The following is a 61547-nucleotide window of genomic DNA, read 5'->3' as shown; positions in this document are numbered from 1 at the left end:
CTTCTCTCTGACGTCTAAATGAGGCGGCTTAATCACAGCAATCAAATCCTCTTTGTGTTCATGTTAGTTTCCACAAAGGAGACAAAACAACTCCACCTTTTGTGAACTCATGGAATGACTCACTGGTTCTCCCACAGTCGCTGCGTAGGCGTTGCATATTTATCAGTTTTAAAAGCCCGTCTGTCTGCCGACGTCTCCCAATCATGTGTTCGATGCAGCACAAAATCCTCCAAAGAGGAGAGGAACAAACGGGTCAGTCAGGAAGTTTGTCCGACACGTGCGGCGGCTCCAGCTCAGCGGGTCTGAGGCGCGACACTTCCCACAGGTTCTGCCCAGACGTGTCGTTGTGCTGCTCAGGCAAATCCCTTCATGCCTGCGGAGGCACAAAGCTTCCGGCTGAGACCCCAACATGCCTTCTGTCAGGCGGGTCCTCCTTGATGGTCGGGCCTGGCCCAACACCGCTCTCTGCTCCAGATTGGATGGAACAAGAGTCAGAATGATGGATGAGTGAGGGGCTGATCTTTCCATCAATCTGCCATCCGCAGTTCCCCTCTCATCCGCAGGAAATGCGGCCGATGTCGGGGCTGCTGGTGTTAGGCTGTCGTCGCCGTTGCGTCCAGTGCCTGCTCCTGTCGCCCGCTGTGCGTTAGGGGCCCAGAGAGGCCTCTGGTTTCTTTCTGTGTGGTGGAAGTTCACTTGAACCGAGGCAAGTGTGCGTGTGGGTGTGCTTCCGCCGCGCTGAAACTAAGAAGTCGAACTGTCACCATCTGCCGCCTGGAAGTACCCGCTGACACCCAGCACAAATGCTCGCTGCAGCAGCCTCAGTGGAGGCAGCTCCAGTGATCCAGAACACATGTACCCCGCGAGCGTCCGCCTCGCCTACTCAAGACGCATCCGATCCGATCCGATCCGATCCGAGCTTAACTGATAAGACAAATATTACGTCAGTTAGCTTTTGAAACATCCAAGGTGTCAAAATGTCATTTTGGAAGGAAAGTTCTCGTCATCCTAACACTTGCAGAAAGGTCTCCTAATGAGGTGCTGTAAATCCTACCTTGTGGGCGGGGCCAGAAACTGTAGCGCAGCTCAGAGCCTTAATCTCGCCGCAGGTCTTAAGAAGGCTGGGAGAACTTGGCGAGCACATTTGAGCAGGAATCCAGAGTCAGTGAGCAGCTGGGAGAAAAGCCAGGGAGGAAACATTGATTAGGAACATTATCACCTTTAATCCCACTGGTTACACACACACACGCACGCACGCATGCACACACACACGCACACACACACACACGCACGCACGCATGCACACACACACACACACACACACACAGAGTCATCCAAGGTTACTGCAGCTTTCACTTCAAAACAGCCCGGTGCACAAGCAGATGATAATAGACCTTGAGTATGATGCAATAAAATGATACTTTTAATATTTCTATCTCTTTTTTTAATAAAAGTGAGTCAAACTCTTTCACCTCAGGGTTGGAAAATGTGAAGAATTCTCTTCAAATAAGTAATGTGGAGTGAGAGAAGTCTCACAAAGGCCGAAGCACAGACAAATTACAGATGGGATCGATGAGCTGTTTTGAGAAAATCAATCCCAAAGCATCTTTTATTTGGAAGTGATTTTTTTTTCCTCCATTATTGTGTTGTATTCAGCTGAATAAACGGCAGCAGGTGGACGCATAAACCAGCAAAAATAAAGTCTTTAAACTCTCCGGGCTGCACTGAGCTCCTTGGATGAGAAAAGATCTAGTGTTTCACCAGGGGAACGGATGCGTGTGAATGTGTGGATATTGAAACGCTGACGTGCAGGTACATGAATGATCACCTCTCAAGCCGCTTCCACCTGCTCCCAGGCTGCCCGGGGGTGTCCTCCTGGATGGACAAACACCTCCACCTGGAAGCCAGACACCAGAACTCTGGTCCAGCCTAGCTGTTCATCTCCCCTCACTCACAAACCAGATCCTGAGTTGGGGCGGTAACTCCTCTGATCCAGACATCCCCACTTTTCACATTTGAGGACCATGGACTGATCTTCATCCCAGCATGAGGTCATCAACCAACCAGCAGAGACCCCTGAACCCCTCCTCCTCTCTATCACCCGGCTTGCTGGAAAATCAGACAAGGTGAGAAAGAGCATTCCTGGCAGAGTCCAACCCTCACCAGGGATGAGCCTGACTCACTGCTGGCAATGTGACCCAAGCTCACACTCCCACGCTACAGGGATCACATGACCCTTCGTTTAGGGGCCCTACAGCCAATATTCCCACTGTACCCTGGCAAGAATTAGTCCACAATCAGGACAAAATCCTCAATTAAAGGAGTTTAAATATATATCTCCATGCAATAACCATATTTCTGAAAGTATTAAAATACGTTTTAATGATGTCCAGCAGGAGGGAACCTGGGCCCCTCTCCAAGGGGGATCAGTCTACATATTTGACGGCTCGTTACTCAGGTAATCACACATTGGACACTTTGCTGTCTGTCAGCCAGACGCTGCACCTGAGCCAGAAGGTAGAATCACAAAGGTGATTCATGCTCACAGCCCATAATAACTACACAGAGCCAAACTCTCGGTCGTCTCTGCCATCTGTTGCAGAGCGCTGCTGCATGGTTGCTGGCATCAGTGCGAGCCGACATGTGGGGGCTTTAGTCTTCCATAGCTACATTAGTGTGTTTACAAGGGGCGTAGTAAACTCTGATGCATGTTTTCTTTGTGTTTACTTTACTTTTTGACTGCTGATAAGCAAACACCACAGGACAAGGACAACAGGCCTGATATCGCCCTCTAGTGGCCACATGTGAACACTGCGGCGACATACTGTACGAACGTGAGAAGTTTTTTATTGTATATTTAATTTAAGGGGGAAGGAGAGGTCTTTCAAAGAGTGTTTTTAATAACATCCACCCATCTGAAGAAGGCCACTATGTCCAAGACATTATTAGTAAGGCATTAGGAGCCAACTGATTGCCACAATCCAAGTGCTTAATAATGTAGACGAATTTGTCTCCTGGCCACTTGATGTTTTAATGAAATGGTTTTCTAACACGATTGAGTGATATAACTGGAAAATTGAAGTAATCGTATCAAACATTAGAGAGGTGACAACAACCGTCAGTGGTAACAGGATGACCTTCACACCAGAGATGGTATTAATAACATCGAGAGGGGCTGAATTTAATGGTGCACTTCAAGGACTCCCCTGTGTCCACAACAATGGCTCCGTTCCATTTAGGAGCCGTTGGTAATGTAATTAGCTCCACCTGAGCTTTTGTGCTGGGACAGAGTGACTCTGGGATGTCAGGTGACATCATTTTGCTGTTGGAGGTTGGACCGTAGGCTTTCAGAGACTCCCTGTGTCTTTAAATGACTGAAAATGCAGCTGTTACAGAGGAAGTAAAGCATCTTTACCAAAAAAAAAAAGTTTATTTCAGAGGGAATCATGTCTCGTTTTCCCCACCACCAATGTTTACTGGTATGTGCCGTTAGAATATATTTCGCCTGGATGCTCCACATATGGTGAAGTTCTTAATCATTCCATAAAAGAGGCTTAATGTAACAAAGTAATACATGATTGTTTAGCAAAGATTTTTTTGTGAACATCAAGCAGACAGGGTCAGAATTCCCACTTTTGCAGTGTACATTGATAGTATTGGCCTCAGCAAGAAAGGCTGTTTCTCACACACACACACACACACACACACACACACACACACACACACACACACACACACACACACACCACACACACACACACACACACACACACAGTTAATATAGGGAAGGCTGCACATTTAGTAAAGAGGGATTCAAGAGTAACATTTCTGATTGGTCCCACACAACCAGGACGTCCCTGTCAAACGTGCACTGTGTTCACAAGGACCAGAAAGTATTGAATTCCACTATGGTTCTAAAGGTTAAATGGATAAGTGGTTGCTGGATATCGCTCTATATACACACATACAAACACAAAGAAAATGAAAAAAAGATTAGGAGGCGAATGAGTTTGCCGTCTGAGTACAATCGTGCTTTAAATGCACCACTTTCATCCTCTCCACTGATTTCCTTCTTTCCTTTTGCCTCTAAATGTTGAAACACTGAGCATTTCTTTAGAATCCCCTCTAGTAAACATAAAACACATTCGAGTATATTACACATTTCAGACGACAGGGTAATTCTTTATCATAAGAGGACAAATTATATGAAGGTAAAAAAACAACCATTGCACATAATAGGTAGCTAAAATATTTGAGAGTAACACTGACATTAAAAATAGATCAACATTTTAACAAAAATGTACATTTGCTGTTTATCCTCTAAACAAGGATAAACAAAAGGCATAAAAGAAAGAAACTTAAAAAAAACCAGACAGATGGTGTTTTAAAAGAGGCCTTTGCTCTTCTTCAGGTTTTTCTGCTTCCAGTTGGGGAGGGCGTTGAACTCAACTCGACTCATCTCCAGAAGGTTCTGAAAGCATTCAAGAATAACAATAACTGGTAACTAGCTGATAACTGATAACTAGCTCTTCATCATCAACTTTAATTGTCAGGTGTCCTACCCCGAAGTCCTGGTCCGACAGGTAATCCTCCAGGCGCAGGGGATCCACCCCTTCTGGCAGCGGTTTCCTGGTCAGCTCCTCGATCGAGTACTGCTGCCTGCTGAGCTTAGACAGCGCCTCCTTCACTAGCACCACCTTGTTCTTGGTCTCTGCCTACGGACGTGACACGACACAAGTCCAAAACTGTACCGCTGCACCACTGACTCCACACTGCGCATATTTTAAAAATCCAACCTTTGAAGTAATCCTTGAGTCCTTCTCCCAGTATGGGAAGATGTTGGTGAAGGTGAGAGGTTCATAGCCTGCTAGAACCAGATAAGCCAAAGGGGGGCGCCGAGGGTTCTTCTCTGCAAATCGTCACAGAGCAGGTTTAAGTGGAAATAAAGCAGCGTCAGCTAAAGTTGGACATGTAAGCAGCTTTTCTTGCTGCCGTCCCGTTCAGACTAAAAACTAAATGATCCCAACTCCTAAACATCACACAGGCTTCTACCCTGTCGTCACCCCTCCTCATCATCACTCAACTCCCCCCTCAGTGGGTTCCCAGGCTCTCACCTTTGCAATACTGCAGCACCGTCTCCATGGCGCACTTCCGCTCGTTGTTCCAGCGTATCTTTGCGGAGCCGGTGCACTCCGTGTCCTCGGGCTGCCAGCCCTGCCACAGGTACACCTCCATCCGATTGTCCAGCATAAACAAAGCTGAGGAAACAAAAAGGGTTGTTACGGTTCCCACATCGTAGTTGTTGCATCATCACGGATGATAGTTCACAGACCACAACTGGTGCTGTCATCACCGCTCTACTATCCAAGAGGAGACAAAAGCAGACTCACAAATACGTATCGCCCACTAAAGTAAAGGTGTGCGTGCACCTGGCTGCTGTGCGGAGTAGAGGTTCTCCTGCAGGAACGGCATGGCCATGATTCCCTCTGTCACTCTGGCAGAATACAGCTTCTCCTGCCCTTCAAACACGCCGGAGCTGGCACTCAGATGGAACAGCCGGGGGGTGTAGTTGTACTTGCCAGGATCTGTGGATGACACCGTCGAGCCGTGAGCTCACCGCGCCGACGGGTGCTTTTGGCGTTAGCTGCCGCTGACGCGTGCGTGAGCGTGAGCACATACCCTGCAGCATACAGTCGTAGGCCTTGTCCTGTGAGCCCAGCACCTTTGTGAACTCCGCAGGCTCAGATCCTTCCTCCACCACCTCTATTGTCACACTGCTGCTCCTCCTCAGACCCAGCTCAGAGGGACACCGCTCCTGTATTCTGTCTGCAGCCCTTTTGGCCACCTGCCTGGCGTTGGCCTGGGCTTTACAGCCGTGCCACAAGTAGACGAGACTTTTCTGAGCGCTGAGAAGCACCAGACTGGTGCGCGAGCGCAGACTGGAACGCTGGCAATCGACCTCCACCAATGAGGCCTCCGCCTCCACCTCTCCACGGACACAGAACAGCCTCCAGCTATTTTCACCCGTTTTGTTTGCACCATCTTCTCTGCTGCCTTTGTGAACGATCAGCCCTCCCTGGAAGAGCTGCAGAAAGCATGGCGGCTCCTTGCCCTCACTCACCAACACCTGAACAGCCAAGCAGGTACACAATGAACACATCACAACCACTGACGCTCTTCCATAAAGACAAAGAAATAGACACCGGAGGAATGAGAGTTTTTGAAACTTGAAACTGATTTGGCACATGTGGAAGTGAAACGTTGCCAACCACTGTGAGGATCTGACACGCACCTGTGACCCTCTGTGGCTGCCCAGCTCCACTGTCATCAGGGCCGAGGTTCCTTTCTCGCTGATGCTGGAGTGACGACCTTGCCAGAAGAAACAAGCCGTCCTCTCTCTTCCTGGAGTGCTGCTGCTCAGCTCGCCGGGTTTCTGCCTCCTTCCCACTGACAAACCCCACCCGCAGCAAACGGAGTCAATAAAGCAGCAACACTGACTTCACTTTTGTCCTCAAATCAACATTGCTCACCGAGCGTGGTGACAGAGTAGGTCCAGCGGATGATGTAGGTGTCGCCCTCGTGCAGTTGGCCCATGCTCTCTTTGGGTAATTCCTCCTCGCCGTGCTCCTTGATGTGCCAGGCCTCTACGCCGACTGTTGTCAGTTGTGCTTGTCGTCCATCATCAGCCCTCACCATCCCGTAACCCCGCTGGATGTTCACCCCCTCCAGAACTGTCTTCACTGGCTCTGGCTCATTGTCCAGCAGGGCCTTGGCGTCACATGGCTGCAGCTCCAAGTCAAAAGACAGACGCTCTACGAAGTGGACGGGACTCTGATAGGAGACGAAACTTCTCAGTCACTTAATAATCAACACAGCACAATTAACTTAAGGAATGCACATAGTCTAAAATAGAAAAAAAACAACCCCAAACTAACACAACTGCGCTGTTTCAGCACAGATTGTCACAGATTTTGCTGACCAACCTTAACTTCCTCAGCCTGAGAGACTTCCTCTTTCTTCCTCTCAGCCCAGTCCAGGAACTTCTCTCTGAACAGGGATGTCTCATTGTGCTCAGACAGGCGGCCAAACAGAGTCCAACTTGGACGACCCTCCCCTTTCCTGGGAATCATCAGCACGTAAAAAGCCCGAAAGAACTTCCCCGTGAAGCTGTACTGGGGTGAGACCACTAGGGGTCGCACCAACACAAGTCGTAATTTAACTTGACTGCTTATTAATAGTCAAATGATTCATACAGTGAACTGTGATCTTAAAGGGAAAAGACACAAAACCAGATAAATATAGTTCACCACACGTGTGCTTTACAACTGCATTAACCAGGAAACCATAAATTAGGATGTGAACAAGTGGTTGACACTCACTGAGGAATGTCTGTGTTTGTGCAGGAGGCATCTAAAGGGTTGACTCTGCAGTTGCTGTAGTCGTAGCTGCTGCTGTACAGCTGCTTGCCAAGTTTCACTGCAACTTTTCTGTCACCCAAAGGTACGTCTTTCCCATGCCACACGTACACTTCGCTTCCAAAATCGAACACTAAAACCTGTTGAGGAACATTCGAATTAGGCGGAAGGAGGAGAGAAGACTAACGTTTAGGTTGGCATAAACAAAAACACAAGTACAGATGTTTTTTGAAAGTATATTCATACATCCAGTGTTTACCAGACAACACATGAGATGTTGTAATGGTTGTTACCTCTTTAGAGTCAAGCAAGGAGACACTGGGGATGGAGGCCCAGGCATCTTCGTGAGGCACCAGTTTGTCTCCCTGGAGTCGGTACACACCGTTGGAGTCCAACACACCGCTCTCATACATCTCGTCCTCCTCTGGCTCACCAGCTCCTGTAACACAAACAGCAGAATGAGCAGACGGGTCTCCCAGGGTCGGTAACAAGCACCGATCCGAAGATGTCTGGGACCTCTGTACTGAGCCTTTCCACCGAGTAGGCTCCAGAACTCTGTGGCCCATCGACTGTCGGTGTTGATGCCCTCTTCAAGCACCGTCACCTGGGGGGCTTTACAGCCGAGATCCCTTTTGGTCTGAACATACGACACCATTTCGGATGCCTGTTCAAAACACACACACACATGAAAATGCCAACCGTGTTTCAAGCTGTAGAACAAGCGGTCTACACAGCGAGCGAAGGTCGCTACCTTAGCTTTCTCGATGACATTTGCAAACTCTCCACTCCACATGAAACAGCATTTGGGTGTTATGAGAAGGAAGCAGTCGCCACTGTTCAGAGAGCGCGCTGTTGGCTCCACCAAACGCACCTGTACGTGTCTCCGACCTGCAGACGAAGCAGCTGGTAAATCTTTAATGATAGGCTCTTTTTTAGCTGAAATACTTTTAAACTGTGGTTGACCGCTGGGTCATGTACCACTCTGGCTATGGTGACAACTTTGTCACGTATACAAAACAAACACAAACACTTCTCTCACACTTCTGACCTTTAATGCGAATGAGCATGAGCTTGTTGAAAGGCAGTGAACTGTTGTTGGTCATAACCTCTGTGGACTTCACGCTGCGCAGGCTGACCTTGCGGAAGTTCTCTTTGCTGGCGAGGCCCGCCAAGGCCACGTCGGCCAAGTTGGATCTGGAATGCTTGGCCACTTTAAGGGAGAAAAATGTATCAGTGTAATCAATTCCTGCCATTTCCTGGTAGATTGCATCACTGCAACAATAATCTCAGTTTATTAATATTACTAGTGGCTGATTATGGATTAAAAATGCAGAAAAGCCTTAATATTTGCACTTCACAGCAAGAGTGAGTCAGTCAAACAGACAGAACATAGAGCATCGGCTCTCTCTTCCTTTTGTGTATCCTTTGACACACTCACTGTGGTTACACTAGTTGTGTGTGTATAAATAAGGGGCCAAATGAAGGGGATGTGTACACAGCAGATTAAACCTGTATGTTCAGTCCAGGGTAGAGAACACAAAAAGCTGCTGGTGCTGTCAGAAACGTTCTGTCCTCGAGTTCATCTCATCAGCATCCAGGCTCAACGTGTTTTTATGCAGCGTGGTAGTTTACACACATCAGCTAACTGTCGAGGGACTGATAACTATCATGGACACAGGGGTTGTTCCCGTCATGATTTTGACATAGATGCACATAGTACAAAAATGAGTTGTTTAATATTGACATTAGTAAAATAAATAAATAAATAAATAAAAGGCCAAATTATTACTGTAATCTCACTGCTTTTTTCATAACCTGCTGAGTCAGCATTTGGATCTGGAGCGTCTTACTTCGCTCTACTTGGATCCTCTTGGACTCCACCGAGGCCACATTAAGCCTCTGCTCGGTGTAGACCTGTCGGATGTCGTTGCGGGCAGCCAGGGCCCGCAGAGGGTTCCTGGAGCCCTGATTCCTTCTGGCTGGTCGAACTGCTCGCTTGTGTTCTGCGACGGTGGAAGTGAGCCTGAAAGCATTCAAACATTGCCATTTTTTAAAGTCTCTCTATTTTTTAAACCATTTAATGAGACTGAGTGATTTGCAAAATAATTTCAAGTCATCTGTTGCTGACTGATATTAACTGACGTTGGACTGTTGGACTGGATCTGGCTGAGGTCATCTTCGGTCAGGATCAAAGCAGAGTCCTGGAGTGCGGAGGGGGAGATGCTTTTATAGAAGTTGCCGAAGGTCTCTTCGTCGTCCAGGGTCATTACTTCCTTCTCCAGCTCCGCCGTCACCTCAATGGTAGAGGGTTTGCTTGTGCTACCGCCTGACGCACACAGTGAGGCAGGAAACAGGAAGGACGGGTCAGGAAATGTAAAATCAGCTTTGATAAGTTTGTTTTTGTTTAAGACTCTATCAAAGCTGAGATTCAGATAGAAACAGCCAACTTCGGACTGTACCTTTATTGTGGAGTTTGTCGAGAAAAGACTCAAGCTTGTCGAGTCTTTTGTCTCCTTCCACCTTAACGTTGCTTCTGCTTGAGATTTCTGTCCCACAAAAATCAAAAGTTGCTTAACCATCAAAGAAAACCCCTAAAAAACGAGTAATTTTCCTCTAACAGGCGACTAAATTACAGCAGAAGAACATCTGGTACCTTCATGAGGCTTGACCGGTGTGGCAGCAGACCTCTTGAGAGAGACAAGAGGTGACTCTTCCTTTCCAGAGTCTGACACGAGTCCTAGAAGAAAACAAGGTTGAAAGACGCATGAAAACCAACTAAATGATGAATTCACTGTTGAATATGGAGCTTTATCGTGTGTGTAGTAACGGTGAATTAGGATCTGTCGCGTCACCTTTCTTGGCCATGCGTCCAGCAACAGTGAACTGAACGGAGTCATTAGCTGCTCCTTTGCCCTTGTTTTTCCACTGCTCCTCCTTGCCCTTGAGGATCTTCATCCTCTCTGCCAACGACGTTTTGGCCCCCACATCAATGTTGCCTTTCTATCAGGAAAAAGCAGGACCGCAGTCAGTGATGAGGCCGACTGATAAACGTGATGTCTTCCTTTGAAGGTGCTGAAAGGCACAGCACAAACTACCAGACAGGAATTGGTCACTTCCTGGTTACTAAGGAAGGCTGGTCTAATTTCTAGTTTTTATAGTGCTATTTAAGCTCTGGGGCCATCCAGTGCCCTCTCATTCTTTTGTGATTTACTCCTGCTGCCAACTTTCACCTAAGCTCCCTCATTAGAAATACATTTGCAGAGCTTTCCTACCCAAGATGTCCCACTGGAGCCCAAGATCTGCTGCAGTAATTAGCGATATTCGTTCGCTGTGTGTTTTTACTGGCTCCCATAGCATGCACCATGACTACTGACTTTTTTTTTTCTACAGTGGCATTTCTCCAGACTCCTAAAGGCACCAGGGCTGCACAAAAGAAATACAAAAATGATAAATGTTAAAAAAAGTATAAATGTGATAAAAGTGCAAGAGCAGCGTATGAGCTGAGTTCCTACGCTAGCTTTTCTGTAGTGCTTGATGTGCTGACTGTGACTTTGCAGCTCATAGCGCTGTCTCTCCTGTGGACTTTGAGTAGACAACTTAAACAGTCACAGATGTTTGAGGCTATGAGCAAAAAAAGATGTCTGACTAAGGAGGAACGCCAGCCGATCTGATGTCACCGTGTTAGAATAGACGCGTCTTTGAAAAAAAATGTGACATTAAGTTCATTCCAATTAAAATAGTTAGGGGTGATAGGTAATTTAAACGTGATTGTTGAAATATCAGTATCAAGAGCCACACTGCTCCTCTACACAGCATCAAAACAGAGAAGTTTGAAGCGAATAATGTACAGGAGAATAATTTTTTCCAATTAAAACCGATGCCAAAGAAAGATAAGAGATAAAAGTAGGAGTGGAAAACAAAAGCCAGAGCACAATGAACACACAAAAGATCTTAACAGGAGGACCAACCAAATAAGACATATTACTGAAATTTTAACACGCAATGAAAGGAGCCCTGTGACATCCAGGTCACGCTGCGAGCCTGCTTTCACTAATGGGAGCTCGAACTGCTTGACCATATTAACTACAGTGCTTTCAATTGCTACTCTAGTTAAAAAACTAATTTAGCGTGTATTACAAATGCATTAAAATAAAACTTCATTTGGAAAGAAAAATACGAGCACGGGATAAAGTCAATGATGGCTTGGAAAAAGAGAGGAAAAAAGTGGTTGACGACTCACATTCCCTGAGCAAATTCTCCACCCCTGTTCAACTAATCATCCTTCCTACCCTGGCTGGGACACAGCTAAAACGAATGCAGTCAAACATAAATGACACACCAGAGGATTCCACTGTGTTATTATCTCTGAATTAACGTGACACAGAGTGAGATAAGCAAAACACACACACACACACACACACACACACACACACAAAAACACATGACTTCTTCTCTAACAACCTACCACTTAAGACCAGAACACACACACATACACACAGATTGTGTGTAGCAGGTATGTTCAAACATTAACCTGAGAATAAAGTTCAGAAAAATCCATAGTGGTGCTGGCACACAAACACACCCAGGCTCAACTCTGTGTCATAGACTGAACAAATTCAAACACTATTTCTGTGCAGTTTCTGTTCTTAAGTCGGTGAAGTCTGGCTCACCTTTAACATATCAGCATCGAGAGTCACAGAATTCACTCTAAAATCAGAATAATAGGACATATATGTTGAGATGGCACCACACACACACAGAGATTTGACACAGCCCCTGCAGCTGTCAGCACGTCTCTGAACTCCGTCAGCGTAGGGAGGTACCTGGGCCTGACAGGACCCCAGAGAGAGGGGTCTTTCTCAGCCCTACCTTCCTGCAGGCTGAACCTCAGCTCAAACTGACAGTGTGACACAGACACAGAGCTGCAGAGTCCTCATTCATGTAATGACAGTACCAACTCACATTGGCCTGCAGGACAATTCACAAAGAGTGAGCGATCGTCAGAAACTTAATCATGCAGAGAGGCTCAGGCAGCGACGTGCAGATGTTCAACTTGTGCACACACTCACCTGAAGGGACAAGAAAAGGTTGACAGGCAGAGGTCAAAAAAGGGACAGAATCCACAGGTGAGGACAAAGAAACTGGAGGGTGAGAAAAAGAGGAAGGGAAAATTATCACAGGAGAAGGAAAGAGCTACAGCACAGGAGGGAAACATTAGCCTACAAAAGCCAAAGGTTTGAGGGAGGTTCGAGCATGAAGGCCTAATAAGAAGACAGAGTCAGTTCAAGAGAGGAAGATAAAATCACGTGTAAAAAGAAGAAACTTAAAAGTTTTCTGTCGTCATATTTATCATTTATAAAAATACAACTGAAATGACAGGACAAATCCTAAATAAGGTAAACACTAAAGCCGTACTGAAATGTAATACATCAAACATGTTTCCTTTAAAAAGTGTACAAGACAACTTTTTTTGTTTTAGGTACATTGGGGAAAGAACACGGCTGATTTTTCAGGTGTAAGAAGATGTACAGAATCATTGGCTAATGACCTGCCACAACCCGACAACACAAATCCAGAGCAACTACTTTTGAAAAAACGAGACCCTCTTTAAATTGATTTTACAACAAGGTCTCACTTTACAACACAACTGTGGTGCACGGAACTGTTTAGCAAGCTTGACAGGAAACATCTGGAGCTAGTTGAAGATGGCCGTGCTGCGTACCATGCATGAATCCGTGGTCTCCCACATATCACTCAAAAAGCAACAACATCTGCTCTGGCTTGGCAGTGCAGGAGATGAAATGACACGCTGAAACATGTAAAAACCCTTTTCTTTCAAGGAAGAACACACGTGTAGCAAGAACACTCACAAGCACTTGAAGGTCCCTTAGCTGGTCCCAATATAGTATCAGTGCGAGTCATGTAGCCAAACCCTGTAGGACATTTTGTTTGTTCCTTAACGCTTTTCCATTAGCAGCCAAACACTCCGGAAGGACTTTAAAGTAAAAATCCAGACTGTTTGGACACAGCTTTGATTTCACGGTGTGCATGTGTTCAGAATGCAGTTTTTCTGTTTATAAATGATTAATTTTATGATTCATCACAGCCAAGGCGGGCCAGAGAATTCCAAAATGATTGTATTTGACAAGAGATTTGCTCTTTTTTGTCTGACTTTACTTAACATTCGATGCAGCTTTTTCCAGTCTATGAGTAGATTGATTCAAAGGTTAGGTCATCCTTGGATGAAGAAGCACAAACCAGAAATCCCCCAAGAGGATCACTGATCCTGACAGACATCGAGCCAGAAGACAGTCTGTATAGAGACACATGACATCACTTCAATCTCAGAGTCCAATAAGGATTTCCTAGTGGCACATGCAGGGGTTTTCCATTGCTGCAGCATACTTGAACTGGTTATTATCCTGTTTTTCCAGGTCAAAGCTCAGTCCGGGTGGTCCCATTTGTCCTGAAGAAATTTTCGAATTGACTTTTATTACCAATTCAAAATATTCCAGTCATCTCAGCTCGTGTCACCTGTGTGAAACCCAGTGACCTGACTGTTTAAATAAATTTAAGAGACTGAGCACATAGCTAACAAAGAAAGCAAACATTATTCTGAGGGTTTACAGGTTTAGCCACAAGGGTTGACATAAAGGTGGTTTTAAAAGACAAGAAAAAATGTTACCCTTTGTCTCTAGGAGACTAGCTAAGCTCTGAATCTCTAGATTTGGCATCACCACGGGTCAAATCTGGCGCGGCAACCATTTGGCAGTGGCTCTGAGAAATAAGCTGATTCAGCAGAGGAAGAAAATGTGTCGGCTGACCAACCTTCCACTCCCTGCACACAAAGCCAGGGAAGCCCTGACATATGGCAGGATTTACACATTACAGACCTTTGTCCATCTAAAAAAGAACCCCCACTGCATTCCAAAACCAGCTCTACAGGATTCTCAGCGTTTATTTTAGCCTCCAAGCAGCCACTGACAGTTACCTTTTTCTTCCAGGCATTTTCAGCATCTTGGAGCTGACTGAAACGATCAGCCAGTGATGTCTGGATCTGGTCGTGTGGCTTTGTCTTTTTCACTCTGTCCTTCTCTCTGGTGAACTCTCCCAGCCTTAGAAGACAGAGACACATTTGAAGATTTTATTCAGGTTCTAATGAACTGATGCTTCATGAGGTGAGGTTTTAGCTTGAGAAAAGACCTTTGCTTGAGCGAGGAGCCCTGGCTTCCATCCAAACTACCCTCCAGCTCCTCCACATCCTCCGACATTGAAGATGACTGCTCCAGACTCCCATCAGGTGACGGACTCCTCATCTCCTCATAGCTCCCGCTGCTGCTGCTGCTGCCTCCCCCTGTCAGCTGTCTGTTGGCACTGAAGCACCCTCCGTCCGCGGTGTCCTCTGATAAAGACCCCTCGTCTCTGTAACTTTCCCCATTTGAATCCTCGTCCATTTCCTCCTCCAGCTCGTCATCACTCTCGGGGTGGCTCAGAGTGATGCTGCCCTGGCAAGCTGGCGTGGGTGGAGCAGAGCCCTCACTGTGGTCGGACTCCACGCTGGTGGAGCGGCTTTTCTTTAGGATTCCTTGATGCCATGAGACCCCGAGTTTTGACGCTGCAGTGAGGTGACGTGACAGGAAGGGGATGGCGGAGGGGAGGCATCTCTGTTCTTACCTGGGGGACTGGAATGCTGAATCGGAGTGGACGGAAAAAAAAAAAAATTAATTATTATTTAGGTGCCAAGTAAAATGACCTGATATTGATCTCAATGTGTAACACTGGCTGTGTGTGTGTGTGTGTGTGTGTGTGTGTGTGTGTGTGTGTGTGTGTGTGTGTGTGTGTGTGTGTGTGAGTTTTACCATTAACGGTATAAAATAATGTTTTTAAAGCTATATTTAAGGCCAATGCAACAGCCCGGTCCTCTGTCCTAATGCTGTTATCAAGAAATTCTTGAGGGTGTTACAGATGTATCAAACCAGAAACAAAGAATTTTGGATGGAATTCCTTTCTCTCTGATACTAAATTCGGCCTGTTTAGGACGTCATGTAACAGATGTTTTCCATGTTTTCAGTAAAAATATTTCACATTTACAGAATGCACATGTTGTGTTGAATAAGCCCAGGACAAAAGCCTTTTGTAGCGTGAGCTACCACATGATACGAGATGAGATTTTAAATGTTAAAACTCATAAAGCACACATGGACATGCACTTATCCACACAAACACACCCATTTGAGTGTGTTATTGTTTCAATACGAGAGCAGCTGGAGCGACAGCAGACGACTTGGTGAGTGGTCAAAGGTTACGAGGGAGTGCTGATTTGGGAGGAGATGAAGGGGAAGCAGATTGTGGGGCCAGCCGAGTGTTAAAGTGCAAAACGAAGCAGGCGGTCTTCTTAAATGAGAAACACCCGTCTGTGATTGCAGCGGTATACAGTACGCACACAAACGTTAACTACTTGTGATGAGCGGTTGTGGATATGGGTGATGTCATTTCACTTTGTCCACATGCATTGAAGCATGTGTGTGTTTGTGTTGCAACTGTACACCACTGATATGAGAAACAATCCACACATCGAGTTTAAAAAAGGTCCAAACTAAAGCAGAGCCAGCTGGAAACTCTGCCGATGCTACAGTGAGCAAGAGTTCTGGAATTAGATCGCAGGCTGTGTTAACATTTATCAGCATTAGACAGCACATGAAAAAAGGGCTTTTGAACAAAATCCAGATAGAATACTGCTACAGCTGAACCTGCTGAGTTTAGAAAATACATCAATAGGTTCACTGAGAAGCATCAAATCGCAGAAAAATAGAGAATACTGACTCTTTCCTCTTTCTCAGCAGTGGCATCACATTCATCGGTGGCTTCTTTCTCATCCATCACCCTGCTTAGATGAGTTTCTGGAAGTCTGGAAAACCAGGAAAAAATGGGATGTAAGAAATATTGAAACATACAGTTTGTGGACCGATAAAGTGAAACAATGTCCTTCATTCATGAACACATCATCCGCTCTTTTAGAAACCATTTCCACAGGATGCTACAATCTGCTTGGAGCTGAGGGTTTAGGAACATTTCTTGGGAATAAAATAAAACATATCAAGCTAAAGCTCAGAGAAAGAAACATGCAACCAACTGTACATGGGTGCGATAATAAATGCTATTGCATGCATGTATTATGTTGGCTTAGCCAATAGTTTGACATTAATAATCAATTGTAGCAGGGAAACACAAGCATCACATTTAATTTGCTTTGGCCTTTTAAGCATGAAATGCCTTTCTGGAAATGCATCTTTGCGTTTGAAATTCATTGCACAGACAAGGGCTATAGTAATTAAAGCCTCTGCTCAGCCGTATAGCAGTTAACATCCATAGCACATCTGAACAGACTCATGTCTTCTAAACACTGTATGAAGTCAAAACCAGTTCAGTTCACTCACTTGAAACCGTATTAAAAAAGGTTTCAATATAAAACAATGTGCATAAACCAGTATATTGTGTGAATATATCTTCTTTATCTCTGCTTTACATAATTACACAGCCTTTGAACTCATCTGTACTTAATGTTGCTCCATTTAAGCTTAGTTTCTATTTGTCCAACCTGATCATGTAACAGGACCAGCTTCAAATCCAAAGAAAAAAGTAGCCTCTCGCGAAGGTCAAAACACAGAATGCCAAGCGAACCGCAGGGAACCACACCAAGAAAAGTCTCCGTCTTACCTGGAGGAGGACTCTTCATTGCTGCTGGTCTGCTTGCACTTCTCCCTGTCACTGCTACTGGTTTCATCCTCCACACCCTCCGAATCCTACGCACATAGATAAGAAAGGTTGTTTCCTGAAGTTACCTCTGAACAAACAAAACCGACTCTGACTGAAACAAATGCTCCGATTGAGCTGCTCAGAGTTTAGTGCTGCGGAGAGTCAGCAGCTGCTTAAAGCATGTGGTGGCCAAAGCTGAGCACATACAGTAAAACCAGGAGGCGAAGGCAGAAAAAGCAGCGCGTGCCAGCACTATCAACCCAGCCCCGACCGAGCCAGTCTAGGAAAGACAGGTTACATAATGGCAAAAAGTAATTAAATCTTAAAGCATTTTGCTGTAGCTAGTTCAAAGGAAACCTCCACTAAAGTGCTGTTTTTAACCAGAAACTTCATGGTTCATGTGGAAAAACCTCAACTGCTTATTTTATGTAACCTATATTTATAATTAAGAGAAAGTACATAAAGACAACTGGAAAAAAAAGGCTACACTTGACTTCACATTTGCAGACGGTTCATCCAGAAGAGAGCAGAAGAGTTTGTCCATGAGACAGACTTTAATGTTCATGTGATCATGAAAATAAAGACACACTCAGGCTTTCATATATTATTTTCATGCTGTAGTTAAAACATACTTTCCTTGTGAGTTAATAAAATAATAAAAGCCAATGTTCATTTTATGCTTTCTGGCTGATGCATCCCTAAAGCTTCACCGGTTTATTTTCAGGTTGCTTGATGTTTTGATTAATGTCTCCATCACATTTTTCCAGAAAAATGAGCTTTTATTGGCCTGTCAGTTTAGAGATTTTAGTTGCCAAACTTTACCTGCACTTGGCACTGGGTGCATGTTAAATTTAGACTGGCTGTGTCAGCTCTGATTTAAACATGAGCACACAGAATGTTGGATGTATGCAGCCGCTTTGTGTCAGAGTCAGCACATTTATCTTCCTGCACCGGGTGGCCAGCTTTAAACATTTCTTTATGCTGCAACATCCACAGACTGTTGGAAAATTCACTACATCTTTCAAAGGGGTGGAAATGAAACTTTAGAAAGAAATCATTAGAAGAACAATGGATGCATTAGTTCACAGATGTTATAGTCTGCTGTTCCTTTTAAAGTTGCAGCCATGTGGCTTGTGAATGTTAAGACTCATTCCTACTTGTCTTTGTGCTTCCAATCCATATTTCCCAGCTTGTGCTGAACAGCAAATGACTAGAAATACACTCTGACATCAGAGAAAGTGGATTGGAGTTTGGAGTGGTTCTGTTTTTGGACGATCGCTGTTGACTCCAGCAGGCTGAGTGAAGGCAGATGCTGCTATTACATCGCTGATGGTTGCCGTTCAAACATAATCAATGCAAGTTGAAAACATTTCCCACATGTCAAAAGCTGAAGAACACCGACCTTATTATTATTATTATCATCATCGTCATCCCATCTTGATGCAATAAACCCTGTTTTTATGTTATGCTACACTTGTATACAGTGTGTAACAATCAGTCAAACAGATTTCATTCACATTTTGGAACAAAGGCATTTCCTCCATTCTCTGATTTTCACATTTTCACCTTGGTAACAATAAAAGCTGGTAATTGTGCAAAACTGATAGACTTGATATGATATAAATGACAATGTTGCCCTGCTGCTGAGGTGTTAGTGAGCTTTTAGTAGTTGCATTTTACAATGAAAGGAACCTGCTGCAGCGTCCAGTGCAACCTGGTCCAGGAAAACTTTCTCAGACTGCTCATGAATCGTGAATCAAATCATGAACAGAGCAGATTGTGCAGCTGTGTGGGACCTAATGCCAGTAAGCACTCGACTGGGGCCCTGAGCTGACCTGCTGCAGATAAGTGGATCACCAGCTGTGAGAATAACAAGCTAGACACCGAAGCTGAGAAAATCAGAGCCCTCACTGAGGAGAAAGAATCAACTTATTTCCAACCAAGTAAGATTTTACACACCAAGTGATCTGGCTTACGGCGTAAATATCAATTTGACAATGTCTGTGTGTGCAGACAGACATACGCCTCATCCCCCTCTGTCTCTCCTGCAACGAGACCGTGACTCACCGGCCTCATCGTGGACTGTGAAGGAGAACCGAGTGATAAGACACAAGTGACGACAGCAGAGGGGCATCTGTCAGCGCTGCTGTCAAAGCCAGCTTCCTTTAAACTACCGCCATCATGACAAGGGCGGATATTGAAGACTAGAGAGAATAACACACGTAAACCAAGATGGATTTATTTTGTCACAGGAACTTGCTACTGTCTCTGTTCAGTTGCCTAGCACTGGCAGGGCCCACCGGTCTATAAAAATGAGGAGCCATTTCCTTTTAATATCCTTAAACCAGGCTGCTTACGAAACCTAAGCAGCCTGAGAAAGTGCACATGTGTTTATCTCCTGTAGAAACAGGAACATAATCAGGTTTATACGTGGATCTTTTTAGATGTGTATATTTCTTTTCCCAGCACTAGGCAAAGACCTCCAGTGGTGTGTGTGTGTGTATGTGTGAAGTCATGATATTGGCCCAGGGTTCAACCAGGTGGAGGGCAGCTCAATGTTGCACGGAACAGCTCAATTTGTTAATCGACCAAAGTTTCTGTGATGTTTGAAACACACACCATCTGTTTTGGAACCAGCTGGGAGTAAATCAGAGAGTGAAAAAGATTAAGTGAAGAAAAATATACCAAAGATAAGCCATCGTCACATCAGTCAAACATTTCTACATCAGTTTCGAGAGTTGGCTGGGAATGTGTTGTCGTAGAGATTAATTGTATTTCAACGTGTAAGACGAGATAGTCGCAGACCCCGGTGAGTCCTTAGGGACCACTTTTGTTTTTACAAATGTATTCATTACACAATAAAAATATATAAGTGTTTCAAACCTCAGACCTTAGTTATAAGATACAAACTGCTGCTTCTTCCTAATGAGAGTCACAGGAGTGCAGCAGCCGATCCCAAATCCTACAAAATATTTGGATAAGGGGAGCTTGTGCAAATCCATAACATTTTACCTTAAAAAGAGACATCTTGAAAGTCCTCTTGGCTGAATCCACTGGACCCTCATCAACTGAAAACACACACACACACAGAAATATTACACTGGTAAGAAAACATTTGCTATGACATACGAATGATTAATAAAACAATTTGATATTGATAATTGGTTTAAAGGTGAGATCACACGTGGTTAAATAAACACTGTTGTTTAACCACAGAATACTCTTGGTTTAAGAAAATCCAACTGGACTTCCTCTAATTTTTCAAGGACGTTCATCTTTTATCCAGGAGGCATCTTCAGTTTGAAATAATAAATCTAAACCAGTTTACAATGGACGAAACCTCCTGGATAAGCGGTGAAACGTCTTTGAAATACTAGAGGAAGTCCAGTTGGATTTTCTTAAACCGAGAGTTCTCTTCGACCTGGACGGCTGAGAACACTCATCGCAGTGTTTTATGCAGAATACAGAACTACAAAGGCACACACGCTTTGCCAACCTCATTCATGGATAAACACACTCCGCACACACCAAAATCCATAGCAGCCAAGAAACACTGCTCAAGAGGAAATGGGAATGAGCTGCACTCGCTCACACACGCACAGGCTTTAGCTGGCTAGTGATAAGGGCTTAAAAACTGTCACTTTAAAATTAATAGATATGCTGCTAAAAGGAAATGAACATAGAACAAATGTTCCCTCGCCCCAAGATGGTTCTGAAAAAATGCAGCAGAGTCAGACTGCATGAAGAGACACAAAACTCTGTGTGTGTGTGTGTGTAGTCCATGAAAGAATAGATTCTCCTGGGAGTGATTCCACCATTCTTCTCTTCAAAGCTAAAATGACCAAATCAATTCTGCAAGTCTAAATTTGTTTTTATTGCCTTGCTTATGTGTATTTTTGTGCTAAAACTGTTCACCATCAAAGTCGAGCAAAGGCAGTAACAACTCACTGTCAAACATTATCTGTTGGAATCAGAAAGGCTCTGCTGAGCCCGTCCTGCTCCAGCTTTGACTTTTGCTTCAAAGCTCCCCTGCTGTCCAGAACCGAGCATGATTTAATTCAGGCGATGAAACGCTACACATTGCAGACTAGTGACTCCACCCAGACTGGACTCATTAGGTTTTGACTTAAGTCCATTTTTTAAAAATATCATCATCCATCTGAGCCAAGAGAGGCAGAAAAGAAAATCTTTTCCTCCTGTTACAGCTGCTTAAATAATTCATTAAACATAAACAGTGTCCATGTCGTGCTAGCTTGTGGCTTAGATCAGTGAATTCTTTACTAAATGTCCTAAAACTCTTTGAGAATACCGTAATCCTTGACTGTCCAGGAGACCACAACATTGAAATTCCTGTAATCACGAGCACTGCTTCCATAGTCCTGTGTTGTTCTGGATGTTGACTTATCCTTAAGTGCCACAATCCGTAAACGGACACATTCACACACTATCACTTAGCAACCAGAGGCTGAAAAGGGCAATGACATATAAAGGAGGGCAGCAGTCAGACAAACAGATTCTGTGGGTACAGGTGGTTGGATTCCAGTCAGAAAAACCACCAGCAGCTGCTCCAAAATTAGTTTATAATGTGAACTCTATGAATGGGCACATTAAACCAGCTTCCTCTTTCATTAATATGGTCAAAAACCTTTGTGTCAACACACCCACAAAACCATTGTTTTAAAATAAATCCTGGAAAGACACGTGCCAACCGGCAGGTTTTTCAAGCAAAACACACCCATGCCAGAGGAAAAAAATCACATTCAGATTTTATAGCAAACAGCAGAGAGCTACAGACGCTGCTTAACGTTATTTTGCTTACACTCCTCGATGACAGAGCATTAAGCCGACATGTAGAATGCAGGTAGGGGCGTCTGATACCAGCACAAAATGATAAAATAAAACTGCTGGTATAAAAACAGCCTGTAGATCAGAAGACTAGGTTTGGGGGAAAGTGCAGAGTGCATCTTACCTTTTGGCTCAGCCGCGTCACCAGATTCCAGCAACCTAAGACAGACGGAGACAAAGGAGGTCAATATACAACATTCTGACCTGCTAGCAGAAAACACAGCTGACGTATGCAAACATGACAGAAAGAGGAGCATGCTGATTCCAGAACTAATCTGGAACTATAAACTCCGGCCACTTCAAAGGAACACAGCCAAAACTGAAAGCAGCTGAGGAAAACCACTTCCTGTGCCAAGATTCAAACCCTGGAGGGTTCCAGCCGCGTTACCCTCCCAGTCACGCGTTGGCAGTGATATAACAGTAATGTCGGTTTTATTTGAAGATGGCTGCTCATCTCCATGTGATGGGCATGAAAAATGGAAGGGGACAGCGGCTGCCCGTTGGGCAACGCTGATGATGTAACAGGAGGAGGAGGAGGAGGAGGAGGGATGGCTGCTTTTTTCAACACAATGGAGAATCATGGACATCTGGGAAGGGTCAGAGGTTACTGAAGAAGAGGAGCTGCCTCTGGGCATCTGCGGGGCCAGACTATAATCGAGCTTTGTTTTAAATTTCAACTGCAGCTGCTGATCCAAATCTTGCTATGGTGTTAGTGTACAATTACATATTTTAATTTTAGCAAATGATAATTAACCACCCTGCTTCGCCCCTCATTAACCTTTATATTGCCAACCTTATATTAAGGGTGCTTTCTTGGGCTCCAACAAGTTCTATCATTGGAACCAGAACCACTAAGATTTCCAAGGAGCTATATAACACATCGGCTTTGCTTTGAAGTGTCAAAAACCAACTCTCCAGAATCTTTTGGAGGACTGGTTGGTTTCCCCTTTAAATGGAAGTCCTTCTGCCTAATTGACCATGACATCTAAAAATGTCATATGTTGATTCTGCAAACAAGACTTAAATTCTCATTATCACACTAATATCATAAATTTCATAGTGGAAAACCACACAACCACAACTGCATACCAACAATTTCCAAAGCATGATTTTCTTTCAAGCCGGACTGTATGGGTCTCTGCAAAGAAAATGAAAACCCTGCGAGAAGTCACATCCAATTAGTATAAAGGTGGCTGTGGTGCTTCATGTGCATTATACTATTACAATGTAATGTCATGTATTATTTAAAATACTATACAATTGCTTCAATGCACAGATATATTTAACTATATGGCTGCAGAAGGCAAACTCGGAATACAGTAACACAAATGAATATTGACTCCAGATCCATCTTAATTTCACTTTGAATCAGAAGCCAAACACAGTTAAACCAGAGCACATGAGCAACTTTTTGGAGATGCCTTAGAATAGACTTGTGAGTGGAGCCGCCTTTTAGTAGTGTGGCACTAACAGAAAATCAAATCTGCCCATCAGTTTGTGTGTGAGCTTCATGGATTGCTTCCACCTGTATAAATGAAATACATTTATCATTCAGCTATTAGAGAATCTCTGGGAGGAGGCCTTTGCGTGCCCGACTCTGGCGCCGTACGTGGGGTTCTCCATCAACCCCAGCCGCTGCAGGGGGGCAGTCTGCTTACACAGCCAAACTAATAAATCAATCATAATAGACAATGGAGTGCAATAGAGAGAGAAGATGGGAAGAACAACACCAACAGGGGGAAGTTGAAGAGCCAAATGTAAAAGGTTCACCACTATGTGTAAAAGGGAAACAGGTGTAACAGATCCATTACCAGGTTGCTAGATGGGAAATACTCATGACTGTTGCCAGTCTAAAACACTACAGGCTAATCAGTCATTTGTACTGAAGTTGATTTTTTTCATGACAAGTGCAGAGAAGCTAATCATTCAGTGGTGTACACCATGAATACCCCTAATAACTTCAGCATCTTTTTACAACCCACTTGGCTGACTGGTACCAGTGCAATTACTGGGTATGCACACAGGATTAGTAAACACAGCATCATTAGGTTTCAGAGCCCATGTCTGAGCACAAAAAATCAAACAACACAGTCAGGGGCTGAGCTAGCAGTCAGTAAAACAGCCTGTTTTGAACTGCCTTAGATGGTTTGTGCCTGTTCTTTACTAGTGTTCTAAAAAGGACCATACATTTACAGTATGCACTGTAAATATATGTTTTGATATAAAAATAACATTTAACTATTGACTAGAATAACCACTTTCTATAGAGCCACGTCTGCCTGGACAGCTGAATTTTTCACACTGTCAAAACAAACTGAAGGTCTGGAGGTGGAAGCTAACATGAGAGGACACCAGGACGACACCCTGAGCTCTGTCATTAAAACGGCGTCCTCGTGCACGATGGTGCTCTGTATTTTGTGTAAATACACGTTTCATACAAAAGCTGACTTAGAAAAGAAAACTGTACTTTTCACATTGCACAAGTGTGAAAGAAACACAGCATAGTCATAAATCATAAATCTAAATCTTAAAAAAAAGGCTGAAAATGTGAAAATAATTGAAAAGTTTGATTTTGCACGAGCGTGTCTGATTACGATACTGTTGTTTCTCCCTAATAGGTCCCCAACAGCCTGCCCATCTTAGTCATTCCCAGGCTGTTTTACAAGAATGCACATGTCTTGCTAAGCTATGTGCAAACAGCAAAATTCCCAGCTGAACTCCCCCAGCCCCCAAACCCACTGTTACAGACAGCTGGCATCGTGTGAAAGAGGGCAGGATCAATGAGGTAGGTCTCCGCTGTGCACATAACCAACTTTGGAAATGACAGCAACCCTCAAAGGCAGCCCTCATCCAACACCAACTTGTGCAAACCTGTTGCCTCCTTTCGACTCATTAGGCACCAGCGGCGGTTTGCAATAATCAACAGTAATCTCTGCTGGCTTCCTCATTAAAGAAATCCAATACTATCTGCTCTAATTGCTTCACATCTGACCATTATGATATGCCTGAGGATGAGGATGAGGATGTGCCTGCTCCGATATAGAAGAGAAATGCAGCCATTTTCACAATGTCACTGGGCTCACCTGACACTGGAGGCCGTCATCACAGATGACTTCACCGGCTCTGCTTTGAGGTGAGTGGTGCCACCTAATTGTAGGTCAGTCTCATCACTGCGCTCTACTGGCTCTCTGTTCCTGAGTCCTCTCCTGGTATAGCTTTGCTCTGCCTGAGTGCCCTCACTTTTTCCCTCCTCCCTGGATTCCGAAGAGAACGTTTCGGACGCATTAGCCGTTTTCCTTTCCCTGCGGACATATTTAGAGGTGAATTCATCTGTGGTGCCGTAGCGCTCGGCGAGCTCTCTTCTCCTCTCTGCCTTGTAGCGAGCAATCCGCTCAGCCTTGGTCTCTGGGGCTGAGCTCTGCAAGGTACTGATCCCATCCATTTTGCAGTTCAGTTGACTTTCAGGTTTAAATGCAGATGAGGAGACTCGGTGTGGCTTCTTTTATTTTCCCAACAGCCAGGTCATGCAGATTCCCTTGGCGTCAGATGTCTCATTCCATCAAAGTCAGCCCAGTGCTGCAGACAAAAAGGGAAGACACCGTTAATACATCATGGCTATAGAGTCCAATTTCAAGAGACAGGCAATAAAAATGTGTAAAAACAAGACACATGTTCCTCCAGCTCTCACTGGAAACTGGCTGAGCTGCTGAGATTCAAGCCAAGCCCTGCCCTGACCAGTTAACACCCCCCCAACCCCCTGTGAGAATGATGTCAGCCAGCCCAGCACAGTCGGCCAACAACCACACTGAGACTCATATAACATCTATTCCAATGACTCACTTGGAATAACAATACTTCAATACAGTTTTGCCTTTTAGTCCTTATTTATTGGAAGACATGAGCAGCACCATAAAATGACATTATTTATTTGGGCTATTCATTATTTCAAGAAGAAATTACTAGAGGTGTAAAAATGAATCTTGTCCAACAACATGTTGTTAATTCAGCCATTAAGCTACAGCTTACAGTTTGTGCTGACTGGACAGTTTTCTGGCTGACCTGTGACATCACAGACTGAACACAGGTAACTAAAACCAGTTGAGTCTCGCAAATTCAATTCATGGTCTTCAACTTTTAGAGATGGAAACCAGGAAAAATAGGTTTGTTTGTGTCTGCTAGAGATGAATTTTATAATAAATGTGCCTCCTAAATTGCAGGCTGAGTCAAGTTTACAAGAATATCAGTTTGGCTTCATGTTGTTCCATTACGTATTCCGAGCGCCGAACTACACAGGGCTTAGAAAAGGTTATCTGAACATTAAAGACACTTTATATTTTCCCCAGCTCACAACAAAAAATCGTGTGTGGTTTCTGATTCCTCTACATTGTAAAGGGCTTTTCCAAGAGACCTTTATCCAAACACAGGTATGTTTACAATGCTTTGGGATTTCTGTGCAACAGCAGCCAGGAGAACAGAAAATACTGAAGAAAAATAAGGTATGTTTACATGAGAAAGCACCCGGGAAGTTCAAGAAGACTCCAGATCCCTCAGATCAAAGCGCATGACTCAGTTTGGTCCATCGGGTCTCATTTACAACATTGGTATGTGTAAACTATAAAGGCAATTTATTGGTGACGTAGCGAATATTCTATTAATAAAATGACAGAACATGTTAGAGTTTTCTGATATGATGACAAGTGTGAACAAATTCAAGCCTAACCCTTAAACGCCTTCAATTTCAAGCCCAAAACAGAGTCCGGGCTCCTCTCCTTTAACACGCTAAAATATCGTTGAGAAATATTAGAGATGAGCTGACTGTATGTGTGAGAAGGCTTCTCCTCTGCCTGGTTAAACAGTGCCTGCCTTGTGTACATTTTAATGGGGTCTAAGAATAAACTGCAGGATGAATACGTAGCTGCTCGGCGCTTCATTTTATTGGCGCCTTGCTACACAAAAGTTCAATTTACATTTAGTTGGAATAGAAAGACTTTCAAACCTAACGTATTGTTGAGTGGTACAAACGGCTATGATGCAAACACCAGTCAGGAATATTCCATCACTAATGAATCTAAATCAAACACAAGCTCCAAATTGCGCAAGACAAGAAGCAACACATGTTCAAACCTTCACGCGCTGGTGCTGAAGCAGCTTGTGAAAAGCGCCTCAAACCGGACTAAATTGTGATGGTACCAACAGCGATTTTACACATTTTTTTAGTGTAAACTGAATATCATCCCAAATGCTCTGAGCTGCCTTATGAAGGCTGAGAGATCAGGAGTCTGAATGTTCATTTCAGGTTGGCGTCCTTGCTTACATAATTCACCCAGGCCACTTCCTATAAAAGGAGTGTGAAATGGTGCGCTAAGTCTGGCCCATGGATACACAGAACATCGAGGCCGTTTTGTTTGTGAAGCTGCCCGTGTTATTCTAAGCAACCAAACTGGGGGGGGCTGAACACACCATTGTGAGTCATACTCCAAAAATCGTCATGGCTGAATGTGAGCTTGTCCAGGAGCATTTGTCTTGTTAGGACTTGAATCCTTCCAAGGTGACCAAAGGTCAACCTACTCATGGATCTCTACAATCATGGAGAGCAGAAGCGTGCAGGAGCAACAAATGCAGCACAGAATAGTCCTGGTGGTGGCACTATAGAGACCAGGAGGTTGTGTTTTGACTGTAGGAGAACCAGCACATTCCCTACAGCCTGTTTACTGTTAATGTGGGTGAATAAATGTCTTTTGCATGACTGACAGCAGCATATCTACAATCTGCATCAAGCAGTTATACCGGTCCTACCTGCTAGCTAATTCACACAGGCTATATTTTCTGGGTCCTCTAGGGAATGTAAACAAAAGACCGTCCTCTGTTTTGAATCAGGTCCCCCCCACCCATCTTGCTGGGAATTGTTCTGGGCTATTAGAGGAAGAGCTGTTGCAACACAGGCCAAGTGTGTCACTTCCTGACTGTGCCCCATATCCTTCTCCATAAATGCTACAATACTCAGGAAATGTTAACTCATGCTGCCCTGGCAAATATCCAAGGTTCATCATCCAGACAACCCCTTCCAATACAGTACAGATGGCTCCGGCAACATGTTATGATACAATACTGCTCACATTTATGTATTTCAAACCTGTCCAGAAGCACTTTAGGTTGCAACTTACATCTTGACACGCACAGTACCAATAGACGAAAAAATGCAGAAGTTGCAACATCAAAAGGAAAAGATGACTTTTCTTTTTTGCATTGATGTCTTGACTGTGTGATGTAACAAGAAAGCCACATTAGATCGTTTATGTAACACATGTGGAGCTCTGAGCTACGCCCCTCAGATAACGTCTGCAGCAGCAAACTGTGTTGGTGCCGATTATGCTGTTTCACATGCACGCGCTTTACTATAAAGTTGAGTTCTCATCATTTTACATATGGTATATTACAAATTTGCTTTTGTGTTAAGGGCTGCTTTCTAATATGTGCACCATGTCTGAAGACTGTGGGACGATGACCACTGGGCAGCCAATCATTCTCTTGCAAACTGATGAATTAGTCACATTTGAGGGCATCCCTTTCCACTCATCCCAGCAATGCAACTGTTTACAGGACTACAAAATCGGCTCCTTGAGGGGAAAAGTAAATTTGCCACAAAGATCTATATCCACGGAACCATTCTTTGACAAGGGCCAGACAGACGTCTGCCTCAGATGTAGCTGACCTGCAGCCCTCCCGTCTATTTTTCCAGAGTTCGCATGTCCACGCAGGACAGCACAAGAATGTAGACAACACCCTGCTCATAAACGGTGCATCTGCACTGGAAAAGCAAAGGAAAACTCAGCTGCTTTGGAGGAGTTTAGGAGCTTATATCTAATAACTCACCGGTCCATATGTGATAATGAAACATTTAAGGTTAAACGACAAACAGCAAAATTGCAGATGTCATAAATCTGACAGCGTTGAGCAGCAGGAACATGCACAGGTATACACAGCCACGGCAGCTATAAAGCTTAAGGAATCCAAATAGGGTAACCGCAACCGAGAGTAAACAACTCCTACTTTCCTTCACCGAGCTAAAACAACAGTAAAATACACAACCGGCTCACATATTTCCTGAGGGCGGAGAATGGAGAGCACGCTTCCCTAAGGAAATCAAAGTGCCAGTGAATACAATTATACAATACAATACATTAATACAATATGAATACAATATGAATACAATATGAATACAATGAATACAATACATTACAAACAAAACATGGTTCTTTATTAGAAGAAGCTCTTCAGCTACATTAGCCTCATCAGGAATTTTCAGGCAAGCCCAGGGAGGAAAAAAAGAAAAGATCTATTTTTAAAGCTGTAATCATAGAGAATTTCTTCACAGGAAACCTACTTTTTTTCACCTGCTTTGAACTCTAATAGCAATGTTGCAAGTGAAAAAATAGGATTAATGAAAAGATCACTAATGTTTTTTTAAGAGAAGAAACACACAGGAAAAAAGTAATGCAAACTCACACAATCCTGCCAGGATGAAAGCTGTTCAGTATGCATTTGGGGACCTGGGTGCATGACTGCAGCCAGGTCATGTGACTGGCCATTGACAGGAAACAGGCGGAAGCATGGGTCACCAGTCCAGTGACTCCATCACCCATACAGTTGAGAAAACAAATGGGGTGAGGGGTGGGTGTGTCTCTTTAAACACACCCTTATACAATAATCAACCACATGCTGAGAAGCCCATGTGTTTCTCATTAAAAAGCAATATTTCAAAAGCAATATGTGGGCCAGCAACCACTGGCAGAATGAAAATGTATTTGTCATTGTAGGAGTTCAGAAGACTTCATCACAACACATTTGTTGTTGAAATGAACCCGCTAATAGCGAGCTGCAGAGAATTCTAACAGGAGGTGAAAGATTTCATCTCTGTGACTCAACACTTTCCTGGCTTTGAGGTGCAAAAATGAAAAGATGTGGATGAAGCAGCTCAGGAATGAAAAGCAGAGGGAGGAGGAAGACGGATGCACAGAGGAGAGAATAAGACAAAAATGGGGCACAAGGGAAGAATTAAGAGTACTTCAGAGGTCAAGCAAGCAAGGGGAAAGAGGCCAGAAAGGAGCAAAGAGAGAGTGAGCTATTGTGGGGGTGGATGTGATGGCTTTGTGGGGCATGTGTCTCCAGGGTGCCAGGGGGGGCCCCTGCCTGGCGGTGCATGGGTGGAGGGAGGATAAGATCTGCAGTTGCACAAGAGGAGGAGGAGGATGGGGCAAAACAGGGTCTGAGTCTAATTCATCTCGCCCTCTCCCCCTTCTTTTACTTACACAGGCTCAAACTCCCTCAAATCCCTCTTACCAGAAACCCGCTGAGTGCAGCCAGTCACCCAAGAGGCAGTTGACATAACAGCCCCTGGGCGCTCATGCCTGTTCGCTCATGCCTGGGCGCTCATGCCCCTGGGCACTCATGCCTGGGCTCTGCTCGGGAGAAGGAACGGACACTGGAAAAACTGCACCGAGCCGACTGAAGGACAGCTGCTATTGTCTCCAGGAAAAATGATGTGCAGCGCTTTCAAAAAGACAAAATTAGGTTCAACACAGAGGAGCATCTATGCACCCCCCCCCTCCTCCAACATGCTGCCTCTTTGTCCCAGCCATCCGGTCTTTCATTGCTTTATTCAAAAGAAGCCTTTGAATCTGACGATTGGGCAGACAGGAGGAGTCACCCCAAGCACGCAAACAGCAAAATCAGGCAAAACCAAGCTCTCCAATGCATGCGTGGAAGCTGCAGTGAGGAGTGGGATGGGTGGGGCTTTATCTCACGACTCGTGCCTCCTCTCTCACTCACACCACGTGCTATATAGGATTATTTTAAGTGGAACTGTGAAGTGGGGCAGAAACAGGGGGTCTTGGGTGACAGCTGTTTTGTAGTAGCTACAGTTCAATCATCCACCCTTGAATGTTAACCTAAATTGTCCCCCCCACCCCAAACACCTGAAAAGCATTACCCTCGTTGCAATCAAATCTGCCAAGCCGGACGAAAAAAGGCTGAAACGTGTGCACATTTAACACAAAATCACTCTGTGCATCTACAGTCATGTTAAAACTATTTGAAAATGTAAAGGTCACGTGATGAATATACTTATTTATGCTGCTTGTGAGTATTGAACTATTTTATGTTCAACCTTTCACCCTGCTGGCCCCTTTTACTACAAACGCGCTAAAAATTCACATTTTAGGAACTCAAAAGGAGGATATTTGTGTGTTCTGTCTTACATAACTGTGTGATTTCAGTTAACAAACACAATTTGTGACAATCGCCTCGCTCACAATCCACTAGCAGAGCTGCCTGTTCCTTGAAACCTGCTCCACATGTCAACAACTTATCTACATGGACTTCACCCCCCGGGGTGGTCGCCTGCGAGACAGCGAGAGGTTGACATCAGCAGAGTCGGTGGGTGGCGAGGTTGTGTTGGTAGGCCCAAGCTCAGCAAAGTGGAATGTCTCCTCCAGAGAATACTGTTAGTGGGGTTTCGCTCCCAGCTCTCTGGTGTCCACCGAGCAGAACAGACACCATCTGGCCAGCTGGAATGCTCCTGAGCAGTGGGGGTGGTGGGGTTAATGCGGCCTCCTACGCTGAGGGGGGGATGGGTTAGGGCTGAGCATTAACAGTGCCAGTAGGACCCATTAACTGTCAACTTAACTCTGATGGAGCAAAACTATGCTCAGAACTGCAGCCATGCTCAGAAACCGTGTTGCTGGGTCCAATTAACCCGCTTATTCAACATTCATTAACTCTGTACGTCACAAACCTGAATAGAAAAACGTGATGTATGATTTTAATTAGTTGTTTAAAGTTGTGAGGCGCAGAGGACGAGGCCAATACCGCTGGTGTATGAATTTAAAACAGTTTTTTTCCCCCATTTACATGGAGATGAGGGAGTAAACAGCGAGACTGGCTCCGACCAGAAAGCAACAAAATCAAACTGTTAGCACCTTTTAAGACACTATAATTATTACCTTCTGTTTTATCTATAAAAAATCCCCTTTTTCTTCAGAGTAGCACATGTGCAGTCTCATGCTTATTTGTTCCTTTTCTTCTTTTGCAAACTGCTGCTCATTACTAATCAGGGATGCAAAGACAGCAGGAATGCCAACAGTTATTGTGCAAGAAACAGAAAGACACCCTTGACCATTGTACCAGCTCTCACACTCACACCTCAGAGCCTCCAATTTACCTAATGTGCCTTGTCTTTGGCCTGCAAAAGGTAACTATTAAGCATGAGAATAAACACCATCACTTCTGTGCAGTCTCTTAGTAAATATAATGCTCTAACTATGTCCATACATATGGTTTAAAAAGCACTTTCTGCATGTTTTATAGAAACATCAGTCCCACACGGGGGCATGGAGGCAATAAAAACCAGGTTTAGGTGGATAAAACATTGCCAATAATTGGTCTGTTTTGAATACAACACAGAATACTCATTTATATTTTACTCGGTTCATTTTATGGCTTCATTTTCAACTTGACAAATATCAAATGTAATTCAGCGCTGGCGCCAAGCAAAGGGGGTGTATATTTTGGCGAGACGTCCATGCTTCCATATGGAAACTATTACACATGCATAATTTAAATAAAAGTTTCAAACATAAGCTTGTGTTTAAATGCTAAACCAATATTCCGATCATTAGAGACCCCCTTAAAACGGGCCTGAGCTGTGCAAATGCTATCAATTGCTGACCAAACACATCATCTCGGTGATACGTAATAGCCCTCTGCTGTAATGTCTATAAATGTGTCTTAGCAGAGATTAGCTGGAGGTTAACCCCCAACACTCTTCCCTGTGGAGCACCTACTGCTCATTCTGCTGTATTCAAACAAGCTAAAGTCTGACACCAGGCTCTCCTGAGGTGGGGGTGACCAGGGCGGGTGGGATCTGAGGTGGAGACCCAGTGCCTGGGTTTTATGTATTTAGTATTACAGCACTGTACTAGTAATATTGACTTGCAGATGTGGCCTGCAAATATTTATGTAAAATAGAAAATCAAGCACTAGGAACAGTATCTCCTAATCCTGCTGTTCTTTTGCTAGAGCCGAGTAAAAATCCTTGATTTACATCAAACTGAATAGGAGGAGTTTCACTGTATCCCTTGAACTCTTTTGCACATAAGCATCATTGTGGGAGGCCCGTTTGTCCAAATAAAATCTCAAACCTGTGCCAGCTTGACTGAGGGCTGGTACAGCTACAGCACAACACAAAAGCCCAATAAAAACACAATGACTTAATCTGAAGCTTTCAGTGGGAGGGGAAAAAAAACGAGCTTGTAGTTACGTTCTGTTAGAATGATTGACCCAAGTCATGGCTACAACAGTGACATCACTGATGCTGTAGGCCCGTCAAGGTAATAACTGCTGACTAATGTATATACTACGTCTCAGACCCTTGATTATATGTTCCTCCCAGTGGCCTTCCAGAACTTCCAGTTTCTCATGAGGCGTTCAGGTGAATGATAATGATGCCACAACGCATGACCTACTTCAGTCTTTCAACAAAAGAGCATCTGTCTCAGCATTTGGGGACTTTTAATGGTCCCGAGAAGAGACACGCCATACGGAGGACTTTGACAAGAGTGCGTACGTGTTCATACAAGTTTGACTCAAGCACGGTGCCGAGCGCGTTCTCCACAGACTTCCTGCGATTTTCCCTCCAAGACAGCAGCAACACAAAGCAGCCAAGAGTGTGGGACAAGTGCTGTCCTGTTTTGCATCTGACACAGATACACTGACAACACTACAACGTCTTATCAAGTCGTGCATCAGTTTTCCTTTTCCCTCTTGCCCAATGCTGCAGAAGATTCTTGAGAGGCCTGTTGTAACACAGGCCAAGGTAATGCCTCAAAGCGGCATTACTGTCAGGAAAACCCCTGCAAGTAACACAGCATCTTCCATTTTAAGATTTTAGAGCTAAATGAACAGCTCTTCATATGTTTGATTGGACAATACTGTAAGAAATGACAGCTGTTTAGTGAAAGATTGGGATTTTATTGTAATCCAATTTTGCCGACTCAAACCCGGGTTGAAAATGAAAATGATGAGCCTCAAACACAACAGCTGACACATCAGCCACAGTTTGAAAATAGATACATCTGCACTTGAAATGTGTCGTTCTGACACCATCAGCATTGTCTGAGAGAAATGTGTATGACAACAGAGGGCCAGTTTCAGAGCTGTCACGCCGTCTTATCACTTTGTTTTCACAGGTGGTTGTGCAGCTCACAGCCTGGAATACGTCACTCTTATCTCTGTCACTGTTTGCAAAGGGGCTGACTGAGGCAACTCAGTGGACCTCGAAAAACGGGGGGTTTAAGGAGAACACCACCTGGTTTTAAACTCCTGACACATGCATTCATGTGATTAAAGTACTCTCTTCAAAAGTCAGTTGTCGCACGGGGCAAAAACATGCACAGCAAGCAAATGGACTTGATGAGAGTTTCTGAAATGAAGGGATTTCCTTACAGAATGAGGTTAACGTGAGAACCGGAAGTACATGCATTGACAGGTGCTGATGGGGCCTGAGTGACAGCGTATCTGCAAAAAATGTCACATGTGGCATTTTCACACATATTAACCTCAGCAGGCAGAAGTAATGCCTCAAATAAAACTGTTGTAGGAACAGAGTTAAAACCATCTTACCTCGGCTATATTTACACTCACAAACGCAATCTTAATCTCAAATTCACACTGTACGTACCTGGAAGCCTTGACTTTTAGGCGTCTGGAAGCAAACGTCCCATATAAATATAAATATGGGACCAACGAACGGCAGCTATCAATCAAAATAAGCGAGCACAGACTTTCATAACACACTTTGCGAGCTGTCGTATGTTTTGAAAGACGCTGCCAAAGAGAACGCGTCAATCGTATTCGATTAACGAGCTTTGTCCTTTAAAATAACGGAAAACGAGGAAGGGGGAAAAACCTGTGGTAATGCTATTTTAGAGCGAGGGTCCAACTTTCCGTGCTGGTCCTCCACTGAGAACTGAAGGAGCCACTGTGCCGCCTGTATGAGGAACACAAGCGGCTGCGGGGAGCAGCTCGCACGTCCAGTAACTTCAAACTAAAAACCCATCCTAGCTTCTGATTGGCCCACACTCGGCGTGGTGGTGCATTCAAGTACACTTAGTAAATTCTCCTTATTCAGTTTAAGGAGTGAAAAAAAGATCAGTCAAAATACATTTGCATTTGTTTTTCCTTTATTCCTAGTTGTTTTATAGTTTGTAGACAGATGAGGATGCAAATAAGTATAAATATTTCTTATCCATTGCGTTGAATGTTAACCATTGTCCTAACTAAATAATATATTCTCTTAACTCCATAGTTTTAGAAAAGGGCTTGAAACACACATTTCTTCAACAGACGTCCGTTTATTACGTCGATCACTAAAACGTGTTAGCGTTGAAGCGCCCCCTGCTGTGTCTTTTTATTTTATTTTAGCTCATTTGATTAATTTGATTGTTAATTTATGGACGTAAAAACTCTTTCCGTGAGGTTATTATCTCATGAACGAAGTAATGGCCGGCCCTGCATTTGGTAACAAAACGGCAACATGACTTTCTTTTAATTCAAATCACTTGAATTAAAAGTCCTCTTCCTCCAACTGCTCAGCTGGGTAGAACCAAGCCCACCTGTAAAACACAGCATAACATTAATGATTTCCGAAAGCTGAAAATGTTTTATTGCTTTAAATGTTAGAGGGGTTATTTCTTCTAATTAGTTTAATTTGAAAGTACAATTAATCAGCACAGAACAGATAGAGGGTCACCTTGTCAGGACTGATTTTAGGACACATCCAGTTGTAGAGGTAGTAATGGAGGCTCACGTCGTCGACGTTGAACTTGAGTTGCTTTAGGAAACTGCTGTTATCCATCACGTCGTGAGCTGAGAAAATGTCACAACCTTTCTGCTGACAGGGCAAAAGAGATAATGACTCTCCATTTTAAATGAAACATCGCGCTCCATCATCAGGAAACTCACAGATTTCGCCAGAATAAGCGTGTCCTTCATGAGGTCGACCAGGTTTGTGGCAGTGGAGATGACAAAGAGGAGATGAGCTGCTTTCAGGCCAGTGTGGACCGGTTGATTTAGCAGCCTGGAGAAAATGCTGTAGAAACTCACCACACCTGTCAGAGTACCATCAAGTTCCTGTGTGTGAGGAGCAGAATTCAAGGAATTACACTTCAACCTGCTACCAATTATTCTGACAGTGAATAATCTCAGAATCTAATGCATCAATGAGGTTTCCATTTCATAATGCTGGTACGATGCAGATGGTGCCAAGTCATAGTCAAGATGGAGAAGGCTAAACCCTTCACTGGTCATACCCTGTCCCCAACATTAGACAGGAGCTTGTGGGAAACTAAGTAACTCCTGCCAAACAGGCCATTTACTGAACCAGATGAACCAGATAACTGAGAGACTGCAAACTGCAAAAATCCCACATCCCAACCACACAAACATTTAGAATCACTCAAATAATACCTGCACAGTTGCATAAGTGCTTTAAATGAATTGTGACATTAGCTACAAGAGACAAGAGAGCTGGTGGGCAGCAGGCTGGTGGTATGCTAAAGATTTGTGGTTACAAAGCACAAATGGCAGCGAGCTAAACCTCTTTCTTTTATGTTTGTGGGAATGTTTTATTATATGACTGCACTTTAATTCATGTTGCCTTCAATTAAAAACAACTTGTTTGACATTTATATCCCTCTGAGGTTGCAGCACACAGGAGAGAGCCTTTCCTCTCAGATGCATGCATCATCTCTGTCAATTCCTAATGTCAGCCTTTTATACTTTACCTGATAGATTTTAAGAAATCTAACCTAACTTTCAGGTAAATTACGTAATAACATTTTTACATAATGTTTTTGGTACCTTTTCCACCTCTAAATAAATAAATAAAAAAAACAGCAGTGATATTTGTGCTCATAAAATTATTATTAAAAAATGTTGAATGATGCATGCTGCGGTATGCAAAAATCGGATCTTTACCTCCACGACATAGGTGTCAACCACATTCTCCCTGGGTAACAGCCAGTGCTCCACTTCTTGTAAAGACAAGATGGTATTGAGGTGAAACTTGCGAATATTCTCTTGGAGGAGAGAGTGAATCTCCTCCAGGTCGCCTTTAGTTGCAGGTCGCAGACCCGGTATCTTTGTTACCTTGAGGAAACCAACACAGGACCCATCAGTGTGTCTGTCACAGTCCCACATTGTGGTGCATCGCTCCCTGGTGTGGCAGGTACAGGTCGGACTGTAACAGCACTACTGAGTCTTTGCCTCTAGGTGACAGCACACTCTCACCTCAGGCAGACGGTGGACCTTGACGGCTCGTTGCAGGCTCATGTTCCGCTTCTGACCCAGGTGCCCCACCTCCATCAGCTTTCTGGGATTCAGAGGACGCGTCCAGTACCTGTAGAACGTGATTGTGGATTTTACAAAGCTTATCAAAACATGTTAAGGTGTCGACTTGAGATTATACTTTATACTATAGTACTCTTCCCCCCCCTCCCTATATATAGTCAGCCGCAAAAATAGCAGTCTCGCGTATTTTTCTCGGAGGGATACCGACACATGCCACATCACTGGCATTCATTTCTTCTCTTTTAAATTTCAACAGGAATCGTTTTCCATTGTAAGTTAAATGTGATGCCTTTTCATCTGTTGTTGTTCTCCTTGTAATGCACATTGGCTCCACATACAAGACAGACAGGTCCGTCTTTTACACATTTAAACAGATATTCTGCGACTACCTGTTCAGAAAGGTCCTATTTTCTGCCTAATTTTTCAGAGGGGTAGTGCGGTGCCAGAATTAGCATTAGCATATAAGGATGCTGTGACTACTTCCTCTCTCTTGGTGGTTGGCAAGCCACAAATTGGCTCATTACCACGACCAAATGATGTGGAGTGTTGATTTTCACACCAAAACACCAGCAGAGCATTCTGGTACTTGTAGTATTAGCACATGCGCTTTAAGCGATAATAGGGCCAGCTCTAATAGTCAGTTGGTATGGCTGCGCGGGCCAAATATAATCATATTGCGGGCCAAATTTGGCCCACGGGCCAGAGTTTGACACCTACAGTGTAGTTACATTATAACTCTGCTGTTAGGAACGCATCGTTGTGTTTCTGCATGAAGAAAAGCTGGAAAAGGGTTTTTAGCCAGAGTGAAAGAAGGTGAAAATTCAATTATGGTGTTATGGTCTGGGCTTCTACACCAGTGGAGGAGTACATAAGAGGAGTGGCAGCAAGAATAAAGCTGTTATCAGGGTCAAAAGACACACACAATATGAAGATTTCACACACACACAAACACACACTCTCACACACATGCGCACGCACGCACACACCCACGCACACGTTTCAGATTCTCCTCCAGTGAAAAAAGCTTTATCACAGGCAATCAAGGGAACAGAAAAAACATATCCTTTAACTGCATGCAAATCAAATCCAAGGCAATTTACACGTGAGCAGTCAGAAAATAATCATCCAATTAGCCGGATGCGGTGCCGGAGGCTTTGATAAGTATGATTTGTATGAGCTGAAAACTTTACATGTACTCCAAACATTTGCCATTCGCCACTCATAGATGTGGGTCCATTTAAAAAAGAGTTTTAATTAATTACCATTAACTTATTAAATGCACTCTGGTGCTTCAAAAGAAGAAGTAGTGATGAGTAACAAACTCTGCATCCTAAAAGATCTACTAATCGCACTGTTACGTGCAGGGGGAATTTTTTTCAGGGGCTTTGAAGGTTGTGCGCTGGGAAGATGTTACCTGCAGGAGCTTAACGGAGTGGGCAGCACAGCAACAGTGGTGTAGACAGCCTGGTAGCGACCCTGCTGGTTTACCCGCCTGGTGAGTTCTCGAATCAGAACCGGAGTCATCCGCTTGAGGCGCAGCTTCTTATGAACGCACAGGAACTTGACCTGCACCATGCGCTTCTCCCTGCCCGGCACATTCAGCACAGTCACTTTAAGACATTTGCAGAATTGCTGCCAATGCTAATATGGCCCATCTGATGTCACTTGTGTCCATTTATGAGCAACTCACGCTTCATATACCAGGAGCTCTGCAGGGACCGCTGCGATGAAGCCCACCAGCTTATTACTGGAGACTACCCTGATGCCGCAGTGCCACTGGGCCAACCAGTTTGGAGGCTGTAAAACCCTGAGGAGGTAAAGAATGTCATTAGGAAACGCAGCTGAGAATAGATATGTGGGCTGTACATCAAACTCTGGTTCATCCTGAGGCCCCCCGCAGCTGCATTGCAAGCATCAAGGACCTGTACATAATGCAGAAAAAGCGTTCTCTGACGATGATCTATCAAGAAGAAGCCGCTGAAGGGACTGAAACCAGGCTCCTACGTGGTTTACAAGGACCCCCCCTACCGAACTGCTTTATTGGACATAGACACATCTGGGGTGATAAAGGAATGAGATTGCCATCTCTCATTTCCTTTACAAAACAGGAGCGCTTGCTTGTCAGCACATGGCTGCTGTAATGATCCTGGCTATGTCAGGAGGGCTGAAAGGGGTGAACTGGCGTGCATCAAATAAGCACTTTGTCAGCACAAAAAGGTCATAAACCTTAATTCTGACAGGGTTTTTCCTCCCGCAGGTTCAGTTAAATGTTCAGGTCAGACGTGCGGACCCTCCCCGCAGGAGGAATAACACCGCACAAAAAGCGTAACCCATTTAGACTCAAAGTCCAGACGGAGCAGATGCACCCTCTCACCATTGCAGGTACTCCGGGGAGAAGTCGAACCTGACGGTGTTGTCATCCTCCTCCAAGTAGTTCTCATTGAGCAGGGTGCAGAGCTCCCTCAGCTGCAACGGAGAAGCACTGTTCAGTCTGCCTCCATCAAACTTTTGCACAATCTCTCCTGACTTGGTAAATGCCGTTTCTGTGACTGTACAGACAGAATCTCACCACTGTCTGGCTGCTCATCTCCAAATTATCCCACCTGAAGCCTTCAGGTAGAGAGTAGGGGTCCGTGCGGACGCTGCCCTCGGCGTCTATAATTGGGCCATGGGTCATAACGCCGTCATCTGCACCATCTGTATTGTAACAACACATATTTCCACTCTAAATAAAATCGATCTGATGAAGGCTCTCTGGCGCAGCTCTCCTGGCAGGAGATGAGACTGGCACCGCTCTCACAGGTATTGATCTTCTCATCTCTCCCGGAGAAACGAAGTAGCCAAATTTTGACTATAAACACGAGCCAATGTTTTCACTTTTGAGAGTCTCCAGGAAAATACTGCTGGAAAAGAAATTTGCTTAATTACCCAGCCTGGGGACAGGCTGGGTCTCCCAGAAATGGTACTTGTGGTTCCTGGCCGCCTGGAGGCTCCTGGGAAGACCTTGGCCCAAGGAAAAGAGATGGAGGGCTCTCTGGATCTCCTGCTGCTTCTTCTCTGGGAGAGAACTCAGCTACGACAGGAGGACATAGGAGAGGAGATCTTATTAGCACAACTCAAGGTCACCTGTCAGAACGTTTCAGTGGTCACGTGACAACTTGAGCACAGGCCATTCATTTCAAAGTGTAGAAAAGTCCTAATCAGAATACAATATTCACTCCTAACATAAGGGCACAAACCATGGCAACGGGATCCTTGGGTTCCTCAGATCTCCAGGCACTTTCCTTCCTCTGCTTCTTTTTGCTCTGCTGTTTCACACCGCTGCCTTCGGCCTGTGTCATCGTCCCGCCACTGGAAGATAATTCAACCGCGTACGAAGGCCAGCTTTACTGAACGAACGCGAAAGTGCAAAAACACAACGTGCCGCTGTCAGACTTACGGGTTTGAGTCAGTCATTTTCCTCGGACGCTCAGTAGCAGTGAGGGCTCTGCCACATGTTAGTGGGTTTTCCTGCTCTTATCTCAGCGAGCAGGGAGGGGCGGAGGGTGACCCCACCCAACCGATAGATAACTTTGAGCAGTAGTAACAATTGAACAAGACCCCCTGCTGAGTGGAAGCTCAGGGGCCTACAGAACCTTTCCCTCTGTTTAAAAATGATCATGTTTTTGAGGCGATATGTCTGGATTAATCTCATTATTATTGTTCTTCATTCATCTGTGCTCTGATCCATCACTCCACTGTTTTGTTGTCTCGCTCCTTGTGATGTGCACAGTCAAAGCAGGGATAATTTTATCTGTAATTTGTAGTTTTACTCAGCAGCTGACAGCTAAGCCAATAGTCGGTGCCATTAGGAGGATCCTTTGATGGCTATTGTGATTCTTGTCATTTAACTCTAGTTTGCTAAGGGACTAATATAAGTGTTTATTGAAAAGATGATTTTGCTCTACAGAGGCAGGCCAATGCCAAGGTAAGAGATAATATCAGAAAAACTGTGACATTCACTGGTACCTGCACCATCTTGTAGGCTTTAATCTGCTGAAATTGTGCAAATAATGATGAGCCAAACTGTCAGGGCACATTTAAAAGCATTTTAATGTGAAGACAATGGTGGCGAAACAGCAGTTTGAGATCCGCAGCTGTCACCACAACTCACCATCTCCTGAGGTCAAAGGTCGTTTATCTTAGAGTCCGACAGTTGAGATGGCAGCTGAGATGAGCTCACAGCTAGTCTTGTCCTCCCACCTGAAATGATCCTCGTGTTTACCAAAATCTCATGTGACCAGTTCCTTTATGTAAACTGGGGCGACACCTAGTGGTGAGAATACAAACTGCACCCACTGGCCTCACACCCCTCTCACCTCACTGTATACAATGATATCCTAAATTTCTTCTCCTTTTTGTGTTTTCAGAGTGATGGCTTTAAAAAATTAATATGAATTTGTGATAAATGAAACATTACAGACTCTTGAACGGCCATCGAGTCTTCGTCTGTTTCCACGTGATGGCATTGACATGCCACTATGCAAACTGTGCTCAAGCTGTCCTCTGCCGACAATTCTGGAATGCTTCCACATTCTTTTATGGAAGAAAAATTCAGTCAATTTTCGGAGTCCTTTCATGAGGCACCTTGTTCTGTCTGTTTTTATGCTTCGTCAGGAGCGTGATGATGGTTTATTTCCCATCCATCTGAGGAATTTTAAGGCCTTCTCTCCCTCCTATTTTTCATATAACATATTTTGTTCCAAAAGCGGCCGACACGCCTACTCAAATCCCATTTTTGTGATCCTGTGATACAAGGAGACGTTTTAATCCCCAAGAAGATTCAGATGACTCTGAGTTGTCAGGAGTGAGGGGTAGACTGGCAACAAAGAGACTGTTTACATCTATCTATCTATCTATCTATCTATCTATCTATCTATCTATCTATCTATCTATCTATCTATCTATCTATCTATCTGTCTGTCTGTCTGTCTGTCTGTCTGTCTGTCTGTCTGTCTGTCTGTCTGTCTGTCTGTCTGTCTGTCTGTCTGTGTCTATCTATCTGTCTGTCTGTCTGTCTGTCTGTCTGTCTGTCTGTCTGTCTGTCTGTCTGTCTGTCTGTCTGTCTGTCTGTCTGTCACACACACACACACACACACACACACACACACACACACACACACCCACATTACTTTTTTAGTTGGATGCATTCAGTACTTCAGCTAAGCCACATGAATGCATGTAATTTTTCAAATTTTTTTAGTACACAATTTAATCCCCATGCTGTACATGACAGTGTGTGTATTCAGATGCAGATATACAACAATTAAAGTAATATCACACTAATCAACTACAACAACCTGCAAAGTGAGATGGGTTACAGTCCCCACAGAGGACATAAGGACAACAGTCAGGCAGGTGTGTGTTTCAGCACCGTGAAGGGGGAAGTGTGTTGCTCAACAATGGACACCACAAAAGTGACCTTATGAGCTGAGGTTTATCGTTAAGCGTGTACTCACATTGTTCTGGGGAAAAGACTCAACACAAAGGAAAGAAAGCCCTGAAATTTGACACAGCCCCAAGAATGAAAGTCAATTACCGGTACATGCAAGTTTAGTTTTATTGAGTCTTTGGTTTCTGCCTCATGTTATTTTGGTTTAGCTTTTAACACAGTGAAATGTCTATTAGACTGTGTCTCATATGCACAGTTAAATCAGCAAGCAACTATAGCAACAGTCTCCAGGAATACTTCTGTTTTCTGCTCTTCCATCATGTTCTCACGTCCTCAAACATTTGAATGACCATGAGGAGGTGTGACATACATTTCATTTGCATTATTATCCCTCTGGTGACAATTTTTCCTCCAAGCGTTATTGGCCTGCTGACCTCACCACCAATACAAAGGGATTGTATTGGAAGCACTTTTGCGCCAACTTGTGGCCAGATTGTTAATGATCTGCTTGGAGTCAGACTTGATTCAAATGTTCAGAGTGCAATGTTCACCTGTACCATTAGAACAATGTTGTTATTCAATTTCAAATGCCAGCAACTGATAGTAGCATCTATTAATTATATACACACCTGAGATCGGAATATTTGTTTACCACGTGCCCAAAACAAATACAGGAAGCGAGGGTTTATACAAAATGGAAAAAAGTTGGTTGATAGAATAGAGTACCTCATTCAGTCCCGTCACTTTCGACCTCTTTACTCAGCGTTTTAATTGGTATATTACTCCGATCTGCTTCATCTTCCAAACAAAGTAATTGAAATTGAACGTGTGCACCAGAGGTGCTCGTGGCATGAAAGCAGACGTGTCGGGAGGATCAGAGCTGTGTCTGGAAAATCACTCATGTTCGCTTCAGCAACACACATGAACCGTAAGAATCACAACTAATCTATAAATAGATCCGCACCGCTGTGATTTATCTGCTGAAGTGCCTCCTCCTTTCTTCACCATCTGAAAATCTGCTGCTTGCATGGCTGGATGAATGAGCAACAGTTGCTCATTTACTCTGTCTCTGCTGCTTCTTTTTGCCCCTCTGACTCATGCTGCAATTTAGTTTTTCTTATTTTTCCAAACGCACCAAAGTGCAGCTCTCTCAACACAAATTCCTTTTGCTTCAAATGAATCCTCAGCAGAGTCCTCAGCACATGCATACAGAAAAGGGTTGTCTATGCATGAACATGCATATCACCATAGTTTTCAGTACCAAAGGTGTCTTTCCTATTGTCAAATATGTGGCTCAGAGTGTTTCAGATAGATGTGGTAAAATGCAATTCATTCGGATTTTAACGCTATGAAAGTGAACAAAAGCAGACAAACAAATGTTGTAAAGTGCTGCGGCATGAATTTACCTTTGAGGTTTTTCCGTCGCTGGAAAAGAAGCAAGCGGCTGATTTTGAAGCAGCTTGATAATTCAGTGATCAGTGTGACACAGATCTTCCTCACAGGGAAAGATGAAGCCCCCTGCTGCTCTCTCATAATCTTGTCTTCAATTATCACAGCCATTCACCTTCATTTCTTTATCAGCCAGATTCTTTCGAGGCTTGAGTTTAATTTTGATAATCAAAATGTATCGTACCTGTAACCACCTAGAGGGCCAATGAAAGGGGAAATTATTTTCAGCAACACTTTTGGGGGCTTCCCATTAAGACTGTTGCCTGTAATTATCGTGATTTTCCAAAATGAATGATTTAATTCAGCACCTGGACATTAAATTAGGAACACATTCTTAACTGTAATACTTCAAGCTGCTGATGGCATCAACAAGCTAATGCTTCCTTTAAATGTAAAGCTGTAACAGCTAGAAGACCATTCCTGCAGTCTGAAGGAATTACTGGGATATTTGAACATTTCTTTCCTCTGGGATTCATTAAAATTTAAAAAAGAGAGGAAGTACCAAAAGAAAAGTTAATGATGCTCCACTGTGAAGTTATTTTTTTTAAACTTTGTTTCCTGACCTCTGTTGTCAGATGATTAAAAAACACCATCTCCCATCACAATAATTCTCAGTGCTGTCACCATGGTGAGAAATCTGATTAGCAAACAAAAGTTGATGTTTGAATTGAGAGAATTTTGTTGTTCTGAGGGAAATCTTTGCATTAAAGTATACTGCTGCCACATAATAATAATAATAATAATAATAATAATAATAATAATAATAATAATAATAATAATAAATTGCATGGGAATGAAAAATATTTATTAAACAGAGCATTAAACTTCAGTTTGTCTAATGGCTAATACTGATTACTTAATAATTGGCTTGATTAATCACAATATGGATAATACTATCTATGCTATCTATTATGCTAGAAACAGTAAAAAAAAAACACTTCAATGCAGCCATTAAACCAATAAATGTACCATTTTATTACCAGGTGTCATAACATAACAGTTTTTATAGAACTGTTCTTCATAATTTTTTATTTTTTTTTAAATGTACACGCAAATATTAGACACTTCTGTGACTTATGGAATGAATTCAGTGCTTCAAATATAATTTCACTTGAATCATTCCCTTCTGTGATATTGTCACTGTCAGCACATTTGTAAACATTCTTTAGTAACTGCTGAGTCAAATATAAGTAAAGTCTCTCTAATTTCTAATTAGGGGGGCGGGGGGGCAGTCAAACCTGTTCCTGGATGTGCTCCACAGCGTTCTGAGTAGCATTCCATTAGCACAGCAGCCAAACTCATTTTGTCCCGTGAACGTCTATACAGTGTCTTGGAATCCTGCCAGATCGGAGGTAGGAGACAATGCTGAGCCAGAGTTCGAAATGAATGCTTTTAGTTGGACGCCGGTTCATATTACTCTCCCGGAATAAATTTGTGATGTTCCTCATGTTGAATGACGGGAGGACAGAACAACACCCATCAACAGACAACTGTCAGCAACAAAGGGGATTTGTTCTGCAGTCTGCCATTTTGCCCACCTCACCTGTGTTTCTAGTCTCTTGTTTTACTTCATAAAACATTTGCCCGGTGCTGTAACTTCAGAATAATCCATTAGCCCATTTACATCAACTCCCGACCCAGCTTACCAAGACTTTAACGAGCACTGATGCAGAAAAGTAGGTCTTTTTCAGAGGAGAGCGGTGGCTTTAGGGCCAGACTCTTGGTGTTCAGGAAACGGTTTGGGGGCGTTATTATTTCACCCGGATTTCATCACAAATAACGCACGACAGAGCAGGCTCTGCTCCACTCTACTTCTCTAAATATGTCATCATCGCAGCCTTCAAGAACAGGTTTAAAACACCATCGGAATAGCTCCTTTGCTCCCTATGCAGAGGTGGGAATTAATAAATGAAGCCGTGCTGGGTTGACAGCCTAATCTGATTTGATACAATTTTCCCAGTTAAAACTCCTGAAGTACGAAACCGTTTCCTTATTCCCTGCATACCTTACTCCTAAATGGCTACTTGTGAGGACCACATGCAGTACAGTATAAATCACAGAGGTTGTTGTATAAGGGATATAAGACTGCGGTACTGTTTCAGTAACAGTTCTGAAATGACGTGTTACCATAGTTTGTTTGAGAAGATGGTGAGAGAAGGCTGCTATACAAACGTGACAACCTGCAAAGGCAGAGACAGAGACAAAGAGAGAGGGATAGGGACAGAGGGCGGGCATGGGGGAATGAGAAACACAGAAGAGAGAGCAGGAACGGGAAAATACAGGTCTACTTCCGACATCAGTCGGCATCTGTCAGCTCCGTTTCTCTTGTTGGACAAGGGCAACAAAGATGGAACTTCAGAGTGAGAAGAAAAAGGACAAAAACATCCTCTCAAGACAAAAAAAGCATTTCAAGCTCCAACTTTTACAGACTAAGAAAACAAAACCTGATGTGCGATGTCCTGACCGGTGTTACAACACTGTCCCCTTAATGAGGCAAAATGCTAATTAGGTTTTTGTGGTTATCTTGGTATTATGTTAGATTTAGCTGTTGTAGGTCTAAGCACTGTAGAAAAGTGTTTAGGAAATACAATCCAGATAACAGCAGAATGAAAAAGTGGTGAATTTACAGTGTTTTGCTCATGAGTTGGACAACCTGTCAAGGACAGATTTGATCCCCGTTAGCACATTGCGTCTGTGCAGGTCGGGCGTATTTATTCATGATTCTGTCACAGCAGGGCAGAAATGTATCCATCCACTGAAGGGTTCCAATTAGCCCAAACACACAACTGCATTATCACCACATGTGGTGGGGTTTTCACTCGAGCTGTTCTGTGCTCACAGTATTTTCAGAATTTCAATTTATTACATTTCAATGTCTGCAAACACTTTATAGTATAGCTCTTACATCACCCAGCCAGCCCCACTCCATCCATCACAGAATCTAAATATTCAAGAGTGTGGCAGTTGAACCGCACCAAGCTGACGATTAGAGGTCATATCATGAGCTGGTGATAACGAAGGATGAGAACCAGAAAGAATCATCTGGTTCTCATCCCCGCTTCTCCTTGGAATGATGGCTCACTTTTAACAATGGAGATGCACTGCATACACCTGATTATGTTGTGTTACACATATCAACACTGGGAGGGAAATCCTGAAACAGTTTGAGTCCCGCAAACCTCCCTGTGTGCCCCTGCTGAAATGAGTACACACCTGCTCACAAGCTGAACCTGCTGGGATCACGTGTGCTGAGTCAGCAGCAGAGGAAGGATTGGCAAAGCTCGGGATTGGAAGGATTGGGGTAAGGTGATTGAGTTGATCCATTTTAGTTGCAATTTTGAAGGAAACATGGTTAGGGTTAGAGTAACAGAAAGGGATATTCTCTAGTGGTGTCTGGAAGCATCTGGAAGATTTGCTTCTTTGGCTCCCAGCAGATCTTTCCAGGACAAACATTATAAAGGAGTGAAAAACATGGGACAGAACTAACAAAGCATGCTCACACACATGCCTGCACGAGGCAGACCTTTCCGAACAGTGCAATTATTTATGTGTCAAGTTTAACCAACAGGGAACAGAGTTGAGGCACAAGCAAAAATACAGTAGTATCCCTGCAGACATCCTCAGATACACACACACACCACACACACACACAGGATAAGTTTATAGTGTGTATACATATGGTTTGGCGGAATAATTGTAGGAATTTAAAGCAGCTTCATTCTGCAGAGAATGACCCAGGATGGATCCATCCATTAAATTCACCACCCAGTTGCAGAGAAAATGACAATTTAAGACTCAGAGTATTTCTTTAGGAGGGTACATGGTTTATCCAAAGACCCTTTAGTTAAGGTAATACTGAGTATTTAGTCATGTGAATTCACAGAAAAGCTAAAAAACATGTTGCGAGTAAAAATGGACAGGACCCATCCCAAAGGCATCCAAAGTTTAAGGGGAATGTGATCAGATGGGGTCAGTATCATTCACTCCAGGATGGGAAAATTCAGTGTGGGGGAGACAGCTGTTACCCTAGAGGTGATCCAACAATATAAGATAAATGCTGCATCATTTATCTCAAGTGCCAGGAAGGCTGCATCAATATTTGCCTAGTGATTGCTACATTGTTTTAGTAAGGAGGACAAAAATGGTGATGAGTTGCTCAGCTGAATGGAATGAGATGATGTGAGCTGTCTCCAGAGCTGTGGAAGTTTACGCACCTCAAACTTTATCCGCAGACCCTGATGGTGATGCAGAAAACCGACTCGTTCATCATCAGGCCTCTCCTCTCATGCTCGCAGACTCTTACACATGCATGAGTGAATGTTTTACCATGTTAATGTTGGATTTGGTAGAGCCGCAGCCCTTCACTCTAAGCTCCAGAGATGACCCAAAAGACATCATTTATGGCATCATCTCTGCTGCAGCTCCTCTTCTTCAGCTCTAACAATGTTCAGGCCAAGGTGGCAGTTTCATATACAGCTATGGAGCGCGCAAAAAATGTTTAGAATATTAATTTTTATTGTAGTGTTTGTAGTGAGGGAAAAACATGAAGCCTCTTCTTTTATGCTGTTTTGAGAACTCAGTTTGGGTGGTGTTGCTTTACTTCATACTGTTCATATATAATCTCTAAATTAAATTGTGTTTTTAATTGTGATAAAGTTTACCCCCTTCTCTCTATATATATATTTAATTTTTTTCCCTGATGGAGGAATTATCCCAGAGTACCCCAGGGCGAGCTGTGGAGAGCTGACTGCCTTTTCTTGGCTGAAAGGAAAAGTTAATGTTTGGAGACTGTTCAGAGGAATTGACTTCGGCAGGAGCCCAGGTGGTGTGGAACGGAGAAGTGAAAAAAAATTGGGAGTAGTTGAAGAATTAGCTTGCTTCATGACATGAGCTGATAAAGGCTCCTGACCACATTTATGCGGGTTATGAGGGCAAAAAAGACGAGGTAACAGCAGATAAAAAGGACCTGCCATCGGTTGCCTGTGCTACGGGTGCCATTGCATGGGCTGCCACTCTACTGCCTGGCTGGTTACAGCACCTTATTGCGTCTATAATGGAAGGTAGTGTGAGTACTTGAAAGAGTGAAGTTTTGTGGCACAGGATGTGTTAGAGCAGACAGTGTGAACCCTTTTGGCATTAAATGTAAATTCATTATTAAAGGACCAAACTTCATGTGCATCATCACTAGTTAGTATATTTATCCTAGTGCTTGGTTTAGATTTAAATGGTGTTATTAGACGCTGTTGTTATGTGAAACTGGGAATGTACTTTAGGACATTTGTTTGGTACTATTACAGTGATATTAGTTATACTGAGATCTCTGGTCATTCTTTTTATTGGTTACAAATTCAATAAGTACCTAAGTGTTTGCTTTATTTAAGAACCACTTTTAGATGTATTTGACAAACCAGTTAAAATCTAATTTTTATTTCAAACATTTATTTTTACCAAAGGGTTTTCAACTCAAACTAAAACCTTTCAAAAACTTTGAGTGTGCACAGAAGGAATAGGAGTGCATTCTTTTGATTGAAAATTAGACACACATATGTCATTCTTGTTGAAGCATATTTAACACAAATAGTACTAACCCAATTTACCCTTGGGGTCAATTTGACCCCTTGGATATTTATTGGATATTTATATATTGGACCTGTACTCTAGCACTAATATCAAGCAAAACTTTTACATTACAGTTTATTTATCTTGGAACATTTTCATCCAAAGCTTGTCAACTTACTGACAACAATAATTACCACCTTTCATGTAGCACAACCATCATATCAAGTTTTACAGTTGGTAATTCTTGAAAATCTTTTTGAAATACACCAACCATAAAACAGAAATTTGAAGCTGGTTTGCTGTTGCTTCACCTTTTTATTTCTAAACTTTAGCCAAAATAAGTAACCTTCAACTACTGTCCCCATACGCACACCTCTCTTCCAAACATGACATTGAATTGATGGTGTTATGAAGAGCTCTAATCACTTCAGCATGGCTGTTTGCATATATGGTGGGGTCTTAAACCATTTTGATAATATTAGGAAAGGGACCGTATTATCTTTACATTTATGTAAGGGTCAGTGTTTGCTGGTGGTTCAGAGACAACAGTAGGGTCAACGCACTCATTCTTATCAGGGTCCTCCTCTGTCTCAGATACATTCTCATCTATGTCACTGTCACCATCAAAGAGCTGTTCTAAGACATCATTGTAAGTAAACCTTTCCCCACAGGACATTTCCAAGTGAGAGAATGTTCAGATTACAGTATACACAGAGAACGTTGAGGAATTATTCGGATCTAGGTCTGTCGATATGCAAACTTGTATGTTTGCCCTTCCCTTATTTTGCAACAACAACAAATGTCATGTTGGGACATTCTCCACGGTGTGAGGGGTAAGACTGCAGTAGAACTGATATTTCTTACACTGTGCTTGATGGGGAATTGTTGCTTTTCCCAGGACTATGATATGTATCAATAAATAACTGCACCTGCAGGTATGTTGATGTTAGGTGCTGATGTTAACTCCATTTGGTATCTCAGGCTATGGAAAATGCTCTTAGTGATACATTCATGTAGAAACTCCAATAACACCACAGACCAATGACAGAAGTGAACAGAGAGCTAGCCTCTCTCCCAATATATAGCACCATAATTAGCATCCTCACTTTCTTCCCCGTGATAACACATAACCTCAGCTCAGCCGACTTGTCTTAACTGCCCAAAATTCCACGTTGTGAGAGTTGCTGTTGCTGGACTGTGGCTCTCCTGTTGACAAGGTAAACCCCTTCTAGACTGGTAGCTCAACCCTGTCAGTCCTTCCATCATCTGGCCCAAGACACCGCAGTCTTGTGGTGAGCTTTCCTGTCCACCAATGTTACACATGCTACTGTTACTACTGTTACAAACACACAAGAGAAGAGAAGTTGATCCTAACCACAGTTGGTCTACTGCCCAGGATGCTGGGGACTATACAGAGTGCTAGATCTTTTTGTATGCATTCACTTTGTAATGCTAAGTGGGGCATGTTTGAAGACTTGTGAACATTGAAACATGTTGTCCCTTTTCAGTGCTCTGTCTCAGACATGTTGTGCATCCTACAGGACATGATAGACATGAGAGGAGCTGTTTCTACAAATAAAATCGATCTTGCTGCTAGCTCTGCTTGCCAAATTGGCTTTGGAAGAGACTGGCAGTCAGCACCCACTGGTGCTAAATGAAATTGACATGAGCTCACTGTCACTGAAGACCACTTTACGTTTGGCCTTATCCAGAGCTAAGCAGCTGGGTGAAATGCAGGGGCTTTCAGTTTACCCCTCCTGCTTGTACTTTTCTTCAGGTTTTGACAAGTTACTCACATAACCTCGGTTCTATGATAACATAGTGAGGTATCTCAGGACACTCCCCTCTTGCAGGAAGTGAGGAAGACGTGCACGTGATAATGCCAATTACGGTGCCTTGTAGTGACATATATAGAGAGAGGCAGGCTCTCTGATCACTGCTGTCATTGGTCTATCATTGGAGCTTCCATATGTCAATAGCTGAGTCACCTGTGTCTTCTGAGAACAAGGGTCAGTTGAGTGATGCTTAACATAGCTCAAACATCTTGGGGTCAAACTGATCCCAGAGGTACACCAATTAATCCTCTTTAAAGAAGGAAAAGGCATGAAATATAAAGCAAAAATAAAAAGCCAACTAGTATTTTTTGAACAATAAACACTGAATGGGGTCAAATAGATCCCAAATGTACAATAGCAGGAAAAAAAATGTGGTGGTTATTTCTGTTATGATTTAAGGTATACCAAAAGTGTTTGTTGTTTTACTATTTTTCTTTATTTATTTATGCGCCATTTGAATGTATTATTACAAATCTAAGAGGTTTAAAAGGGGAAAAAAATATTGTGCCCTACATTTACGTATTGTTGCTTAAAATTCCTTTTGGAGGAACTGTAGCTAAGCCTGAGAACTAGACATCTGTAATTCTAAATCTTTAAAGGTTTGCTAGAATGCAGGACTATAAATTTTCAATGGAGGCACCATGTTATTTATCTATTTTTCTTTTCCTCACTCCTTCAATAAAGTCCCCAGCTGAGCTCAGGAGACAATCACAGACAGCCAATTCACCATTTTTCCATCATTGCCTGCTCTTCTGCTCTCTTGCTGAGGTGGAAAATCCCACTCCCTCACGCCCGTCTTCCACACAGACCTGCTCTGCCTTTACCATTCTCACCTGTTGCTCTTTATCAGCCTGTATTCAAGCCACTGCTGTTCGTTTGTGCTTTGCCAGATTGGCAATGCCTCATGCCTGACGTTCCAGCATTTTCCTCATTTGGATTTACTGGTTTTGACCCTGCGTGAATTGGAGTTTACTTGTTCTCAGCCCTGGTAAACCTCACAACCTTCTGTCCCTGATGAAGAGTTTTTGCCTTTGTATTTATTCGGACCTACTTCCTCATGTGGCTGTGCGGGGTTTCTGCCTTCCACCTGGCATGTTTTCCGTGATTACTTGTGCTTTTTTCCAAACGTCACCAATAAAGCTCTTTAACTGTAATTGCTGTGCTGTTACTTGATCCTATTACACCCGTGTCAATTTTAAAGCTGAGAACCATAGGACCCATTTTATTATTATTGGGTGCGACCTTGGTGTAGATAATAAAGGCTCAAGAGATAGAAGTTACACATCCACCAAAGAAGAATGGAACTTTTAGGATTATCCATTTGGCATTTGAGGAAAAAAAGGTGGTGCAATTGTTAAACTCAGCAAAGTTTGCATGTTTCCTCCCACAATCCAAATCATGTATGATGGGCAGAAAACACTGAGATGTAAGGAGAGAGGAAAAACAGTCTAAATTCTAGAAAAAAGGATTTGGGTTGTTTAAATCACGTTTCTTTATGTGTTTTATATCTCAAAGTAGGTGAGGTAGAGGAGCAATCTGGCCCTATTTCAACTTCAAACCAAGAAGTTGATGTACAAGCCTCATTAAGAGGAGCAAAGACAAGTGAAAGTCATTGACTTTTGGGGGACTCTACCTATCTCATTTTAAAAGAGAATATCTTCCAATTTTTTTTATTTTTTTTAAATTCTAAATCTCAGTGCTTTTAGAATGCCGATGGGCACATGACAACTGCCAGAAGCCAGACACAAGTGATTAAGCTGAAGCTCATCATCACCACCTTAAGGTCAGCTTCCCACCAGTGGAAGGTTTCCTTAAGTAAAGGGGAAAAAAGAAAAGAAAAATCAATCTTAAAGTGTCTAAAACAGCAGCAGTCTTGTATTTATGAATCCGCCCTTGGCTTCTCATCATTGTGCATCTGACATTTGATTCAATGACCCTCGGGCTGCAATAAAATACCATAAAATTGCTCCACTGAGTGGCTGGGGAATTAACCTCACAGTCAAATGCTCTGGAATAGACGATTTGTATAAACAGCACAAAAAAGTATCACAACTAAAAGGATCCCCAAGCTACTGAAGCAATAAAGTGAAGACAAATTAATAATTTAATTTCAATGTCCTCTGCTGCAGCCCCCCCCCCCCCCCCCCCCCAAAAAAAAAATCTATATTCTTCCTGCGGTATAAGTCAGGTTTGCATATACTTAAAATAAAATGGAACTGGAAGAGAAAAGAAAAACAAATTAAGATACCAAAATATTCAAAAGATGATGTCTGGGATGGATTATTGATGTAAGATCATGGCTACAGTGGCATTTCAATCTCTGTTAACCAGTTGAGGAAATTCCAATAAGCCATTTATAACAAATGTCACCAAAACACCTGGGTTTTTAAGCCAGCATGGCTATCTGTCTCTTCTCATCTACTGTAACAGCATGTTCTCAATAAATGGGTGAAAATGTATGTGTGTTGACCTATTTCAAAATCCTGCGGGATCCAGTAAAGGTTCCGATCAGCCATATACCCGGAAGAGACGTGACCTGTAAAACAGAGTTAGGAATGGGAGAGAGGGAGGGAGAAAGAGTCAACGTGACACAGAAGAGATCAGGAAAATGATCAATTAAATGCAACGCAAGACACAGGGCTTCTATTCTGACACCATGTTCCTTTGGAGTCCTGGACAAAGCTGAAGAAAGGTGGAGTGAGATCCTTATCGCACCTCATGGGCCCAACATCAGGTACTTGGTGGAGAATCTCAAGTCTCAGGTCTCAACACCATTTTCTTGGTCATTCCTATTACCGTATTTTCACGACTATAAGGCGCACCTAAAAGCCTAGAATTTTCTAAAAAATCTACGGTGCGCCTTTTAACCCGGAGCGCCTTTTGTATGGATTACGGTAATATTGGTTAATCGCGGCTACCGTAGTCAGTAGGCGTGGCCGAGGTAACAGCAGTAAATTCAGTCCCAAAACATTTCTGTCTGTAAAGACCCCAAAATGGCTCCTTGCAAGAGATGCGCTTTTGACGCAGAGTTCAAACCGAAGGCTATCAGTCACGCAGTTGAACACGGAAATAGAGCAGCGGCAAGAGAATTTAACGTGAACGAATCAATGGTGCGGAAGTGGAGGAAGCAACAAGACGACCTGCGCCAGGTAAAGAAGACTCAACGGAGCTTCCGAGGAAACAAAGCAAGAAGTGGATTAACAAAGGAACTCCAGCCGCTAAATATTGGTGTCAACAGGGCATTCATAACTAGACTGCGAACTGCGTGGGTGCGGTAGATGACGAACGGCGAACACACGTTCACCAAGACGGGGAGACGGCGCCGAGCGTCATACGTCACTATCGGCCAGTGGATCGTAAATGCCTGGGCATCGACCGTGGTCCGAGCTTTCAGGAAGGCAGGGATTGTCACTGAAATGCCAGACAACACCAGCGACACCGACCCTGATGACGACTTTGACGAGACGGAGCCGGCCATGTTGGACGCCGTATTCGCACAACTGTTCAATTCGGACACCGAAGAAGAAGAATTCGAGGGATTCCTGGATGAGGAATGAACTGATAAAGTGAGCTTTACGTGTTTCTTTTGTGTGTTTACAACTTAACAAGGCTGGTCATACTGTGAATATGGAAATTACCGTTTGAACAACGTTGTTATATTGCTATTGTTATATTGCTATTGCTATCGCTTTGCACTACTTCGAGAGTTCGAGTTACCGTATATTGTGTTTGCACTAACGTTTGATTTACCGCAACGGTACTACGTGATAAAAATGTTGCACTAAATCGAAGATTTATTAAACTCCACTATCCACTTGTGATAAAAATGTTGCACTGCCTGTTATAACTCGCTGTTATTAAATGAACTGTATTACGCGAAAACATTACGTCACTCGGAAAAAATAATAAAACAGCTGTTTATTCGTTTTGGGAGTGAATAGAGTTGTGAGAACGGCGGTTTGTATTCTATTAATAAAGTTTGACTGACTTATCTGGCTGTTTTATTGACATTCCTTTTAGCGCAGCTCGATCTAGTGAACGCGTCATGAAACCACAGGCACTACGCAGTTTCTATGCTATGCGCCTTATAACACGGTGCGCCCTGTGTATGAAAATATTTCTAAAATAGGCTGTTAATTGAAGGTGCGCCCTATAATACGGCGCGCCTTATGGTTGTGAAAATACGGTATATAGAAAATGTGGAGCCCATTTAACTTGGTGCAGTGATTTGGATTTACAGACTGCTGCCTCATCATTCCAATGTTGCCATTTCAAGCATACTGTAGAGCCTGACTTTACATGGAAGCACTAATGTTTGCAAATGTATCAGCTCTCTGAGCACCAGACACATACTCAGTGGTTCAATAATGATAATACAGTGAAAGCATAAAAATGGTCATTTGAGATGAAAACTAGCACTCAGGCTTTATACCTGCTGTCCTCTGGCTGATCTTGGTCTTAAATACTCCCTCACACAGCCAATTCTCAACATCCTACAATCAGTGGTTCCTGGATCATCTAGCCCTCATTATCCATGTATGTGTTATCACAGAGATTAGGGAAAGAATGGAAGCTTTTACCTCCAATATAGAGAGAATATGTACAGGTAGGGGAAAGAAACAACATTAATTAACACCTTCAAACATGGTGTTGTTGGCAAAAGCAGGAGTGCAAACTCCAAACTGGCCACTGCTACAGAGATGTTTCTATATTTATATGTTGCTGTAACATTGTCTGGGTTGTGTAAATTCATGTCATTATCTAATTCACTTTGGTGAATTCAAGGAATTCACAGGACAATTACTAATTTTAAGGTGCCATAAACTGCCATGCTGGATATGGATAATGCAAAGGTGACAAAACTGGTGTTTTTGGACAGTTTATGCATTAGTGCAGGTAATAAACAGTGCCAGTCCATTCAATGTAAGTGAAACCGGCTAGCTAAAGAGTTTATATTGACCCGGGTGATACATTTCGAGCAGAGCAAATTGGACCATTATGGATCCTTTGTGCAAGACTGGGAATCCTTGAGAGAAAAAATAAAAGCAACAACGGCATTTAAAGAGCATTAAGGATACAATCTAACTACTTGAAGTTTGGCTGCTTAATCATCAAAAACAGACAAAAGATTAGTGCTGAATTATAGTTTCTATAGTCAAACCCCAGGCGAGACATCCAAGAACAGGCCCTGGGACTGTATTCACAAAGATTCTCAGCGTCCTCTCAGAGAGGTCCTAATTTAGCCTGAAAATTTCCAGCATGTAATCTTAGTTTAAGCGTGATCCAGGAGGTTTCTAACTCTGATCAAGGAGTTAGTGGGGGGATGTGGTTGACCCCATTACTTGGTATTACAGAGTCTTCTAAAAGCTGTGATTGATTATTACAAAAAGAAAAAACAAACCAAAAATGAACTTCCTCCTAGTAAAGAAAGGAGTGAAATCAACAAATCACAGAAGTACCTCATTCACCTCCCAATAATTATCTTAATTTTCTTATTGTTGTATTTAACACTTACTAGTTTATCTACTTGATTTTAATGGTGGACACAGACTTAGCTGTCAGCAATTACTGTGATTGCTGGCCTCCTCGTAAAAAGCTTTTTGATTTGGCTGAAAAAAGGAAAAAAGAGAATGGAGAGAAAAAAAGAACAAAAGCCAAACTGGGCAGAAGAGCCGTGCTGCTGTTGGCACAGGTCCTGGAGGCAAATCAGGGGTCCCGGGATCACGGCACAAGTCAATGCGTGCTTCCATCTCTTTTTACGCAGGAGCGATGAGTGTGAGAAGGGCTGGGAGCCTACGTGCTGCATCCAAAACCAGATTGGAGATAATTGTATGGACGTTATAAACTGTGGGGTGGATCACCAGCTGAACAACTGTCACAGCAGTTGGCTGACAATTTTTAGTGTTTTGGGAAAGTCCGACACCCCCATCGTGGATGCAGGTATGAGTCCCATCAATAACACAACAACACTGGGAAACCCGATATGCACATGAATGCCTTTTGTTGGCCAGCAACGAGTGCCCATCCAGCGGAAAAGGGAGCAAATTGCACAACAATGCCAGAGTTTAAAGCACCATAATGGTCTGACTGGCCACTCTGCTGAGAGAGGCTTCTGACTGACCCAGATCTTCACATCTGCTGCATTTCCCCTATTGTGAATGTTGTGGCTTCATCTGAGGCGTTTTGTTCAATAGATGCAGATTTTCTTCCCTTTCTCTTTCCGCCATCTTTTGTTTCTTCTTAGTCCTCCCCTCCCATCTTACAGCTTTTACCTAAGAGGCTCCAGACACTCTGTGAATAACTTTTATCGTACCAAGGGAAACTTCCTAGAAAATTCTTCAGTTTTCTTAGGTGTCACTAAGAGCTGCTTGTACTCTTTGGATGCTTTGTGAATATTAGCCCTGATATACAGCCACAGCAACAAAGGAATTAGAGCGCAGACACAAATTCAGAGGGCCAGAGAGGACACAAACATTCACTCTCTGCACCTGTGGTTTCCTTGGTTTATTCGCAATATTAGTTCAGTAAAACTTTGGCTGCACAATTTCCAACGATCATGCTGAGTTTGCATAAACTGTATCAACGCCACAGTGCTGTGGTCACACGAGTGAGGTCATGTTCAGTATAAAAAGTGCCCCCCTTCCGATTTCATTTTGAGTTTCGACATGTTACGGTTGTTGCCCATCTGAATCGTCTCCTCCGTTCTGCTTTTTCTTAAAACATAAATCATTGCTGACAGTCAATAAGTGCCTTGTCTAAAAGTTTTAAGTGGCCAGCGAAAGGTCAGCGCGTCTCAGATCCCTTGGACTCTTCCAGCTTTGTGGTCTGCCACTTCACATGCTGCCAGCAGGCCCTCGCCTGGGGACTACTGAACTTCAGGATCAATAAACTCTGATTGTAAATGAGACAAAGATGAAAATAATAGCACAGTGCTTTGAATAAAACACATCGTCAAGGACAAAAGGTATACTAATAAAAGTATGACGTAGCATTCCTGACTTCTTCATTTTTCATTTCTTCACTCCTTGTAGAAAAAGGCCTTCAGATATTTTTTTTTATAAGGCTGTAGGTCATTTGAACTACACGACAGAGTTCTTGCTAATGGAGAATGTTCTTTTGTGAGAATGTCAGTGCTGCATGTGCACACTTGTTACGTTTCTGAGACAGATGGCGCAGTCAGAAAAATCCATAAACTCATCTCCTCCTGACCTGAAGGCAAATAGGCTGGTCTCATATGTTCAGTTCTGAGGCTGACACTCCCAAAATTAGCTTCACTGTCTTGGAGCTGGTTTGTCTGTCTGCCTGTCTGACTTCCTTTCTGTGAGCCTGTCTATCTGCCTGTCTGTCTCTACATGCTTTCTCCCTCTGCCTCCTCTGAGCTACAATCCCTCCACCGCTTCAGTAACAAGCCTCTTGAAATAACTGTCGATTAAACGTCTCCGTTTTCTTTTTAGATGTGTTACACAGAGACGATACAAAGACAGTCTGCATATCTGACTTTCACAAAGCTTGTGCACCGGTGCATGTGACCGATGTTCACGTGCAACATCTGGACCCAGACATTGTCTCTGAGCCGTCTGGCCTCCATGGAGGGGCTGCAATGAGATGAAACAAACAAAAATAAAACATGTCAAGAAGATTAAGGTCAGACGGAAAACACGCAAGAACACATTGTGTTTAAATGCACACAAAAACCTGGCAAAACAGCCAGTAAAATCAGCCACCGGTAATTTCCTTTTAAGTGAGTAGAACTACTTAAAAACCCATCTGTTGAACCTCGAATGAACCTTATTTCCTGACAAAGTCGACATCATTCACGGATCGATGTATCCGTGTGAGCTGGAAAAACACAAACTTGAATCCATGTGAATCTCCAAATGATCCCTTTCTGAAAAGCCACCCACATGTGCCCCAGCTGGAGGTGGATGAAAGTTCAAATGTCTTTGCCGCGCGACCTCGTCACTTCTAAGAGCTGCTGACTGTTCTGGGCCCAGGCAAATGCGGCTCATCTCATCCATTCGCACAGGAGAGTCCAGGAGCTCTGAAGCAATATGAGACACTTGTGTTATTGGTTGGAACGAGCCAGGAAAGTGACTTGCAACCTTTTTTTAGCAGTTGTAGTTGTTTGTAATTCTAAAACGTGGGGACTAACATGAAAGGGTGTTTCTGCCAAAATGAAGAAGGAACCACAGATCAGCATGTTCTGCTCAGGAATGACCCAAGTCAAACTATCACTGACTCACAGATTATGCATGTAAATGTTCTGTTTCACTTCCTTTATTGGGTCACATTTCTACAGTGACTTTGTTCAACATTTAAATAAATAAAGTCACAGAATGCACAAAGCTTCCAGTCTGGACTACTAACACCGCAGCCCATTTTAGCATTCTGCACACAACCACTGAGCATTCATTAAACCATCTCAATATATAACCGCTGCAGTTAAACCCAGCTACTCTTCCATTTGTGCTGCCGCTCAACCCTTTGGTTTTCCTAAAAATGTCCCCAGTCGATCTCTCCGCCCCATCAATCAATCAATTCACTCCTTCAATTATTAATTGGCGATTTGTGTGCACTTTGCAGAAGAACCCCTGTAGACCCATAAATAACGAGTTTTTTGTTCCTTGGCTTCTCCATGATAAATAATCATTTCCCTTACTAAATTACTTTGCTCTTTTGTAAAACAGTACATTTGAAAAGTCATTGATGACAGTAAAACATATAATAATATAGGACATGAACCTCACCTGCCATAAACACACAACAATGACACAATGTGAACAGGATACAGTGTCGATGTGCACAGCACCTGACACTACAGGTCACACCAGGCGTACTTTTAGCTTAGCCTAGCCTTTTTGTCCAAACTTAAATGGACATTTGGTACTTAATGTACTTCAGGTGTTACTGTGTTATTAGTTAGGGCAGCAGCAGCTCACCTCAATGTTATTCTGTCCTAAATATATGGATTTCAGTTGACGGTGGTTTCTCCTCCACAATACTGTGCTCATTTCTGGACGAAGACATGTTGTTACACAGAGAATGTTGTATTTGTAGACAGCGGACACGCTGGCAGCTTGGTGAGTTTCACAGACGTACCAGGCTCTTGGTGAAGGAATCTGTAGCGACTCAGTTGCTACATCATACAGACAAGACAAAGCTGCTGTGATGTTAGCTTCAGCTTCATTTGTTGATCGAGGAGTACTTAGAGAGAGCATGGGGGAGGTAAGAGTTTCAGTTTCGTGTCTATTTCCTCCACCTTTGAGGTGCGTTACATGATGAGACGACAGTCACACTTTCACGCTCACAGATGCAGCTTATGGAGCTCTTGGTATGTTACTCAAGGACGGTTGTGCTGGTCAGTGTGCTGCCCACTATCACAGCTGAGCTATGACTATAAACTCTTGAAACTAGTAAACATTAATTCAATAAAACAGTTATGTTATGGATTTACATCTGATGCTGCCTATAGAAATAGGTAATATATGTCAGAGATAATTACTTGCAGCGGTTCAGTATTTGAATGAAATCCACCTTCTCCATCCTGCTGTGGTTCAGACCGTGTGCATTAATGCACGTGCACTCCTGCCTGTACATGGGCATGTAAATGGCAACTCGTGCAAGTATTGACAGTGTGGGGGTTTCTTTTTCCGTACTCAAGGCTTTGGTGTCCCATCATGTGGACCTTGTCTTGGGAAACCAGGCTGAAAAGCAGGGCTCATTCAGGTCTCTGAGTAGTTGTCACGTCTTTGACATCTGGCAACCTTTTTTAATCCATCTGAATGTTTTCATGTGTGAGGGAATTAGGGTGACGGAATGCATGTCCCCTGTTCATAATCAATCTCATTGGTC

The 61547-nt window shown here is 43.3% G+C and overlaps 2 protein-coding genes across 3 annotated transcripts; both read right to left on the bottom strand.

Moving 5' to 3' along the window:
- Positions 1-3410: 3410 nt before the first annotated feature.
- Positions 3411-28198, bottom strand: svild (supervillin d). Its single transcript, XM_057035525.1, is given in 28 exon segments — positions 3411-4471; positions 4563-4715; positions 4797-4909; positions 5115-5258; positions 5430-5585; positions 5680-6127; positions 6293-6447; positions 6531-6831; positions 6984-7119; positions 7380-7555; positions 7709-7854; positions 7932-8079; positions 8167-8303; positions 8464-8625; positions 9266-9438; positions 9558-9741; positions 9875-9961; positions 10069-10152; positions 10268-10415; positions 14407-14530; positions 14619-15003; positions 15006-15105; positions 16239-16323; positions 17133-17218; positions 20184-20239; positions 22141-22175; positions 25100-25592; positions 28181-28198. Coding segments are annotated over 27 exon segments (4368 nt in total). The 5' UTR covers positions 25459-25592; positions 28181-28198; the 3' UTR covers positions 3411-4384.
- A 7038-nt stretch (positions 28199-35236) lies between these two features.
- Positions 35237-41010, bottom strand: LOC130527260 (glycylpeptide N-tetradecanoyltransferase 1-like). Of its 2 annotated transcripts, none has more exons than XM_057035540.1 (12): positions 40861-41010; positions 40661-40772; positions 40350-40494; positions 39991-40118; positions 39796-39887; positions 39112-39228; positions 38836-39006; positions 37362-37470; positions 37050-37220; positions 36036-36203; positions 35824-35964; positions 35237-35686 (listed from the first exon to the last, which is right to left on the bottom strand). In XM_057035540.1, the coding sequence occupies exons 1-12, from the start codon at positions 40875-40877 to the stop codon at positions 35663-35665; spliced, it is 1395 nt and encodes a 464-aa protein (XP_056891520.1). In that variant the 5' UTR covers positions 40878-41010; the 3' UTR covers positions 35237-35662. The 2 variants fall into 2 exon arrangements, with proteins under 2 accessions (XP_056891520.1, XP_056891529.1); XM_057035549.1 differs by having other exon boundaries at positions 35824-35961.
- Between the last annotated feature and the right edge of the window lie 20537 nt (positions 41011-61547).

The sequence above is a fragment of the Takifugu flavidus genome, chromosome 1, assembly GCF_003711565.1.
Source record: "Takifugu flavidus isolate HTHZ2018 chromosome 1, ASM371156v2, whole genome shotgun sequence".
NCBI classification, from domain to species: domain Eukaryota; kingdom Metazoa; phylum Chordata; class Actinopteri; order Tetraodontiformes; family Tetraodontidae; genus Takifugu; species Takifugu flavidus.
The sequence above is the reverse complement of the archived record's forward strand: the minus strand, read 5'-3'. Positions and strand labels throughout refer to the sequence as shown.

Coding starts and splice junctions, on each gene's coding strand:
- LOC130527260 (XM_057035540.1), bottom strand. Junction 40,495..40,660: donor CCAAGGATCCCGTTGCCATG/GTTTGTGCCCTT, acceptor CTCCTGTCGTAG/CTGAGTTCTCTCCCAGAGAA. Junction 35,687..35,823: donor CTAAAATCAGTCCTGACAAG/GTGACCCTCTAT, acceptor TGTGTTTTACAG/GTGGGCTTGGTTCTACCCAG.